This window comes from Triticum aestivum, chromosome 2B (assembly GCF_018294505.1).
Source record: "Triticum aestivum cultivar Chinese Spring chromosome 2B, IWGSC CS RefSeq v2.1, whole genome shotgun sequence".
NCBI classification, from domain to species: domain Eukaryota; kingdom Viridiplantae; phylum Streptophyta; class Magnoliopsida; order Poales; family Poaceae; genus Triticum; species Triticum aestivum.
In genome coordinates this window covers 494,066,190-494,138,278 of record NC_057798.1, presented here as the reverse complement: position 1 = coordinate 494,138,278, position 72,089 = coordinate 494,066,190, and the positions used below count along the sequence as shown (strand labels likewise).

Below are 72,089 nucleotides of genomic sequence, written 5' to 3'. Positions count from 1 at the left end.
CATTGATGTATACCTAAGGCCATTAGTTGAAGAACTTTTAGAGCTGTGGAATGGAAAAGGTGTACGTGTGTGGGATGAGCACAAACAGCAGGAATTTGACCTACATGCGTTGCTGTTTGTAACCATTAATGATTGGCCTGCTCTTAGTAACTTTTTAGGACAGACAAACAAGGGATACCACGCATGCATGCACTATTTAGATGATACTGAAAGTATATATTTGGACAAATGCAGGAAGAATGTGTACCTGGGACATCGTCGATTTCTTCCGACCAACCATCTCTTAAGAAAGAAAGGCAAGGATTTCAAAGGTGAAGCAGATCACCGGAAGAAGCCCATCCTCCGTACTAGTGATGACATACTTGATATGGTCAAGGGTTTACAAGAATATATGGAAAGGGTCCTGGCAAACAATATATTCCGAATGAAGATGAGGAATGCGCACCCATGTGGAAGAACAAATCTATATTTTTTGGACCTACCCTATTGGAAAGACCTAGAGGTCCGCTCTGCAATTGACGTGATGCACGTGACGAAGAATATTGGCGTGAACCTGCTAGGATTCTTGGGCATGTATGGGAATATAAAAGATACATCGGAGGCACGGGAGGACCACCAAAGTGTGCATGAAAAAGATGGCATGCATCCAAAGTAGTATCAAGGTCCTTCCAACTACGCTCTTACCAAAGAAGAGAAGGAAATCTTCTTTCAATGCTTGCTCAGTATGAAGGTCCCGTCTGGCTTCTCGTCCAATATAAAGGGAATAATAAATATGGCAGAGAAGAAGTTCCAAAACCTAAAGTCTCATGACTGCCACCTGATTATGACGCAACGGCTTCTGTTGCATTGAGAGTGCTTCTACCAGAAAATGTTCGATTAGCCATTGTGAAGCTATGTGTATTCCTTAATGCAATCTCCCAGAAGGTAATTGGTCCAGAAATCCTAACAAGGTTAAAGAATGATTTGGTGCAATGTCTTGTTAGTTTCGAGTTGGTGTTCCAACCATCCCTATTCAATATCATGACGCAGGTCCTAGTTCATTTAGTCGACGAGATTGCCATTCTGGGTCCTGTATTTCTACACAATATGTTCCCTTTTGAGAGGTTCATGGGAGTCTTAAAGAAATATGTTGGTAACCATGCTAGGCCAGAAAGAAGCATCTCCATGGGCCGACAAACGGAGGAGGTAATTGGGTTTTGTGTTGACTTCATTCCTGACCTTAAGCCGATTGGTGTCCCTCAATCTCTGTATGAGGGGAGATTGACTGGAAAGGGCACTTTAGGAGCGGATTCAGTAATATGTAGGGACGGGCATTCTTGGGCTGAAGCACACTATATAGTTGTATAGAATTCTACCTTGGTGACCCCATATGTCATTGAATTATGAACACAAGAATATTCTGCGCTCCAAACACCCGGAGCAGTCTGACAACTGGATTACATGTGAACACATCAGGACTTTCAGCAGTTGGTTGCAAACACATCTCATGGGTACCAACATATTTGGAGATGAGTTGTACTCATTGGCCAGGGCTGTACGTGGAGAGGCTGACAACTGGGTCCATGGCCGCAGCAAGGAAGTGCCTCCTTATTACATGCAAAATAATGATTCCTCCACTTGACAGCGGGAACCCACCGGAAGAGCCGCTGTATTTCGCGAAAAAATATTCCCGCCGCTGACAGCTCAGACCCACCAGCTATATCTCTTCGCATGCAAGTGCCTCCTTATTACGCACAAAAAATGAAGACACCCGCTGCTAGGTGGGACCCACCATATTTGGAGGCTGACTTGTGGGCCTACTAAGTTGATACGGACGCATGGCTTTTTCAAGTTAGTCAATTTAAATGATTCTAGCTGTAGTGACCATACGATGTCCATCCAACGACTATCGTGCTTCTTCAACCTCTGGTCTTCTTGCTCCAGCCGCCCAAACCATTGCGGGTCGTGCCACCTGCTCCTACCTCCCGTGGTCGGCTGTGCTGCCCTGCAGGCCTCACCGCCCCTCCTACTCCAACCACTGGCCATGCAATCTGTCTAGTCACCCACAACCCCTGTAATTCTGCGATGACAACAACGTCACACCACAACTGAACTAGTCAACCCTCGTACTCCTCACCGCGTGGGCATCCACTACCGCGTATTTCCTGGCCCCGCATCATCCCCTTCCTAGGCCTTGCCATCGTCCACCACTTTGGTGCTCTCGGCGCGGCATGGTCAACGTGGTTAAGGAATGACTTCCATCAGGAGAGGATTGTACATGGAGAGGCTGACAGCTGGGTCCACTGCTGTAGTAAGGAAGTGCCTCCTATTACGCGTAAAATAATTATTCCTCCACCTGACAGCAGGGACCCACCGGAAGTGAATCTATATTTTGCAAAAAAAAGTGTTTCCCCCCTGACAGTTGGGACCCACTAGTTACATCTTCGCACACAAGGAAGTGCGTCCATACTACAAAAAAAGATTCCCCCCTGACAGGCTGACAGCTGGGACCCACTAGCTATACCTTCGCATGTAAGGAATAGCTGGGACCCACTCGGTCAAAGCATATGTAGCGTTGTCTGCTTGGTCGTGAACGTGTACGTACATACTGGTCGATCGGTCTCTCTGCAGCGATGAACTGTGGACGAGTAAGGAGCAGCACGTATCATAGTAGAGCCGCGGACGTAGCATGTCACGCAGTCCCGTCTATAACGTGTACACATATGTACAACCATGCTGCAAGAAAGTAAATACGGGTATGTACGTACATATAGACGTGGTCTCAAAGGCTTGCAGCGACGTCGTCCTGTTCATCGGCAGCCAACCAGCTAGGTCGGAATGGAAGAAATAGCATCGTGTTCATCGGGAGGCAACCGACTAGGTCGGAATACGTCGTGTTCATTGGGATCCAACTAGCTTGGACGGAATAGCCGAAACGAGGTCTGGCGTACCGCAGAACGGAGGAAACGGGCCTTTTATTCGACCGTGTACGGTTGATACAGGGTCATGTTCATTGGGAAGGGTCTGGCGTATCGCAAAACGGAGGAAACAGACTTCTGTTCAAGTGCCTACGGTCGAAACGGGGTCCTGTTGATCGGGAGGGGTGTGGCGTACCGCAAAATAGAGGAAATAGACTTGTGTGGAGCGCCTATGGTGAAACGAGGTCATGTTCATCCACCGTCTTCTTCCTCGCTCCAGCCTCCACAGGCTACTATTCATCCACCGTCGAGCTCCTCCAGCCCCCACCAGCTACTGTTCATCCATGAGATACTGTTCATCGAGTCTCCACCGACTACTGTTCATAGAGCCTCCACGGGGTCCTGCTCATCCACGCTGAACCGGCTGGGGTGAGGCGGCCTCCTCAGGGTCCTGTTCATCCAGCCGCAACCACATACTACCACGGGGTCCTGTTAATCCACCCCCACCGGGAACTGTTCATCCGCAGCCAACCAACCGGCTCGACTCAGCACGTCTCGACTCATTCTACGTATCGCGCGCACGGTAGCAACAGTCACTGTTCATGGAGAGGCAACCAACACCGGCTGGCTACGTCTAACACATGGGCTCAATCGGCTTCAGTAAGTAGCAATGATCGATTGTTCGGTTCAGTTAGCAGCAGAAGCGAAGGAATCGCTCGGGTTCAGTCAACAACGAATGAATCGCTTGGGTTCAGTTAACAGCCAAGGGATCAATCGCTCGGGTTTAGTAACGTGCAATTGCTCAGGTTCACTCAGCCAACGCCACGCACATACGCGCGTACACAAGAGAAACGCGGAAACCTTCGTGCATCGCTCGGGCCGGGCCACCCGCAGTAACCGGGAACTCCCCAATATTTTCCTCGCCCTCGCTTCTACCATGATTTTTTCCGTCATGGACGGCCCAAAGAATGTCATGCAGCTGCGTCTCCGGCCCGCCCAGGACGAAAAGCCCATTTTCTGTCATGATTTTTTGTTATAGAATTAGGAGCCCACAACATCTATGATGATACCAGGTTTTGTCATAAATATCGTCATAGAAGTGTCATAAGCATGACGGAAAAAATTCATTCCGCCCAAAATGTCACAGATTTGTCTTTTTTAGTGTATGCATATGATTCCTTGTTGTGATTAAGTCTATGTTTGCCACTAGTCCATCTCTCATGGTTGTATATTGCCATGTTGTAATATTTGCAGAAACTATGGACAGAGACTTAGAAAAAGAAGAGTTGTTGGGGGATATAATCCATGACGGAGGTGTTATCACCTTGTCGTTTCTCAATGACACCGATGGTGATGAAAGAAAAGATGACGGCTCCGGTGATCCAATGGAGGAGGAAGGAGATCATGATGGATCCGGTGATCGAATGGAGGATGGAGGAGATCATGATAGCTTGGGTGATCGAATGGGGGAGGAAGGATCCTTAAATGTAGCAAAGTCCGGCGAGGTATATATATATACTAGACCATAAAGGTGCGCGTTGCCGCGCCCGCCCACCTTAGAGACATTTTCACATAAGAATAAGACATCTTAATGAAAGAATGATAGAACTATATGAGAAAATTTAGATATTGTACTATTTGGAACCATCACAATTTTGTTCTATCTCCCACCATATTATTTAATTATATCTTCAAAGTAACCATCCATCTAATTTTAGATTATGGAGACAGTACAAAAGTAAGTTGTAATATGTGCAAAAACTGGCTAAAATGAACTCATCCTTCACATGCATCATAGAAAAAGAACATCTTCACGTGAGTTTCCATACCCTTCTATCTAGAGAGAAACGTAATAATATCTGGAAGATTTGGACTATATACATATATAAAGAACACATATTCATATACTTTTTCTAAAACTCTTGAATTGCGAATTTCCGTAAAAAGACAGTAATCTTGGAAAACTCTCGATTATTTTAAAGACAAAATCGTTCAAATAAATCAAAATTCTGATCAAATTTTATTGAATTTTAGCAAATCATATCAAAATAAAAAATACATGTATGTATTTGGTTCTACCGGTGGTGGCCAGAAAAAGCATCAAGAGTTGGTTGTGTAGTATACCTGATAGATCTCTCTGGTGACGTGTGAAATGTGAGAGGAACATGAGTACTTGCGTCAGGCTAGATGTAAATTTAAATAAATTTATTGTTCAATAATATGTAGATTGGTGACCAGCCGACCGAGGAATCTCTAGTACGTGTGCAGGGCCAGAAAGAGGCTCGCAAGGAAGAGTACCACCAGGCCAGGTCCGGCCCATCTTTTATTTCCAGCCCGATCGACCATAATAGGCCTAGGTAAGTATGTGGAGCAGCGGCCCTTGAAACACCATGCGCGAGGCTCGAGGACAACCGATCGATCTAATCAAACGGTCACGGACGTCAAAACGTTGTGAGAAGCCGTAGCTCAATCCATTATACTATTTCTTAATACATATATAGGGCTTGACTATTCTGTTACCCGTAACAGAATATTATTCTGTTACCATCGCCCCCTATAAGGCCCGATCTGCATTTCGGTACACTGGAAAAGAGCACGACGTGCCGCAACCCAACCTCCCGCTGACGGGCCTCGCCCCCACCTCCCCGCGCCGCGCCGCGCCACCACCTCCCGCAGACGCGCCATCTCCCCCGCTGATGTGCAGCCCCGTGCCTCCCGGCGATTCGCCGCCCCTCCCCTCCCCGCTGACGCGCCCCGCCACCACCTCCCGCCGATGCGCAGCCCCTGCCTCCCGGCGACGCATCGTGCCACCACTTCCCGCAGATGCACCGTATCCTACCCCGCCGACGCACCCCGCCACCACCTCCCACCGACGCGCCGCCCCCTCCCAGTCCCGCCTAGGCGCCGCACCACCACCTCCCTGCGTCCCGGCCGCCTTCCTCCATGGGAATCGTCCGCCTTCCCCCTGAGATCCCAGCGACGACGAGGAAGATGACGGGGTAGCTGCCCGTCTTCATGCATGGCGCACCTGGTCCTTGGATCCCCCTCCCCACTCCTCTCTGGTGACCCTACTCGCTCGCTCCGGTGACCAGCCGGGCATCACACGATAGATCCCCAAGCTCCTTTACATTCAGCGCCGCCGCCGCACAACCTCATCTCCGTTTTCTCTTCATTACGACCTGTAGCCTATAGGAGTTTCTTCAGCTGCGGGTCAACAAGAAAACCAGCAGCAGTCCATGCACCCGTTCTATCTATTTCCTCTTCTTTATCTTACTAATTTGTTTTATTTTGGAACTGCAGCCCGAGGGAGGTTGGACGGACAGCATATTGGCGATGTTAACATCAGTCTATTTATATTAAACTGATGATCATGTGTTAGAAGTTTTAAAAGTTTCTTTTTGAGCTTCTCCCAATTAATATACATGAACTTGATTCTATTTTTAACATGTACTTATATCAGCTTCATTAGATTTTGTGTTTGTGCTTGTAACACAATCAGTTCAGATCTCGATAGACCACAAGTTCAAGTTCACTAGTATTTATAAATTCTGGTAGCAGTACTAATATTTACAAATTTGTAACCTAAGAACTAAGCTTGCATCTTGTTACTTCTAAGAACTGGCCTCATAAATTTTTTGTAGGAGTATTTGGTAAAATGTTGTAAACCAAGTTTCCTTTTTTGAGAGATACATATCATGTGAAGCAGTTAAATCTTGTGTTAGAAAACCAGTTTGGTTGTGTTGATGTGATGCCCAAATTTTGATTCGGAGAAGCAGAAATGGGTTTTTTATGTTGCATTTTTATATCAGAACAATTCACACACTAACTTCTTTGACATTCAAATTTCTTTTTCATGAAGTTCATAATTTTGTGTCCATGGTGTAGATTCGCCGATGCTCCTCTTTCTTGGCTAGTGGGCCAACACAGGTGTCCTCATGGTGGCCTCCCTCCGACGATTTGAGGTGCCCTCATGGCCTCCTCTGCTTCCTACCTAGCAGATCATGGCGGCCCTCCCCCACTTGCTGCTCATCATCATCGATCTCAACAATGAAGAGGGGCCAAAATAAACGTGAACCTCGTCGCCCTCTTCATGGTAATGATTCCTTACCGCTACTACAATTCTATACTTATTGTTCAGTACTACTAGTACTGATCAACTGTGACTTGATTGAAAAATGGAGTTGATTCCTAGACCCTAACTATCCTTCTACAAATAGTACTCAATAGACTACCACGGATCATTTTCTTGAAAAAGTGTGCCTTTTCTGCTATATTCTCCTTGTTATTTACTTGTCAAAATTTAGTTTGAATCCACTACAATTAACATGAGTGGATTTTTTTTAAACAGAATTTCCATTAGTGGATTTAAAAATCAACAAATGTAAAGTTTTAAAATGCATACAACAACTACAAAATATCACTTTAATTCAGTCCAGTTTGTAATGCTGCTCCACCGTCTGGTCATTAACGAGCCCCTGGGTAGGCGGTTCCTCCTCCTCTCAGGTCTGCCTCCCTCTAACACTATCAGTTCAAATTTGCTAATATCTACAGTACTGATTGGGGAATTTTGGTAGTTCATTTTCCTAATATCTGGACACTGCCCCTTCCTGCAGGACCCGACACAACCTCTGCCGCCATGGCATGGCGCCTCCACCTCCCAGCGAAGGACCACCATCTTCCTGACAACGTGCCAACCCCGACAAGGCCCGCCAGCCCTGGAGTTCCTGCCGTGACGCCTCAACCTCCTGTTCAACCATGGTTGCCATCCAACACGCCATTAGGAGCATGATTGGTGAGAAACACCTTCGTGCTCCTCCTCTCCTACTCTTAAGTTCACATACTACTATCCATGAAGGCCATTTTTCTTGTAATTCTGTGTTAGCAATCAGTACTAGTGCTCATCAGGACGGCAAGCAGCAGTACTGACCAGTATGACTTACACAAAATACTAGTACTGATTAGTACTTTCTTAATGTTAAAGATGAGCAGTAAAAGATACAAGTTGCAGTTCCAGGGCAACCTGTCTCAGATCCTTTTCAAGTTTAGGTAATAAATGTTTGGTATTCTTATATACTTGCATCAGTTCAGACTCACGGATACAATAAGTTGAGGGAAAACGCATACAAAAGTTCAAAGTTTACAAACATGGGTTCTTTGTTTCAATGTTCGCTAGTGTATGCAGATTGGGTTTGCATGCATTTCATAGTTGGATGGCTACTGATCTCTATAAAATGTTGGAAGTAGTGCTTGCATTACTAGTCCAACCATACTAGGTAAAACTGAATGTACCTAGCCAGTTCAATAACATCATCTCGTTGTGCAAAAAAGTAGTTAAAAAGGTTGAACTGACATATGCCTCAGAATGTCGCACAAAAAAATATTTATCTGTATTTTTCTTTTTCATGTTGAATTATTTGAAGTAAAACAAAAATAGCTCACTTTTGTGACTTTCATCATTTGAAAACCTACATGCCTCATGTTCGAACTTTCAATTTATTTAAAACTAAACTGATGGTGCTCTTATTTCAGTGCCGGGGGAGAAGGTAGAACCTCTGGGTGCATGATGGAAAAAATTGCAAGTTCTTGTTTAGATGTTCAGGATACCCTTCTCTCATTTCATTTATGTTTAGGATAGCAGGTGCATGATGGAAAATTGTGTATCATGTAGTTCTTGTTTAGATGTCGTGCAAGTTCAAAAATTGTCGATTTTGCCACTGGAGAGAACCCGTTGGTGCATTGTTTTTCTGGTATGACGTCCCTTGGTATGTTTGGAGTATTGTTATTGTTGCTCTACATGCGAATGAATTAGCCTGTCCGGCTAAGATGAGGATGTTTGTGCCTGAGTCTTGAATTTTAAGAGGTCAGGGGAGATGAATAATTTTTGTCATATGAAAGGATAAAATGGTTTGAATTACAAATATTGATCAGTACGAGTTAAAAACGGTGATTAGTTCGGAACAAAAAGAAATGGTCAGTTTGAATTAAAAAAGAAACACACATAGAAATTCAAATTATAGAAGTCCAAACAAAAAAAGAAACCCCGCGGAAATTCAAATGGTAAATGTACAAGTCGTAAAATGAGAGAAGTCCAGAACATCATTGCAAAAAAATGTTGAGTTAAAAATAAAACATGCAAAACAATTTCTTTTTTAAAAAAAACAGCATTCAGTTCAACGATACAAACATGCAAGTTCGGGGACGATAGTATAGTAAGCCGTTGAAAAGTTACGAGCAAAACTCTAACGAAAAAACATAGTAAAGTCGAGTCTATGAAAACACACGTTCAACACAAACTCAATATAGAGATAAGTTCGAGTATTATGCTTCCAAAATAGAAAAATAGCACAACCGATATAAACGTATTTAAAACTACTCTTTGAAAAATACCTCAGTACAAACATAGACATAGATCAGTACGAGTACTCTGTTTTTTAGACAGGAAAAACAATACAATGGGTTTCACCTTATTCAAAATTACTTTTATATGGTTGTGAAGTAGAGAAAACGTTCAACACATTTTCGATAGCTATCCGACGGTATATTATTTTCCCCATTTCGACAAAATTTTAAAAAAATCATGTTCGAAATCAAATTTAACCGTATTTGAATTCATTTTTAAACCGTAAGGAATTAGAAAAACATTTTTATACAAAAAAGTTGCGAATTTTCCATAGCTTTCCAACGCCATATCATTAGCATCAATCCGATAAACCGTTTGCAAAAAACCGTAAAAATACGTTTCGTCCAGAATTTCACCGTTTTTCAAATTACTTTTAAATCATATCGAATTAGAAAAAACATTAGATATATGGAAGATGTGTATTTTCACCAGCTTTCCAACGCCATCTTATTTGCTCAATTCCGATAAACAGTTTGAAAATTGAGTCCAAAATACGATTCACGTTTTTGGTTTTGAAAAAAACAGTTTTTTCAAAACTGCTCTTAAACCTTGATGATTTTGCAAAAATGTTAAATATACTAGAAATATAGTTGTCAAGAGCTTTACAACGATATATTACATGCCTCGTTCCGACAAAAAAATTGCAAAAAAGTTTTGAACTAAAGAAACGATCTGTTAAACAGAATTGAAAGCATCAGTTCAACCGCTCGAAAATCATCAGTACAACCGCCTGAAGCCGCCAGTTCAAAAAGGGTAACAGAATAATATTCTGTTACGCATAACAGAATAGCCCAGATGTATATTCTAATAACACCCCTTAAGAGTCTTATTCTGCTAACACTAGCTTATTCTGCTAACAGTTTAGCGCTTCAAAAAACCACGCACCGAACTCCTCTCGCAAAACAAAATCAACCAACCTCCCCACTTAATCCACCTTCTTCCCGGTCAACCCCCACCTCTCCCACGTCCCTACCACTCCACCCCAACCTCCACCCCCCCCCCCCCCCGCAGCCCCTACAACCTACCACTCCCCCTCCCCATAGCCGCTGTCGGACTAGATACGCGCCGCCATGCCGCCATGCCGGGCCCCGCTGCCGGACTGGACCGGTCAAATGCGCCTCCAATTTCCCGAGATGAGCTCGATCCCGAGCGGCCGCGGCCCCCCTGTCGCCCAGCTCCTCCTTCCAATGCACCGCGGCCCCAGCCTTCCTTCCACATCGCCGGCAACCACGGCCGCCTCCATTCGACCCACGCTCCAGGCATCCCCTCCTCCTTCTGCCACCACTACCCGCAATCACCTTCCACCGCAAAAGCGTCGGACCCCGCCGCTCCCCGTGTCAGATCCATGAGGCCCCGGCCGCCCTGGGGCGCCTCCAACATGGATCCAGTGGGATCCACCATCATATCTTCTGCCGCAGGCAGTGCGGCATCAGCCTAACGCTCATCAAACGACGAGCTCCACGACGCGCCACCGCCCGGTCTTCTCCATGGCGCGGGATCACCATCCCCTCGATGAGCTATCCTACTTCCCCTCCCCTCCGGTGAGATCTCCTGCATGCAGTTCGGCCTTCCATCACGTGTAGCTCGGTCGCCGGACTTTAAGTGTGTCGGGTCGCACGATGCCCCGCCGGATCCAGGCCGTGGCGGACCCCCACCTCATCCCACCCCTGGATCCAGCCCTCTCCCCCCCCCCCCGCGTCGTTCTGCCATCGGATCCTAGCCACGGCGGCCCCCTGCTTCCTCCCTTCCACGCGGTCGCTACCACGGGATGGCCGCTGGCCTTCCCCTCTTCTCTGTCTCCTCGCCGGCAGCCGGTTCTAGCCCCCCCAGCGTGATGCATCACCATCATTCTCGACTGGAGCGAGCCGGCAGTCCCCTTCCCATGGCGTACCAGCAGGTACAAAACAAAAGATGCCCAGAACAAAATCTTCAGTATTGTTCTCCGCTTACACCGAGCAGTGCATGTTGCTCTTCGTTGCAGGTCGGTTGGAGCGTTGGTGTTGTACCCAAATCGCTAGTGTTTTTGTTGCTGCTCACACACATCACCGGAGGTTGACCTGAGAACCCCCCTCGCAACTCTCCTTCCCCGACATGCAATTCACCGGCGACCGCCTTCAGTTCGTTTTGGTTACTGTCCATGCCATCGCCACATCAATACATTGTGCTCATGATGGTTTTGTGTGTATGTGTGTGCTTTGCATGGTAGCCTGCCGGAGGCCTATGTTCCTGTACAATGCAAAAATAGCATAAAAATGAAGTGCATTGCTCTTGTATCCAAGTTTCTATTCCCCTCGATATACATTGGACATGCAAAATAATTGTGTCGAGAGATTCACTTTTGTCCAGAGAGAGGTTCAGTTCTATTGTGTGAGAGGTTCACTTCATGTCTTTTTTGTTTTTTAGAGGTTCGCTGAACTATACTATGCATTTTTTTTGGTTTAAAAAAATAACGAATCATGACATTGCAGTGCGCTTTCCCGTCTGATGCAGCACACTAATATGGTCCACTTAACCCTATGAAACTATAGCAAAAGACAAGAAAAATCATGCGGTGCACTTAGGCTTGTGTCTCGGTTCATTTTTCACTTTGATGTGGTTAACTTACCTCTTCTCTGCCGTACGCTCTTATTCATACAAAATTAAAAAGAAAGACAAGAAAAACTCATGAGGTTCACTTACGCCCAATGTGGAGTAGAGAAAAAATGCAGAAAATAAATCATGCAGTTTGCCTGCCTGTCTAATGCAGTGCGGTTTCAGTCTGAAGCAGTGCGATCTTACGACTAATGCAGTTCCCTCGTCAATTTTGGGTGTTGCGAAAAACTGAGTGTCTGCATTTCGGTAATTTCAAAACTGCTCTTAAACCGTAAGGAATTAGAGAGAGTGTTCTATATGAAAATGTTGTGCCTCGTTGATATCTTTCAAACGGCATATCGTTTGAATCATTCCGACCAGTGGTTTCTAAAAATTTCGCGAAAAACGGCCACTACCACTCATCGTCCGCCACACGTTTTTCAAAATTAACTTAAAACCATAAGGAATCTCAAAAACATTTCAACATATCAAAGTTGCGCCTCGTCCATAGCTTTTCAACGGTATATTACATGCCTCGTTTCAACAAACGGTTAAAAAACTGGAGCGAAAACAGTACCGAAAATTTGAAAAAAATTGAAAAACAGAATTCCGCGATTTAGTAAATTTGAAACTGCTCTTAAACCGTAACGAATTAGAGAAATGATAGATATGAAAAAGATGCGGCTTGACGATATCTATCCAACGGCGTATCATTTGCTTAATTCTGACAAGCGGTTTAGAAAAAAACGCGAAAAAACGCTCGCTGCCACTCGTCATCCGCCGCACCATTTTCAAAACTGCTCTTAAACCGTGTGGAATCTCGAAAAGTGTTCAACATGTTGAAGTTGCGCCTAATCCATATCTTTTTAACGGTATATTACACGCCTCATTCCGATAAACGGTGAAAAAATTAGAGCGAAAACAGTACCGAAAAATAACGCGTGCAGTTTTTTCCGACGCGAAGTTCACTAGTCTATATTGCAGTGCTCGTCGTCAAGAAGATGCAGTGCACTTGCATTCAGCGTGCAGTGCGAAAGTGGTGTGTAGAATAGTTATTCTATTAATATTAACAGAATAGACCGTAGGCCTCTGCTGACTAGATGCATTAATTGTTTTGTATCTACATATATTAACGCTTCTTTCTTTTTTATAGCCCTTCGTATCGAGCCAAACTTCTGTAAGGACACAAAGCCCGAAGAAAAGGTTGGGCCAGGATGGAAGGTTCACAATCAAAGAAGTCGCTCCAAATGGCCAACCAATTGCTCCCAAGCAGACCAAGGACACATTTATACATCAGTGCGGAGTTATTGTTAGGGACAGCGTCCCGATCAACATCCAAGAATGGAATAAGAAGGACCCTGAAGTTTCTTATGTCCACGATAGACAGAAAGATGATCTTTGGAACTCGCCGATGACAAATTTCAGCCTACCGCCAGAGGAGGATCCGCATAGCCAGTTATTCTCCCGAAGGTCAAGGCGTTTGCCCTTAAGAAGATGGCAGAACTATTCAAGAACTAGAAGAAAGATTTGAACAAAAAGTTTGTCGACAAATACAAGACTCCAGAATTCATCGGCCAATATGCGAAGATAAAAGTTCACTGCCCCACATTTGTGGCCTACAAGAAATCCGAGAAGGGTAAGCAAAGTTCACAGGTAAATAAGCAAAATGCTGCAAAGGAGAAGTATCACCATGTTACGGGGTCAGTTGCCTACAGCAAAGCCCGGCCTACATGGGACAAAGCCAAGCAAGACCTGCTCGCTAAAGGGGTCGAACCAACAACATTGCACTGGCCAGATCGGGCAAGGACTTGGTTCTTCAGGGTTGGGGGAACTTTGGACCCAGAATCAGGGGAAGTGTCATTTCACGAAAGTTCAACTTGCAATACCTGTCAAAAAGCTTGAGGAAGCAATCAAGGAAGCGCAGGGAGGTTCCATCCCGACAGAGAGAAGGACGAGCTGTCCAAGGCCCTCGGGAATCCTGAACACCCTGGACGAACATGAGGCACATCAAGCTTCGTTCCGTGGGTGCATGGGTTTCCCAACAGTGGTGGTTATAGAAGCCGAGAGAGAAAGAAGAAAGAGGAAGCAAGAGAAATGCAAAAGATCAATGAAAGATTAGCGAAACTAGAGGAACTTGAGAGCTAGCGAGCTACCGGCCAACCATCTCAGCGGCACGAAGATCCTTCATTCGACACTGCCCCCGAAGCTACCCCACCATCTCAGTGGAGAAGCAGCATGAATTCCACGGAGCTCGTTCAGCCTGATATCACGGCTCCTCGCTACCCCGTGGATAGTATCATGGAGAATGAACATTGTGTGCTAATGGCAAAATGCCATAAACTGACCTTGAAGGTGGCGGTCGGCTCTGTCTTTCCTCCTAGAACTGAGGGAACTTTCCATTGTTGTCCGATTCCACATGGCTTTGCTATTGTCGGGGTGGATGAAATAATGGAGGGATTTGAGGGGCTGGAGCTTGAGTACCCTATAGGTGAAGGGGAGATTCTTCTGGAAAATGCCTTAAGGAGTACCTGTCTATGGAGAAAGGAGAACATGAAGCTTCGATACTAGACGCGCCTCAGCAGACTCAGCTGGATGAGGCCCCTTAGCAGACTCCTCATAGTCCAGCTCAGCCGTCTCAGCTGCTTGAGTCAAATCCATCGCGTGAGCTATCTCCGCCGCCTCAGCCGTCTCTGGTGGAGGAGGCCCCTCAGCAGAGTCCTCTTCCGCCTCAGCTGTCTTCAGTGCGTCAGCAGACTCCACCTCCTCCGGTGCATCAGCGGACTCCACCTCCTCCTTCGCCTCCTCTGACGCGTCAGTGGACTCTGCTGATTAAGCAATGGAGGAAGAGAGCCGCCACCGCTCCGGCGGCTACCAGTACAACAGGCGGGAAGAAATTCAAAGATGGTCCAAGCCTCAGGGCTCCTCCAAAGTTACCATATGAGAGGACTGACAAGGAAAATAAGGACATCATGGATGCCAAAGTGCAGGCCCATTTTGAACGGAAACGTCCAACTCCAAAGGAAATAATAGATCCGGTGAAAATGAAGCGCACTCTGGAAGCCCTTAAGCGACCACCACCGCCTCCACCGCAATCACACTATGACTATTGTATTGGAAAGATGTATGATGAAGTGCGGCGGTCGGGAAGTACTACCAGTGCTACAAGAAGAAGTTGGAAACTAATTCCACAACTCGGCGAACAGGAGAAGCAATGGTGCCCCCCGCTCAAGGTGTCTATCGATATCGCTAATCTTCCGGGGCTAGCACCCGATACCACTCTTGGTGATTACGTGGGCGATGATGTATAGTTTGAAATGGCTGACGTAGTAGAGACCTTTAGATACGAGCACGGGAAGTCTCTCGTCAAAGCTTATCAGCTCTGGCATCTACCAACGATGATGCACAGATTGCATGAGTGGTACTTGGAAACCTACAGGAAGGATGGGACTGACAGTATTATGACTCAACCGGATGAGGCCCCTTAGCAAACTCCTCATAGTCCAGCTCAGCCGTCTCAGCTGCCTGAGTCATCTCCATCGTGTCAGCTGTCTCTGCCGCCTCAGCCGTCTCCTGCGGAGGAGGCCCCTCAGCAGAGTCCTCTTCTGCCTCAGCTGTCTTCGGCGCGTCAGTGGACTCCACCTCGTCCTCCGCTTCCTCCGGTGCATCAGCAGACTCCACCTCCTCCTTCGCCTCCTCCGATGCGTCAGTGGACTCTGCTGATTAAGCAATGGAGGAAGAGAGCCGCCACCTCTCCGGCGGCTACCAATACAATGGGCGGGAAGAAATTCAAAGCTGGTCCAAGCCTCAGGGCTCCTCCAAAGTTACCATATGAGAGGACTGACAAGGAAAACAAGGACATCATGGATGCCAAAGTGCAGGCCCATTTTGAACGGAAACGTCCACCTCCAAAGGAAATAATAGATCTGGTGAAAATGAAGCGCACTCTGGAAGCCCTTCAGCGACCACCACCGCCTCCACCGCAATCACACTATGACCATTGTATTCGAAAGACATATGAGGAAGTGCGGTGGTCGGGAAGTACTACCGGTGCAAGACAAAGTTGGAAAACAATTCCACAACTCGGCGAACAGGAGAAGCAATGGTGCCCCCCCCCTCCGCTCAAGGTGTGTAGCGATATTGCTAATCCTCTAGGGCTAGCACCCGGTACCACTCTTGGTGATTACATGGGCGATGATGTATAGTTTGAAATGTCTGAGGTAGTAGAGACCTTTAGTTACGAGCACGGGAGGTCTCTCGTCAAACCTGATCAGCTCCGGCATCTACCAACGATGATGCACAGATTGCATGAGTGGTACTTGGAAACCTACAGGAAGGATGAGACCAATAGTATTATGCTAGGAATTAAAGATGAGCATGACTTCATTGGAGTCGACCTGATGCTTGTTGAATTTGTGGAATTATTTCAGTTATTCAATCAAGACGCCATCCACAAACAACTCATGACTTGCTACTGTCTGTAAGTATTATTTTTGTAATTAAGTCTCTAGCTCAGCTTGTTCATTGCATGTATATATAATTATCCTCACTATATTATGCAGATTGAAGATCGTCAAATGCAAAAGAGGACAAATCTATGACATTGGGTTCATTAGCCCAAATACTGTAAATGAATGGGTGGTACAAAAGTGAGAAAAAGATACGGAGGAAAACTTGCTAAAAGCGTTCCTTCGACATCAAAACAAAAGGGGAAATACTCTTTCCTTACAACTTCAAGTGAGTGTTACTGTCTTGTGCATATTTGGTTTCGCTTACTCGAGGTTAAGTGTAATTGATGAGTTATGCGTGCGCAGATTCCACTTTATTCTGCTATCCATTAAGCTTGACGGGGGAGTAGTAATTGTCTTAGACTCGAGACGTAAAGAGAAAAAGGAGTGGGCGGACATGAGTGAAATGCTCCAGAGGTAACTTCAATCATTATCGCACCATATCAGCAATCCTGGTATCAAATACTCATTTTCAGCACCGTCAGGTTGAGGTCGAGGCCGGGGCGGAGCCTCATGATGTCAGCTGCATTCACAAAAAGCTAGGCCGGCCTCCCCTTGTCGTGCAGAGAAGCAATTCGGCGGTGGATGAAGTCTGCCCCGATCATTTCGAGGGTGAGCCCGGCCTGGGTGAGCCGAAGGATCCTAGTGGTGGCCATCATGAGCTTTGCATCATCGGTGTCGACATCGCCCCAGTCGTTTCCACGGACCGGCGGCTCCTGGTGAACCTCGCAGAATGCTGGTGGGTCCTTCGCCTCAATCCAGCACCACCGGCCCCGCCACTCTTCCCACCTCTCCTTCGTGGCGCCATCCGGGTACACCCCCTTGGCCCTCGGAATCCAGGTGACGCAGCCAGAGATGGCGCCCCCTTTCTGGATCCGAGTGGAGAAGTAATGGCGGAAGAGCGCCGTGTTGGGGTGCACCCCAGCAAAGCCCTCGTAGAGGTGTGCAAAGAGAGCCATGCACGCCACGGCATTCGGAGTAAAATCAAGAAGGCGAAAGCCATAGGTGTGCATGATGTCCTTTAAGAAATCAGAAAAAGGGGGACAGAGCCCGCAGGAGAAGTAGTCGACGAAGAAGGGTTACCGATTTGGGGCAGCCCCAGCGCTGGCAGGAACGACGTGCGTGACTGGATGCCCTGTCTTCTCTCCTCCCGTCTTCACCCCCCACAGATCTTTGAAGAACTCCCGGAGCTCGGACACGTCGACCGTCGAGGGGAAGTAGGCAAACTGCACCCGTCGCGCCACCAGCTCGCTCTCCGGCTGCACCGTCGCCCCGGCGTCTTTAGCCACTCCCTTGCTTTTGGTGGATTTGGGCGCCATGGCGGTTGCGAGAGGCAAGAGAGCAGAGGATGGCGGAAGCATAGCGACGGTGGATGGAGACAGGGGGCTCGAGTAGGAGGAAGAAAGGGGGCGCCGGGTATAAGATTGGAGAAGGCGTAAGGAGGGGGGTAAAGTGAGCAGCGCGCCCGCGGTTATTCCTTTTTACGGGGAAGGCGCGGGCTGCCTCCTTTACCATTAACTGCGATACAACGCATGCGTGCGGGAACCGTCCCACGCATGCCTCCCACATCACGCACGCTCCTCCACGATGCGCGTTCAAAGCAGGTCATGGGGAAGCGCAGCAGACGGAACAGTTACCACGGTAAAATCCGCCCCGTCTGCCCGCGCACCGTTCTGAGCCTGGCCCAACAACATGTCGCGCTTATGTGTGGCCCAGGCCCGGGGGCTCCTATCGGTGTACAAAAGGAGGGGCTCTCCTTTTGACCCCTTTACTTGTGCATGGGCAGTCGGAGCCACGCGCCATGGCCGCACATAGCAGGGCAAGGAAGGGAAGCCGGAGAGAAGCCAAAGGTACGAGACAAACAAAGCAATGTCAAGGACCAAGGCCACAGAGATCGGATGGACGAAGCACGTTTCCCCGGCAAGACCCTTGCCGAGGCAGCCCCGGCAAGCCCCTTGCCGGGGCAGCTCACCCACACCAGCAAAGCGAGCCACCCTCGAGCCCACGACCTCCAAGGCCAACAACCACGTTGGACCAGGGCTCGGGAGGCACCTCCATGGTGGCATGCAGATCTTTGTGAAGACAAAGAATATTTAAGATCAGATAAGGATTGGAGGGCAACAATCCTCATCAAGATCCTTACCGAGGAAAACCCACAAGACCCCCGGCAAGACCCTTGCTGGGGACGATAGCGTGCCACGGCAAGACCCTTGTCGGGCCACCCGGCAAGACCCTTGCCGAAGGTGATGGCGGGGCCATTGCCAGGCCCGCACCAACCGAATCCCCACCGCCATTCACATGCAGCTGCCAGCCCAACCAGCTGGGTGGGCACCTGCGTGGCAACATGCGACTTCCAGGCCGACTCAACACAACCTGCATGGCGGCATGCAGATCTTTGTGGAGGCTCCACCACTGTGCCACCTAAACTGCTTGCCTGCCTATATGCCGCCGCAGCATCGCTGGCCAGGGCGTGTGTTGAAACAAGGAGGAGCGGTGACGGACGGGACGGGCCTCGCCCCCGTCCCTGATAAAGTGAAAGGACACCTAAGCCACGCATTAAATGTGTCTTGTCCTGTAATACAAGCGATAAGCTCGCAGCACTATAGGCTTTTCCACCTCATGTGTGCCACCGTGGCAGCCCCTTTCGCCTATAAAAGGAGTCCCATGGCATACAGGAAAAGGATTCGGCTTTTTCGAACCACGCAGCACCCATAGCTAGTTCGAGAGCTCAAGAACACAGAATATATCCACCAAGGAGGACTAGGGTTTTACGCATCCTTGCTGCCCAAACCTGGGTAAACGATCCATGTGCCCATTATTAATCATGCTCTTCTCACAACCCCGCGTCCGCAACCGTAGTAGGGATTCTTGTGATCCCATAGGTGTGCTTCTCACCGACAAGATTATGCACGGATTAATTGGTAGCATCAAGCAAACATGGCATGATGATATATAACAGATTCAGACTAGGCAGAACAATAACATCAAGTAACCCACTTCACAAGCTTGTTGCACTCACCACAGGGCATATACAAATACATGGATTGCACCATTTAAAATACGACATAATTGTGCTCCTAAAACATGTTGATACTATGCTCAAAAGAAAATCACACAAAAAGATATAAAAATGACAAAAGGGCAAGTTATAACAGTTTTCAGCAGTTAACATCAGCAAGCACTTCTGTAACAGGGATTAAGATATCAAGATGCACCCTAACATAAATTCAAAGCACACCAGCATGTGGAGCATAAAGAGCAGAACGTTCCCATATCAAGATCATCATCATAGGATCAACAGAGACAAAGTTATAGCACTCACAAGACACCTAAATGATGTTAACATGCAGCGGTTTTCAGCAGTTTATATCACTTAGCAGTTTTTCAACGAAGATTAGGGCATCAATATGAATAGTAACATGCATGCAAATGCACCCATCATGAAGAGCATGAAGATATGAACATTTTGACATATCACGCAAAACAGAGCAATAAGCACAAAGTTATAACACCTCAAACATGCACACATAATATGATGATCCTGACGACAACAATTTTCTGAAAAAACGAAACGGGCGCAAAATACTAAAGACGCACGGGCGGGGTTTTAGGCGGAGCTCACCATGGGATTTGGCCCAGGATGCGGAGGAGGTCAGCTGGGCCTCGGGCAAGCTGGGCTCGGCCCTGGGGGCCGGAGCTGGCCCTGGCCCAGCGCGGGGTCGCGGCATCCTCGTCCTCTACCCGACGCAGAGGACGAAGCCAGGTGTGGCTGCTGCCGGCAATGGGCAGGATGACGGTGAGGCAGGGGCCCACGGGGAGGGCAGATCCGGGTGGCGGAGCGCTTCTCCGACCGGATCTTGCCGGAGGCAGACGCGGGCGAAGGAAGCTGGAGCTCCGGCAACGGGGCATCCCACGGCGGCGGCTGGCAGCGGCTCCGATGATGCAACTCCAGGGGACAGCGAGGCGACGCTCCGGCGGGGATGGGCGAGGCGCGGGCGGCGGCGGAAGGAGATCCAATTGGAACGGCAGCGTGAGGCGTGGGGGCTTGGGCGCGGTAGGCAGCGGCGGGGTGCTGTTGCGGGGCGGCGAGGTCCAGGCGGCCGGAGGGAGGTGGCGGCGGCCCTCCTGGAGCGAGGCAGCGACGAGCGGCAGAAGGCGAGGGGCGGCGGGGCGCAGTAGGGAGCCGGGCGGCGTTGCGCTAGGGCGCGGGGCTCAGGCGGTCGGTCCCTGGGCGGCCCGGGGCAGGCTCCCCATGGGCCTGCAGGGCCGCGATGGTGGGAGCGGGCAGGGAGGCCACGTGGCGCGTTGGGGTTGGCCGAGGGCGGCGGCTGCGACGGCGCTGGTGAATCATGCGGTGACAAGTGGCAGATGAGAGGTGGCACGGGCGGAATTCCAAGCTGGTGGCGGCGGCTGATCCGATGGGGAGGCTAGAGGTAGGTGGTGGGGGGTTAGGGTTCCAAAAATATCCTGAGAGGGTGTTTAAATAGGAAAAGGGGTCTAGGGTTGGGGGTTTTGTCTGTTTTCGGACCGTACGATTGCCATCGGACGGTCCAGAGCGGAGGGGTGGTGTAGGTGGGCTAGGTGGGCTATTGTGCACGGGTGCTGGGCTGTAAAGAGAAAAGGGTCCGGCGGTTAACGCGGTTAACCGTTGGGGCATTAAACGACCTCCAAATGGAACGAAATTTGATAGGCGGCCTACCGGTGATGTACCAAGGCCACTCGACAAATCTCGGCCCATTCCGAGAACGTTTTTCTGCGGCTCACAAAACAAGATTTCGGAGGTGCCGCGGGCGCGTGCGAGTGTGTCTGGACTCCAAACGGACAACAGAGAGAACCGGGAGAACCCAGACGGATGCAAGTTTTGAAAAACATGCTGATGAAATGCACATGATGACATGGCAAAGTGCAACATGCAAGAGAATGACATGGCAACGACAACGAATAACTAGAAGACACCTGGCGCATCGGGCTTGGAGCGTTACAACTCTCCTCCACTAACAGAAGATCTCGTCCGGAGATCTTAGGAATGAGACGGGAGAGAAAGAGGAAGAGATGAAGTAAGAACGCAAGAGAGAAGTTGGACAAAGTCGAGAGCACTCGGTAGAAAAGAGGAACGGTGAATATGACGAGAATCAAAAGCTCAAGGAATAAGATAGACTCTGAAACCACTGCGGTTAGAATAAGATAAGAAAGGAATAAGAACAAAAGAATGCTGGCAGCACTACGCCTGAAAATGAAAGGAATATAACATGCACTTCACAAGATGGGATGACACTTGATGAGACGAACAACACAATGCCTCCAGAAGAATAGAGGAATGAAAAGAACGGATAAGAGAACAACAACTTCCACTATGAATGAATTCGATAGCATCCTTGGAATGAAGGATTGAACGGAGTTGTTGAGATATTCAACAACAAAAGAATCATCTTGCTGAGGACTTATGGAAAAACATTGCAAAACTTGAGGTGAAATTATACCCCAACCAAATGCTTGAATATCTGGGAATAACAAAGAAATGCAAAACTCCACTTCAAAAGAATATGGAGAATTAATTGCACTCCGAGACGCTAGAAGAAAAGAAATTGAGCTCCTCCGACAAGAATCTTGATGAACTCTTGAAGAATGACATAAATCCTAAAGAACCACCATAAGAATTTGAAAATAAATGAAGAAAGATAATGAATCACTGATGAGAATTAGAAGGCAAAAATACTTGAGGGGATTTGGATGCAAAAGAACAAAGAGATCACTAGCTGACTAAAGGTACTTGACAGATGCGCCGGGATAATTGGATAACGATAGCTGGAATGTGAGGACGAAGAATTCTTCTGGAATGATGGCCTCCGGTGCAATGAAACAGAAAACAGTTCCTGGCATACTCCGGATGGGTAAGAAAATAATATCTGACGGACAGAATAATTTGAGAGGATAATAAGAAGCTGGAACCATGAATCTAGAAGAGTAGGAATAATTCTTGTTAGAGGAGTTCAAGTATCTTTTCTTCTCACGTCTCGAAGTGCAAATAATTCTCTGTATTCTTTTGAAGTGGAGTTTTGCATTTCTTCGTTCTTCTTAGCTATTCAGACATTTGGTTGTGGTATAATTTCACCTCAAGTTTGAGATGTTTTTGATAAGTCTACAACAAGCTTATTATTTTGTTGTTGATTTCTCAACAACTCCGTTTAATCCTCCCTTCTAAGGATGCTATCTAATTCATTCATGGTGGAAGTTGTTGTTCTCTTATCCGTTCTTTTCGTTCCTCTATTCTTCTGGAGTCATAGTGTTGTTCGTCTTGTCAAGTGTCATTCCATCTTGTGAAGTTCATGTCTCCATTCCTTCCATTTTCAGCCGGAGTGCTGCCCAAATTCTTTCATTCTTATTCCTTTTCTATCTTGTTCTAACTGTAGTTGTTTCAGATTCTATCTTGCCCCTTAGATTTTGATTCTCGTGTTATTCATCGTTCCTCTTCCTACTCGAGTGTTCTCGACTTTGTTCATCTCCTCTCTTGCACTCTTGGTTACCTCATCCTCCTTTCTTCTGTCTCGGTTCTAAGATCTCGGGATGAGATCTTCTATTAGTGGAGGAGAGTTGTAACGCCCCGAGGCCGATGCGCCAGGTGGCTTCTAGTTATTCGTCGTTGTTGCCATGTCATCCGCTTGCGTGTTGCACTTTGCCATGTCATCATGTGCATTTCATCAGCATGTTTTTCAAAACTTGCATCCGTTCGGGTTCCCCCGGTTCTCTCCGTTGTCCGTTCTGAGCCCAACCACACTCGCACGCACCAGCCACACCTCTCACTCCTCGTTTTGTGAGAGGGAGAAAAACATTCTCAAAATGGGCCGAGATTTGTCGAGTGGCCTTGGTACATCACCGGTAGACCGCCTATCAAAGTCCATTCCATTTGGAGGTCGTTTGATGCCCCAACGATTAACCGCGTTAACCGCCGGACCCCTTTCTCTTTGCAGCATAGCACCCCTCCATAGAGCCCGCTAGCCCATCTAAACCCCCTACATGCTCTTCGTCGTTGGATCACGATCATTGAGTGAAAACCGCACCTTATTTGGACTCTCCTAGCTCCCTCTATCTATATAAATCCCCTCTCCCCCGAAATTTCGGGTAAACCCTAGCCGCCTTCCTCCTCGTGTTGTCAGACATGTCCGCCCGCGTCGGACACGTCCAAAACCGCCGCCCACACCCAACCACAGCACCACACCTGGCCCCGCCGCCAGCCGCTACCGGCGGCCCGCGCGGCCCGTTGTCGCCGCCCCATTCGCGTGCGCCTCCCGCGCGCCCGTGCCGCCTACATGCGCCGCTCCGCCGCCCTCTGTTGCTCGCTGCCTCCCCCGGCGCGCTCGCTTCTCTCCGCTGCCTCGCTCTCTGCCGGCATGAAACGTCGCCGCCCCGCCGGCGCGCCTCGCCTCTACTTTGCCCTTACCTCGCCGCTCGCTCGCCGCCTACCGCCGCCGCCTACCACGCCGCTGGACGTTGCCTGGACCCCTGTCGCGGCCAGATCCGGCAGGGTTCCGGCTGCCCCATCGCCCCGCTGCCGTCTCCGATGCTCTCCACCACCCTACCGACCTCTCCGGAGCCCCAAGGGTGGCGTTGCCGCTGCCTTCCCCGATCCAGTTGGGATCGGGAGGAGGACAACCCCCGCATGGGCCCTGCCCCGCGCCCCGCACCAGCGCGCGGCCACGTGGGCCTCCCCGTAGCGCAGCCCAGTCCCATCTCGCTATCCTCTATTTTTTTCGTGAGGTGATTTTTTTTCCATCCTTGATTCTGTTATATTTTGTGTACATGTTTGTGTGACCATAACTTCATGCATATTGCTCTGTTTTGTGTGTATGATATGTCAAAATGTTCATCTCAGAGTGCTCTTCATGATAGTTGCATTTGCATTCATGTTACTATTCATATTGATGCCTTAATCTTTGTTGCAAACCTGCTAAGTGATATAAACTGCTGAAAACTGATGCATGCTAACATCATTTAGGTGTCTTCTCAATGCTATAACTTTGTCTCTGTTGATCCTATGGTGATGATCTTGATATGCACATGTTATGCTCTTCATGCTCTACATTTTGGTGCCACTTCCTTTCTGGTTCGAGTGCATCCACATATCATAATTCCTGTGGCAAATGTGCTTGCTAATGTTAACTACTGAAAACTGTTATAACTTGCCCTTTTGTCATTTTTATATCTTTTTGTGTGACTTCCTTTTAAGCATCATGTCAACATGTTTTAGTAGCATAATTATGCCATATTTTCAGTGGTGCAATCTATGTATTTTAATATGCCCTGTGGTGAGTCCAACATGCTTGTGAAGTGGGTTACTTGTTACTGTTCTGCCTAGTCTAAATCTGTTATATCATGATGCCATGTTTGCTTGATTCTAAAAATTAAACCATGTATAATCTGGAGATGCTTAGTTGACATGTTTTTATGTCCATGTTATGCTCTATCATGTCATGCCTTTTGATTCCATATATATGTCCTTTAGCATATGTTTTCATTGCCATCAACATGCCTATATTATGTTCCAGATTTCTGTTAACTTCATGCTGCCATGTTGTGAGCTTGATATTAATTGACCTATGCCTCTTTTATAGATGCTGCAATTACATGTTTTGAAATATTCTATGAGTGTTTTGGCCACATGCCAAGTTTGATAATTTTGGATATCATATGCCTCTGTTCCATGCTAGCAAACATGCTATTCTGATGTTGTTGTTTTACACTAGCTAAAACTGTTTTAACACTCAGCCTTGTCATGTTGGTTCCCACTAATGCATTAGTTATATGCATATGATTCCGTGATGTTAATTATTTGCTCTTTGTTATATGTACTTTGATGACATGCCATTGGTTGATATGTATAGTTGTTGTAGCATCTTTGTTTCATGCCTCCAACATGACATCATTTTAATTCTACTCATGTATATGCTCCTCTGTTATAAAGTCGCATTTTGCATTGATCATATTGGTTTAATATTGATGCCTATTTACCCGAACCTTAATGATATTTGAAGTTTCTTATCTTTAAATAAAGTGCATATCAAGTTTGTGCTCATATGATTCCCGTAGCATGCTATTTTGATGGTTGCAAAGTGCCTACTTGCTGTTTTAGACAACTTGTCCTTTAAACTTGTTTGGAGTGTATGTGTTGCACCGTTGCTTCGTTTTGAGCATGCTCTACATGAAACTTTCTTAGAATTGCATGTAGTTTCATCATGTCATGTTGAATCCTTGTTTTGAGTGTGTTTGCTTAATATTTGAATGCATTTTGCATCAATGTCATGTTTAACTTGTGTTGTTCATATCTTCTAGGTCGTAGCTCCAAATTAAATGAACTTTATATGTAACTTGACTAGAATCTCGTGTAGATCATTTTGGTGCATCTTAACTTGCTGTTTAACTACTTGAACATAATGTGTTATTCAGATCTGGACCAATTTCGAAATTTGCATATGGGGACTTACCGAATTTGTTATATGTTGTTCCGACCTCATTCAAACTTGCTTTGATGTGATGTTCTTGTTTGCACCATCTCCTGCCATGAGTAGCATCATGTAGCCTTGTCATGCATCATGTTTGGTTGTGCATCATGCCATGTTTATGTGTTGAGTGTTTACCGTGTGGTTTGCTTCTTTCCGGTTGTGCTTATTCGTTCGTCTACACGGTAAATAGGAACTATCGAATAGAAGCACAACCGGAAAGAAGCAAAGCACATGGTAAACACTCAACACATAAACAAGGCATGATGGACAACCAAACATGATGCATGACAAGGCTACATGATGCTACTCATGGCAAGAGATGATGCAAACAAAAACATCACATCAAAGCAAGTTTAAATGAGGTCGGAACAACATATAACAAATCCGGTAAATCACCATATGTAAATTTCGAAATCGATCCAGATCTGAATAACATCTTATGTTAAAGTAGTTAAACAGCAAGCTAAGATGCACCAAGATGATCTACACGAGATTCTAGTCAAGTTACATATAAAGTTCATTTAATTCGGAGTTACGACCTAGAAGATATAAGCAAAACAAATTAAAGATGGCATTGATGCAAAATGCATTCAAACATCAAGCAAACACACTGAAGACAAGAACTCAACATAACATGAATAAACTACATACAATTCTAAGCAAGTTTCATATAAAGCATACTCAAAGCGGAGCAACGGTGCAAACATACACTACAAACAAGATATAACAATCTGCCCAAAACAGCAACTAGGCACTTTGCAATAATCAAAACAACATGCTACAGGAATCATATGAGCACAAACTTGATATGCACTTAATGTAAAGATAAGAAACTTAAAATATCATTAAGGTTCAGGTTCATAGGCATCAATATTAAACCAATATGATCAATGCAAAATGCGACTTTATAACACAGGAGCATATACATGAGCAGAGTTAATATGATGGCATATTAGAGGCATGAAACAAAGATTCTACATCAACTATACATAGCAACCAAGGGCATGGCATCAAACTACATATGACAAAGAGAAAATAACATGATGGAATAATATGCATATATCTCATGGATTAGTGGGAACCAACATGACAAGATTGAATGTTAAAACAGTTTCAGCAAGTGTAAAACAGCAACATCAGCATAGCATGTTTGCAAGCATTGAAGAGAGGCATATGATATCCAAAATTAGCAAACTTGGCATGTGGAAAAAGCACTCATAGCATAATTTAAAACATGTAATTAGAGCATCTAAAAAATAGGCATAAATCAATTAATATCAAGCTCACAACATGGCATCATGAAGTTAACAGAAATCTGGAACATAATATTAGCATGTTGATGGCAATGAAAACATATGCTACAAGACATATATATGGCATAAAATGGCATGGCATGATAGATCATAACATGAAAATCAAAATATGTCAACTAAGAATCTCCAGATTGTGCATGGATTAATTGGTAGCATCAAACAAACATGGCCTCATGATATTAACAGCAAGTAGCGCACTTCACAAGCTTGATGCACTCACCACAGGGAATATCAAAACATATTTATTGCACCACAGTAAATATGGTATGATTATGCTCCTAAAACATGTTGACATGATGCTCAAAAGAAAATCACTCAGAAAAATATAAAAAGACAAATAGGCAAGTTATAACAGTTTTCAGCAGCTAACATCAACAAGCACATTTGCAATAGAGATTAAGATATCTATATGAACTCAAACAAGCAATCTAATGACACCAGCATGTTGGGCATGACGAGTCAAACATGTGCATATCAGGATCATCACCATAGGATCAACAGAGAAAAAGTTATAGCACTCATAAGACACCTATATGATGTTAACATGCAGCAGTTTATATCACTTAGCAGTCTTGCATTGATGATTAGGGCATCAAAATGAACAGTAACATGAATGCAAACTACTCCAGCATGTAGAGCATCAAGAGATGAACATTTTGACATATCATACACGCACAATGGAGCAAGATGCACAAAGTTATGGCAGTTCAAACATGAGCACATGAGATGATTTTTCAGGGACTTGGGGAAAAACACCTCGGGGCAAGTGGGACGGGGCGGACCCGGGACGGAGCCGTGCGTTTGGATGGATGAATGGGTGGATCTGAACCACCTTTTTCAGATCCGGTGATGATGTAACTCTGGCGAGGGCTCCGGCGAGCGAACGACAAGGCGGGGTCGACAGCGAGCGGCGGAGAGGCTGGGAATGACGGATCCGGCCACGGGCTCCCAGGATCTGGCCGAACTCCGGCACAGCATGGCGAGGGGAGGCGGATCCGCGTCAGGGCGGCGGCCTCCTGGGGTCGGACGGCGAGCGGTGAGGTCGCCGGAGGGGCGTCGGGCAGGGGAGCTCGGGGAGAGGCGGCGGGGTCACGGACAACAGCGCGCGCCGGCGAGGGAGCAGGGAGCGAGCGGCACTCGAGGCACAGGCGCGCGGTGGCGGCCGGCGAGCTTCAGCAGACGGCGACGGTGAGCGGGGCACGGGCTCCAGGGCGACAGGGAGCGCCAGGCGGCGGAGGGGAGCGTTAGGCAGCAGCGGGGTCGGGCCCGCTCCAGCCCACGGCGGGCCATGCAGTGGGAGGCGGTTGGGTGGTGACGTGGCGGCATGCTATTGATGGAGGCGGTGGAGGGATGGACATGTCTGGCGGCGGGCGGACATGTCCGGCGGCGCAAGGAGGAAGGGGGCTAGGGTTTTACCCGAAAATGGGAGGGGTGGAGCCTTTTTATAGGTAGAGGGAGCTAGGAGAGGGCTATTGGGGTGCGGTTTTTGCCCACGCGATCGTGATCCAACGACGAATAGCATGGAGGGGGTTTAGATGGGCTAGTGGTCTGTTGTAGAGGGGTGCTGGGCTGCAAAGAGAAAGGGGTCTGACGGTTAACGCAGTTAACCGTTGGGGCATCAAACGACCTCCAAATGAAACGAAATTTGCTAGGCGGTCTACCGGTGATGTACCAAGACCATTCCTCAACTTTCGGCCCACTATGAGAACATTTTTCTCTTGCTCATGAAACAAGATCTGAGAGGTGCAACGGGTGCATGTGGGAGTGTCGGAATCTGAAACGGACAACGGAGAAAGTGACCGGATGCAAGTTTTGAAAAACATGTAGATGAAATGCACATGATGACATGGCAAAGTGCAACACGAAAGCAAATGACATGGCAACGAAGGTGAATGACTGGAAGACACCTGGCGCATCAGTCTCGGGGTGTTACACCCTCGTAGCCATCTTCCTCTCCGTAGTGCTTAGTGAAGCTCTCCTGAGATTCCACCACCACCGCCGCCACCATGCCGCTGTGCTGCCGGAGGACTCAAGATACTGCTTCACCATCGCTCGCTGGATCGAGGAGGTGAAGGTGTCATCAAGCCTTACGTGTGTTGAACGCGAAGGTGCCACTCGTTCGGCACTTGGATCAGAGTTTGCGGGACGGATCGTGATTGCATCGCGAAGACGTTCGACTACATCAACCGTGTTTCTTAATGCTTTCGCTTAGCGATCTACAAGGGTATGTAGATGAAATCTCTCCTCTCATAGATGTTCATCTCCTAGATTGATCTTGGTGAGCGTAGGAAATTTGCTATTTCCCATGCAACGTTCCCCAACAGTGGCATCATGAGCTAGGGCTATGCGTAGATGACATCACGAGTAGAACACAAAGGAGTTTGTGGGCGTTGATTTCCAGATTGCTTTCTTCCTTAGTCTTCTCTTTATTCGGCGGTATTGTGGGACGAAGCGGCCCGGACCAACTTTACATGTCCATGTACATGAGACCGGTTCCATCGACAGACATGTGACTTTCTTGCATAAAGATGGCTCGCGGGTGTCTGTCTCTCCCACCTTACTTGAATTGGATTTGACAAATGTGGTCCTTGTAGAAGGTTAAATAGCAACATGCATATCACCTTGTGGCTTTGCGTAGGTAAGAATCATTCTTGCTAGATACCCATAGAAGACACATAAAACATGCAACAACAATTAGAGGACGTCTAACTTGTTTTTGCAGGGTATGTTGTGATATGATATGGCCAAAGACATGATGAAGTATATTTGATGTATGAGATGATCATCTTTGTAATAGTTTATATCGACTTGCATGTCGATGCATACGTCAACCTGCAGGAGCCATAGGGTTGTCTTTAATTATTGTATGACATGTGTGTCAATCATTAAACGCTATGTCATGCTTTACTTTATCGCTAAGCAGTAGCAATAGTAGTAGAAGCATGGTTGGCGTGACAACCCCGATGGCGACACGATGATGGAGATCATGATGACGGAGATCATGCCAGTGACGATGGAGATCATGCCAGTGCTTTGGAGATGGAGATCAAAAGCACAACTTGATGGCCATATCATGTCACTTATGATTTGCATGTGATGTTAATCCTTTTATGCATCTAATTTTTCTTAGGATGACAGTAGCATTATAAGGTGATCCCTCACTAAAATTTCAAGATAAAAATGTGTTCTCCCCAACTGTGCATCATTGTAAAAGTTCGTCGTTTTCGAAGCACCACGTGATGATCGGGTGTGATAGACTACGTTCACATACAACGGGTGCAAGCCAGTTTTGCACATGCGAAACACTTGGGTTAAATTTGACAAGCCTAGCATGTACAGACATGGCCACAGAACACAGGTGCACTAAACTATGAGATGTTTAGTGCCCCGATAGTTTAGTGCACCATGCTTTACGGCAAGAAACCTATGTTGTCGTTTCTTAAGGTTTGGGGCTCCGATGCTTATGTCAAAAGGCTTCGGCTGGAAAGCTCAAAACCCAAAGCGGATAAATGTGTCTTCATAGGATACCCAAAAAGAGATAGTTGGGTATACCTTCTATCTCAAATCTGAAGGCAAAGTGTTTGTCGCTAAGAACGGGTCCTTTCTCGAGAAAGAGTTCCTCTCGAAAGAATTGAGTGGGAGGAAGATAGAACTTGATGAGGTTGTTGAACCTTTACTCATTTGAGGACATCCACTTGTTGCTTTGATTGATTGGTTTCTTTTTATTTTGCCAAGTGGATGGACAAGAATGCCTAAGAACCTTCTCTAGCTATCTATGCTTTTCTTGTCTCAAACTCTATTGATGCTACATCACAAAATTTGATCAAGTCAGATTCGAACCATTCTGTGTGAGGAGCACTCGGAGTCCCCGATTCGTCATGGACTTAAACTTCCAAAACTTCTTTGTGTGTTTCGGTCTGACCGAGTCTTCCATTTCGGTCATACCGAGATCACTAAGTCGATCTAGGTTTTCAATCTCGGTGCAATCGATTTGAACTCTTTGGTCTCACCGAGTTGCTGTAATTGTCAACAGTTATGCATCTCGGTGCTACCAAGTTATTCCACTCGGTCGCACCGACAGGGTCGGGCTATATATACACATGGGCAAAATTTGGAAAACTTTCTCCGAACCACTTCGCCCATGCATAGCTCGCTCTGCCTCCTAGGTCTCCGGATCGTCGACTTCGTCGACAGCTGCCTCCTATCGCTGGTCTCCGCCGCCGTCAACGGAATTCATCCCCGCCGTTGCCGCCGTAGCGAGTTCAGCGCCAAACTAGGGTATGGACTCGATCATAGTGCTATCCCCGTCCAATTCCTAGCACATTGTGTTCATTATGATTCTTGCCACGATTGAAACACCTCTATCCAGTCAAAATAATCCTTAGAATAGATGTGATTTGAAAATTTAGGGTTAGGTTTTCGTCGAAACCATCTCGGACCCACCGAGTTGAAAAACTCGGTCCCACCGATTCGGCTAACGCCATTGCACAAGTGACTCTCGGTCTGACCAAGAATTGCTAATCGGTGTGACCGATTTTAGAACTCAGTGAAACCCTAGCAGTCTCGGTGCCACCAAACTGTGACTCGGTCTGACCGAGATCACTAGTTTAGGTTCCAAAGCTGCTTCGGTATCACCAAGTTTGAAAATCGGTAGATCTAAAATGCTTTCTGTGGAAAACTAAAACTAAGTTTTTGAATCATTCTTTTGCAAAAATCTCTGCATTTTGTGATGCTCATCCATTCTATCTCATCTATAACTATTCACATGGTCAGTAGTCAGTGTGTTCAACATGTCAGACCAAAGTGACAGCCAGAACAGGGAAGAAGAGCAGATTCACATGAGTGAGGGCACTAGTCCCTCTAGTTCATCAGATGATGGCAGCAGGAGCACTCCTAGCAATCTGCCCAAAGCAGCCACAAGAACCAGAAGGAAGAGAACCTCAGACTCAGAGGATGAGGACTATGTGGCAGCTGAAGATGAGGCTACTTCGAAGAAAGTAGTGCTCAAGAAGGAGTATGGCTCAGCAAAGACCACAAAGCCTGGACTTAATAGGAAGGTCCCTGCCAAGAGGACACCTATGCTGAAGGTCAGAGGATCAACACAAGAACCAGAGAAACCTGATCCCAAAGAGCCAGCTGCAGAAGGAAAGAAGAGAAAGGAAAGGGTCAGAAAGACCATGGCCAGAGTTGTTGGACAACCTTCCATGATGGAAGAGGAGGAGGAAGAAGAGGTTGCTGCACCAGCACCCAAGGCACAAAAGCTTATGGGTGATGCTATAAGTTCAGGGGTTGCATCATCAAAGACCAAAGAAGCACCCAAAGCTGCCTCCAAGGCCAAGTCTGCACCTAAGAGGAATACCAGGAGCATACCAGCTATTGAGAAGAACAAGGCCCCAGTGCCTGAAGTTGCTGCTGAGGAAGATGAGGAAGGACAAGTCCTGAGGAAGCTCAAACCCAAGATTCCAGACCACAACGATGCTCATCCAGTGGCTGAGAATATGAAGCTGAGGAAAGATGCAGGGCTCAGGCAATGGAGATTGTCTGATCCATATGCAATAAGGAGAAGAACTGTTGTTGATTACAGGTTCCACACTAAGGAATAGCAGGACTTCTATGAGACTGTGTTGTTGGATAAGAAGCCCATAGTTTGTGACATGAGGTGGGTAGACTGGAAATACATGAAGGCAAATGAGGATCATTACCCAGGAGTATATGACAGCTTTAAGGCTTGTGGAGTTGATGAGTTTGTTGGACAGAAGTTCACAAACTGGAATGATGAGCTAGTTATGCAATTCTACTCCACAGCTCATTTTTATCCTGATGGCAGAATTGTCTGGATGTTTGAAGGTACGAGATATCAATCAACTATTGAGGAATGGGCCAATTTGATAAATGCCCCAGAGGAGAAAGAAGATAACTTGGATGTCTACTCAAAGAAGAAAAAGGATCACAATTCCATGTCCCATATGTACAAGGAGATCCCAGACAAGGCACTTGAGACTTTCAAGTTTGGGTCTGTCCATTTTCTTCTATCAGGGCTGCCTACGATCAACTGGATCCTTAGGCACACTCTTTTGCCCAAGTCAGGTGACCACAACATGATCAGAGGCCATGCAATTAATTTGCTACACATTTTTGATGTGCCACAAAAATTCAAGGTCATGAGCCTCATGGTTGAGACTATCAAGAGGACAGCAGCAGACCAAAAGAGAAGTTGTGGGTATGCCCCACAAATCCAAGAGCTGATGAACTCAAAGATGGGCACAGGCAAATATCGGTTGGATAAGGAACATTTTGTTCTCTATCCAGACTTTGAGGACAATCAAGTTGTCATGAATGAGAATGAACCATCATCAGTGCAAGCTCAAGAGAAGAAGGAGAAAGCAAAGAAGGAGAAGGCTACCAAGATGCCAACTCTAGAGGAGGCATCTGAGTACTTTTTGAAGAGCAAGCAGGACCAGCTTGGTTACTTGATAGCATCAACTCTGAGGATTGAGAAGGGGTTGGCCACCCTAACTCAAAACCAGGAGAGCCTGGAAAGAATCATGGAACAAAAATTCTATGATTTAGATGTCAAACTAACTGAGCTTCAGTCAGTTGTGGAGCAGCTACAGGATGACATGCAGGAGAGGAAGGGCAGGACAACTACTGATGCATTTGCCAGAGTGCCTCGAGCTCAGAGATCAGCTGCAAAGCCAGTGACAGACACCAGAGCCACTTCACCTGCACCAGCTACAGCTCCAGTGCAACCAGCTCCAGCACCAACTCCTTCAACTCCATCCACATCAACTGAAGTCTTCGTCCAAGGAGCCATCTCTACACCACCAACTGAAGACCAAGCCTGAGAGACGAAATAGTACTATGCATTTTCTAGGAACTTTTTGGTAACTTGTTGCCAAAGGGGGAGAAAAATGTATAGATCATAGGCTTCGAGAGAGAGAGAGTTTGCTTTTGTTCTCTCTTGTCTTCGTGGTTGAACTTTGTTTGCTTTTGCTTGCTTGAGATACTATGCTATTATCTGTGAGACATTGATGATCATGTGTTTGATCATAAGCTACACTTATGCTTGTTAGATGATATTATCTTATTTATCTTTATATGATCATTCACTTTGCTTGGTGATGAGTGCATGTATTCAATCTTTATCATTTTGAGCGCTCCACCAAGATGTATGTGACATGGAAGAGTAACCCATGAGCCTAATTCCTTGTGCATTTGCAGTCTAAAGCAAATCTTAAACTATGCACAAATTTAGGGGGAGCTCTTGCTTATCACATACTTCTCAAAGCGACGATGTTTTTTCAATCTTATTATCATTTGTCGAAACTTTGATCTATATGTTGTCATCAATTACCAAAAAAGCGGATATTGAAAGTGCAACTATCCCTAGGTGTTTTTGATAATTCATAACAACATATAGCTCATTGAGCTAATACTATTCCAAGACAAATATTTCAGGAAAGCTCAATGAATGGCATGGCATGGATGATGAAAGTGGATCCCTCAAAATATTAAGGAGAAAAGGATTGGCTCAAGCTCAAAAGCTCAAGACTCTATATTTTATATTTTAGTGATCCAAGATCACATTGAGTCTATAGGAAAAGCCAATACTATCAAGGAGGGATGAGGTGTTGCTTGATGAGTTTCTTGCTTCAAGTGCTAAGTGATATACTCCAAAAACCTCAACTACTTTCTCATATCCACATATGACCTAAACCCAAAGTCAAACTCGGCCCTATCGATTCTTTCTATCCAGCGCCACCGAGTTCAGATGTCATAGCCACTGCCACAAACCCTAGGCAAATTGGTCTCACCGATAGGGATCTCTGTCTCACCGAGATGGGATTGTAATCTCTCTGTTTCCCTTCGTAACGTTTCGGTCTAACCGAAGTGAGCGATCGGTCCCACCGAGATTGCAATGTAAACTCTCTGTTTTCTTTTTGTAACATTTCGATCTCACCGAAATGAGCGAATCGGTCCCACCGAGTTTACCTGACCAACTCTCTAGTTAGCTAATTACCAAAATTGGTCTCACCGAGTTTGTGTAATCGGTCTCACCGAGATTACGTTATGCCCTAACCCTAACCATATCGGTCCTACCGAGTTGCATGTCGGTCCCACCGAAATCACTAACGGTCACTAGGTTTACTAAATCGGTCCGACCGAGTTTGTTGATTCGGTCCCACCGAAATTGGTAAATTGTGTGTAACGGTTAGATTTTGTGTGGAGGCTATATATACCCATCCACCTCCTCTTCATTCGTGGAGAGAGCCATCAGAACAAACCTACACTTCCAACTTACCATTTCTGAGAGAGAGAACCACCTACTCATGTGTTGAGGCCAAGATATTCCATTCCTACCATATGAATCTTGATCTCTAGCCTTCCCCAAGTTGCTTTCCACTCAAATCTTCTTTCCACCAGATCCAAATCCTATGAGAGAGAGTTGAGTATTGGGGAGACTATCATTTGAAGCACAAGAGCAAGGAGTTCATCATCAACGCACCATTTGTTACTTCTTGGAGAGTGGTGTCTCCTAGATTGGCTAGTGTCACTTGGGAGCCTCCGACAAGATTGTGGAGTTGAACCAAGGAGTTTGTAAGGGCAAGGAGATCGCCTACTTCGTGAAGATCTACCGCTAGTGAGGCAAGTCCTTCGTGGGCGACGGCCATGGTGGGATAGACAAGGTAGATTCTTCGTGGACCCTTCTTGGGTGGAGCCCTCCATGGACTCGCGCAACCATTACCCTTCGTGGGTTGAAGTCTCTATCAACGTGGATGTACGATAGCACCACCTATCGGAACCACGACAAAAACATCCGTGTCTCCAATTGCGTTTGAATTCTCCAAACCCTTCCCTTTACTTTCTTGCAAGTTGCATGCTTTAAATTCCGCTACTCATATACTCTTTGCATGCTTGCTTGAATTGTGTGAAGATTGCTTGACTTGTGCTAAGATAGCTAAAATCTGCCAAAGACTAAAATTGGGAAAAGGTTAAGTTTTTATTTGGTCAAGTAGTCTAATCACCCCCCCCCCTCTAGACATACTTCAAGGTCCTACATTTGTTGACCGGGTCATGGTGCCGCTGAAACGAGTTCTTCCTAGTGCAACCACATTTTCCGGTATGGGACGGCCTTAATGCATTTCATTGTCGTGCCTCTGGTCGATGCCTCCATCTAGGGAAGGTTATGGGCATGCTGTACCCTGGCCCGGTAAGTATGCATAACCTTGTGAGCCCGTTGTTAAGTTAAGTTTTGGTACCGGGTCCCAGAGTGGATCGTGGCCACGATGGTGGTCGAGGTGTCTGGAGGTAGATACGGGGCCACCCAGGACTAGCCCGATGGGGACTGAGTCGGAGTGGCCGGGAGAGTGTCATGACAATGAAGTGGTTTCGTCGGAAAGCCGTTGGTCCACCCGAATGGGAGTGTGAGGCCATGGGTTCCGTAGTGTGGGTACAGTGTACTAACCTCTGCAGAGTGTATTAATCTATCGATGGCCGAGTCCATGATTACGGACACGCTCGAAAGTAGGGTACACCATGGGTCAACACTTAATAAATATACACACTAAGTTTGCACTAAGAATGGCTGTGAGGCCATCGTGTTGAGATGGGCCATGTATTGGTCGGGTTGTGATCGCCGTAAGGATCACGGGCCATGTATTGGTCGGGCTGTGATCGCCGTAAGGATCACAGGCCATGTATTGGTCGGGTTGTGATCGTCTTAAGGATCACGAGTTTGTTTTTGAGATCATCACGTTTGTGGTATGGAAATGATCACGTTCGGTAAGCCAGTCCATGGGACGAGTACCCGTTGAGCATATTCACAGCATGTTGGATATATTGTTGCATTGTTGTTAAATGGTTAAATATCATGATATTGTTTGTCATTATGTTTATGCTTGTTGTGAGCTTGCAAGTACATTCAATGTACTGACCTGGCGTGTCATGCCAGATTTCAGGAAAGTCTCGTTGGAAAGGAATCCTGTTCGAGTCTAGATCGTGTCCACATCGGTGTCCCCGTGCTATGGAGTTCCGCTACGACGTCGTTCCGCTGTCGCGTAGTTGTCATGATCGAGGCCCCTTTATGTTCACTAAATAATGTACATATTGTTCAGCCGCACCGTGTGTGCCGCTTGGCCTTGCTATCTGTTGTAATATAAACTATGCTCCGCTAACATGAATAAAGCGGTTGTTTTTCTGTACCAAGTTGTTGTGTGTTGCCAGAAGACAAGGTCTCTAGGCTGGCAATGCAAGGTAAACCGGTCGCTCTGAGTCGGGGTGCCACACTCATCACCTGAGGGTTTAGCTTATGGTGATCTCGAGGTAGACCTACTCTGTAACCCATATTATACATCCAATACAATCAAGCGGGACGTAGGATATTACCTCTTCGAGAGGGCCCAAACTTGGGTAAACATTGTGTTCATCGTCCCTTATTCCCCATCGATCCTAGATCCACAGCTCGGGACCCCCTACCCCTAGGTCTACCGATTTTGACACTGACACCCAGCGCCTGGGAGTTGCTGACGCGTGGCTGCCTTTTAGTCCCGGTCGGTGTTACCAACTGGGACTAAAGGTCCTCCTGCCTGGGCGCTCAGAGCGGCCACGTGGAGCTCCTTTAGTCCCGGTTCGTAAGCTAACCGGGACTAAAAGTGGTGGGTATTAGTCCCGTACGTTTTGTCCCGGTTGTAGAACCGGGACTAAAGGCCCTCTGGAACCGGGACTGATGCCCTGTTTTCTACTAGTGTCGTCACGTTGGACCTGGCCCATGTTGGCCTACCCGACCCCAAACATATTCTTCCCCATTCGCTCCTCGGACCGAACCCTAGCCACTCCCCTCCACTCCGCTCCGCCACCCAAACTCCCATCCGGTGATCTCCGACCATCTCTGACATGACGAGCAGCGGATTCGAGTCCTACACTTCTAGATTTGTTGACCCCGAACTCATCCCACGCGGCCCCGAGGAGCAGATGACCATCCGACTTGCGCTCCGCCGCTCCCGGGGGGAGGTCGCCCGATGATAGTGCTCGGACTCCTTCCACCGGGAATCTATTGCGTCCGCCCGACAACAGCATTCGGACTCCTTCCATCGGGATTACATTGTGTCCGCCCAAATGGCGCATGGATCCGCCACGAGGTCTGTCGCCGCTACCTCATCGGAAGCGATGCGGTCCGTCTGGCACCCGAACACGGTGGCGGACGCGCAACCCCTTCCTTGGTGCGACGAGGCGGAAGTGAACACATGGGCGTCGTCCGACGCTAATATGTGCTTTTATCGGGAAAAATGGCATGGCGTGCCCGCCGTGCGAGGCAGCGGGCGTGATATACAGCGGCAGCACGCATAGCAGTGGACGTTGGTGAGGCGGAGTCGCTTTTTCGGCTCACCCGTATGGTGCACCAGTCCGGGTGCCGCAACCGTATCGTGATGGATGTCGCCGGTTCCTCGAAGGACGGATCCATCATCAATCTCACGTCAACTGGCACCGTCAAGGTTTCGGGATCCGACAAAGAAGAGTATGGCATGAGAGACGACGGGGCATGAGAGATGGTGGCCCTTTGAGTCCCTGAGCCGGCCATGTCCCATGCCCTAGTCTATGTCGTCGGCGACAAGACCAACACTCTAAGGGGAGCAGCCAGCAGCTGGACATAGGCACTGCGGCAAGGCCTGGCCGGCAAAATCCAGGGCCCCGTGTGAAAGTATAAAGATGGGGCCCTATCTTACTATAATAAACTAATGAGCAATTATATTATATATGGTATAACTTCCTACATAACAATTGGATAGATAATAAATCATACCTATTCAACTCCTGGTTGCATAATATTAATTTAAGCATCACTCTTTTAGTATTCTTTGAAATATAATCTTGCAATGGTAGAAGGATCAACAAGCTGATTACCGATGACACTTGTGATGCTTCTTTTCTGACAAACTTGTTCATGCCACCTTTATAAGATTTGATGATTAAATTATTTTCTCTTTCTTTTCTCTTGCACTTCTAAAACCAGACTGATGTTTTCTCATAATGACTCAAATATGTATTATTGAAACACAAGACAAAAAAGGTGAATAAAATAAAATTGTAGTGATACGCATAGATATCAATTGAAAATCATGTGTCAATGTTTCACAATTAGACGAACAGTCTAACTCACCTAGTCTTGTGTCATGTCCCGTTGAACTGCTACACTGTGATTGTTAACGGAGGAGGCGAGAACCGATCTCTAATGATCCACGCCAAAAGTTAATTAGGATTTAGGAAATTAGAAATTAAGAGTAGGAGCCGAAGTTAATAAAAAAGACTCGCTAGCGGCAATTTACCTGTTTTGAATCCGTGAAGCACCTAGAGGATGGAAGCTGTGAAGCACTTGGAGTCGGTCGCCGATCGATGCGACAAGTCTGAAACTTGAGAGAGGAAGGCAACAACGGCATCGGCTGATCGATCCGATGAGTCGATGAGACGAAGCCGCGGAGGCGAGTAGGCGACGATCCCGTTTCCTGTCGCGTCGCCGCCGCCGACGCGACTGCTAATACGGTTTTGCATCGATCGAGTGACGAGTCCATGATCACCCCCCCCCCCCCCCCCCCCCCCCTCCTTTTTTTTGGAGATCCCCTTTTTTCTGAGAGAGCGACGATCCGTTTCCTTCTTACAGATCACGATCGATCCAGCAGTTTTTTTATTTTAGAAACACCGATCGAGCAGACTTTTATTTTTGAGGACTACCGATAGATCAGACGAGCAACAGCGCTCGCGATGATGCCTCGACGGGCTGGAGCGCCAGGGCCCAGCGGCCCATCATGGTAGCTCCTAGGATTTTTTCTACAAATACTAGGCCTACATAAAAATTTTGGGGCCCCAAAATATTATGGGCCCTGTGCGGGCCGCGCATTTAGCACAACTATGGGCCCTGCCCTGTAACTGCAGAGTCCGACGAGCTCTGTTTAGATTAGGTTTTACATTGCATGCAAGAGTATGGATTTAGAGTTTCCAAAATAGTACCGTTATTTATATCGTCAGCACAAACGAGTGAGAGTCAAATTCTGGCAGAAGACCATGCAAAAAGAAAAAGAAAACTGGCAGAATGAACGATTGAGTTATTGATAGACTAGTACACCTAGTGTGCAGCCGTACCAGCCACTGTCAGCATCGAAAATCTCAAAAGAAATACTCCCTTTGTTCCTAGAGATTTCAACAAGTGACTATATACGAAGCAAAAATAAGTGAATTTATACTTTAAAATATGTTTATATACATTTGTATGTGTTAGTTCATTTGAATCTCTAAAAGGACAAATATTTAGGAACGGGGGAGTAGTAGGAGATAAATAAAAAAAATATTCGGCATCTGCATTTTTTTTTATGGCTGGGCACCAAAGTACACCACATGAGGTTGCCAAAACAAAAGAAAGTAGAAGTACTACACCACATGCATGCATGAATCATGCACGAGTGACTATGCGTCTATGCATGCACGCGGAACATGGTCGTATCGGCCTTTCTCGTGCTCCTCCTCCTCTGCGTGTCTCTTTCGCTGTTCATGACATTGCTGTGTTGTGAGCTATGACCGCTCGAGGCCCAGGCACATGTAACGTGCGAGCCAGAAGGATCAGCGATTCAGTGCTTGTCCCTTCGTTCGAAAAGGCAAACAGCTCGACCGGTCGGTGTCTCGTGCCATCATCGTGGTAAGCGAGAGTCGTCTGATTTAAAACCCATGTGGAATGAATGTGATAGTCTGATTGAGGCGGCTTGGGTTAGTGATAGTCCCATAGCTCCTTAAAAAACAACATGCAGTTGTCCTCTTCCCATGTGTAAGTTGAGCTGCGTCACCATGTTCGGGGTTATACTTCTTGACCTCAGACTGGAACCAAGACTTCTACCTATAATACTCTTTTTTTTCCTCTAAAATCTGAGCCCTGCTTCCGAGATTACTTCGTGGCCTCAGGCTGGATCCAAGACTTCTACATATGATACTATTTTTGGTTGTTATTTTCAAACACATTTGACGCGATGATATATACACCTCACCTTGTGTATCTGTTGATCTGTCGGTTAATATTCGATGGCTATTATCTTGATTTTATTGGGGGCACTTTGCAAAGCTAGGGTCAACTACAAACGGTATGACAACTCAAAACATATTTTTTGGTGTGCAATGCACGCAAAGGTTTAATAATCTCACCACGCGGACAAATGATTCTAGAAAGATATTAGAACAAATAAATTGCTAAAATAATTTACTCCCTCTGATCCAAATTAAATGTATTAAAGCTCATTTAATTTGGATCAAAGGGAGTAATAGTTTTTCTCATTTTCTCGTAAATTACTCATCTCTTGTAGTCTAGTCATATTGCATGGTATCGGTGACCATATAAACATCACCGTTATAAATTGGACCACATGCACCCTGCCACCCCACACAGCAATATCAACTTTTTTTAAGGGGGACAGAGCAATATCAACTAATGACTTGTTCCTCCTTACCCTTTCGTGGAAGTTTCATAGCCTGTGAGTAGAGGGTGCTTGGTATCTTTAAACAACTGTTGCAATCGATGGACAGGCAAACCGACTAGACAGGGTTGACAAATGGCATGTATGCTATAAAAGTTGCCGTGAGCAAAATATTTGGGCAATGTTATTTTAAGCTTCGACATTATCTTCTAAAATAAAGTTGCACGTCTCATGACTTGGAGTTTACATGCAATCGATTCATTGATGTCGTTATTACATTTTTTATGGAATTAATGGATCGACGTTGCAACAATTTATTTATTTTCCTCGAAAAGGAGGCCGAAACCCCGGCCTTTTTACAAGCACGATGCACACAACCTTTCTTGTTAATGATTAAGTAGAGTACATAACAAAGACAACCACTGCCAAACAATTAACAAATATTAAATTAACACTTATAACTAAGTCAACTCTTTCGCACCAATGCCTTTAGAAAAAAATAAAAGTCCTCATACCATTATCGCTACGTCCAGCCGGAGATGGCCTTGACAAGGATTTTTATCCTAGTTGACGAGACGAGCCAATGAAGACTAGTGCAACAACAAATAGACAACATCTTCAACAAGGTAACAACACAAGTCCACCGCTGCTAAGCACGACCAATGTAGGCCAGGACAAGAGTTTTCACTCCACACATTAAGGGGTGTTCCGATCAGCATCTTGATGACGAATCGCTCGATGGTCGCATCCATCAGCACTCCATGCCAGGCCAAAAATGCACTATGGTGGGATATCTTCCCACCTTAGACCTCTGTCATGGACATCAGGGGTGCCCATGCCTTGTTGTGGAATGACCGCTTCCACTCCACACATGCACGATACACACTACAACATCAACAATATTTTCAAAAAAGTCGTGGAGGAGCCGCCGGTGTGCCCTAAACTCATCAATGTCGGGTACTACCACCGGTGCCAAGAACGTCCTCATGCGATGGTTGCTTCCCTCACACAAGACAAAAAAATCCCCTTTGCGCTGCCAGCGAGCATGCACGACCACCGCTGCCGTGCCTGCAGATAAGTCGACACGCCAACAAATGCGCATTTGCACTCCTCGTTCTTCTTGTCCTGACCGTCGAGAGCTGCTACTTGTGAACTGCGTTGGATTTTCCCCGAGGAGGAAGGGTGAAGTAATATAGTAGCGGATAGTATTTCCCCGAAGAAGAAGGAAAGAAGAAAATTTCCCTCAGGTGGATGACCTCAGGATTATAAATTCGCGGGTATGATGAATATGGTCTCTCTTAAACAACCCTGCAATCAAATACAAGAAATCTCTTGTGTCCCCAACACACCTAATACAATGGAAAATTGTATAGGTGCACTAGTTCGGCGAAAAGATGGTGATACAAATGAAGTATGGATAGTAGATATATGTTTTTGTGATCTGGATAAATAAAACACACCAACGTAGAAAGTAGCAAACAACGAGAAAATGGTAAATCAATGCTTGGAAACAAGGCCTAGGGTTCATACTTTCACTAGTGCAATCTCTCAACAATACTGATATCACTCTGGTGAGAGATTGAATCATATAACAATTCCAAAACGTGCGACAAAGAATCACTCCAAAATTAATATCGAAGAAAGTAGGACAAAACATATATCAACCTCTATGCCTAGATTACCCCAATGTCACCACGGGAATCTGCAAGTTGATTACCAAAACTTATGTCACGTGATATCGATAAATTGACCCATTGTCACCACAGGAATCCTCAAGAAAAACATGCATCAAGTGATCTCAAATCCAAAGTATTCAATCCAGTATAACGAAACCTCAAAGAGAAAGACTCAATTCATCACAACAAAGATAGAGAGGGAAGAACTTCATATGATCCAACTATATTAACAAAGCTCAGGATACATCAAGATCGTGTCAAATCAAGAACACAAGAGAGAGAGAGAGAGAGAGAGAGAGATCAAACGCATGGCTACTGCTACATACCCTCAGCCCCGGGGGTGAACTACTCCGCCTCGTCATGGAAGTAGCGGGGATGATGAAGATAGGCTCTGCTGATGGCTTCCTCCTCCGGAAGGGTGCTGGAAAAGTCCTCTAGATGAGATTGCTTCACAACAGAGGCTTGCAGTGGCGAAAAAACTCATCTCAATTAACTTTCAGGGGTTTCTAGATTTATTGGATTTTTAAGTGTTTGAATCATGGCAAAAGGAATTACGAGGGCCCCACAAGGCAGGAGCACCCCTATTCCCAGGGCGCATGGTGGTGCCTTGTGGTCACCTCATGGGACTTTTGGTCCTCCCACGAATCTTCGGGGGTCTCTTATGTTCCAGAAAAAATCATGAACAAGTTTCGTCGTTTTTGGATTTCGTTTGGTATGGATTTTCTTGAAAGCCAAAACAAGCAAAAAAACAACAACTGGCACCGGGCAATAGATTAATACGTTAGTCCATGAAAATTATATAGAAATGCACCAAAACCATATACAATTATTGTAAACATGGCATTAATACTTCATAAATTATAGATACGTTGGAGATTGATGACCCATAAGTATAGGGGATCAATCATAGTCCTTTTGATAAGTAAGAGTGTAGAACCCAACATGGAGCGGAAGGAAATGGTTTTCTGCAAGGTATTTTCTGCAAGCACTGAAATTGTCGGTAACAGATAGTTTGATATCAAGATAATTTGTAATGAGCAATAAATAGTAACGGTAACAAAAGTGCAGCAAGGTAGTCCAATCCTTTTTGTAGCAAGGGCCAGTCCGGAACAGTCTCTTATAGCAAGTAAAGCATTCTTGAGGACACACATGAATTTCATCTAGTCACTTTCATCATGTTTGTTTGATTCACGTCCATTACTTTAATAATTTGATATGTGGGTGGACAGGTGCTTGGGTGTTGTTCTTGCTTGAACAAGTCTCTCACTTATGACTGCCCCCTCTCGCAAGCATCCGCAACCACGAAAGAAGAATTAAGATAAATCTAATCATAGCATGAAACATATGGATCTAAATCAACCCCTTATGGAAATAGCGCATAAACTAGAGTTTAAGCTTCTGTCGCTCTAGAAACCCATCATCCAATTACTACTCCACACACACACACACACGGAGAGAGAGAGAGAGATCAAACACATAGCCAGTGGTACATACCCTCAGCCTCGGGGGTGAACTACTTCCGCCTCATCATGGAAGCAGCCCGGGGATGATGAAGATGGACTCAGTGATGGCTTCCCCCTCCGTCAGGGTACCAGAAAAGGCCTCCAGATGAGATCACCTCAGAATAGAGACTTGCGACGGCCCCACAATGTTGGAATCACGCTAAAAGGAATTACGAGGGGCCCACAACACAGGAGCACCCTCCCTACCCCCAGGGCGCGTGGTGGTGCCTTGTGGCCACCTCGTGGGTCTTCTGGTCCTCCCATGAAGCTTCGGGGGTCTCTAATGTTCCAGAAAAAATCATCAAGAAGTTCCGTCGCGTTTGGACTTCGTTTGGTATGGGTTTTCTGGAAAACCAAAAACAAAGAGAAAACAAGAACCGACACTGTGCACTAGATTAATGTGTTGTCCATGAAAATAATATAAAAATGCACCAAAACCATATAAAATTATTGTAAACATATCATGAATACTTCATAAATTTTAGACATGTTAGAGACGTATCAACAACCGGTTTGTTAAAGGAGGAGTTCACCGAAGTGGAAATCGAGAACCATCGCCGCTGAAGGTCAATGGCGAACGTAACTGCCCAACATGTTTCACACATCATCATCCATTAGCCTGTTGTTTTGCACGTATTGAAACAAATGTGATGCATTTCACTTAGGTTCTATTTAGGGCGCATCTTGATATGACATAGTTAAGTCACATCAGAGTGACATCATGCACAAATTGTGCCACTGGCACCACAAATGGACGATGCGGCCGGTTGGGAGACATGCTGCAAACAACGACAACAGATGTTTGAAAGTGCAACTATCCCTGGGTGGTTTTGGTAATTCCTAACAACATATAGCTCATTGAGCTAATGCTATTTCAAGATAAATATTTTAGGAAAGCTCAATGTTTGGCATGGCATGGATGAGAAACGTGGACCCCTCAAAATGCTAAGGACAAAAGTATTGGCTCAAGCTCAAAGCATAAGACTCTACATTTTTCATTTTAGTGATCCAAGATCACATTGAGTCCATAGGAAAAGCCAATACTATCAAGAGGGGGTGAGGTGTTGCTTAATGAGTTTCTTGCTCAAAGTGCTTAGTGATATGCTCCAAAAACCCTCAACTACTTTCTCACATCCACATATGTCCCAAACCAAAAGTCAAACTCGGCCCCACCAAAACTTTCTATCCGGCGCCACCGAGTTCAGTTGACATAGCCATTGCCAGAAACCCTAGTCTTTTCGGTCTCACCGCTAGGGATCTCGGTCTCACCAAGATGGGATTGTAATCTCTCTATTTCCCTTCGTAACGTTTTGGTCAAGCCGAGATGAGCGATCGGTCCCACTAAGATTGCAATGCAAACTCTATGTTTCCCTTTCGTAACATTCCGGTCCAACCAAGATGAGCGAATCGGTCCCACTGAGTTTGCCAAACCAACTCTCTGTTTGTCTATTACCAAAATCGGTCTCACCGAGTTTGTGTAATCGGTCTCACCGAGATTACGTTATGCCCTAACCCTAACGATATCAGTCCCACCGAGTTGACATGTCAGTCCCACCGAAGTTCCTAACGGTCACATTATGAACTAAATCGGTCTGACCGAGTTTCATGATTCGGTCCAATCGAGTTTGGTAAATTGTGTGTAACAGTTACATTTTGTGTGGAGGTTATATATACCCCTCCACCCACTCTTCATTCGTGGAGACAGCCATCAGAACATGCATACACTTCCAGCATACATTTTCTGAGAGAGAACCACCTACACTTGTGTTAAGGTCAAGATATTCCATTCCTACCACATAAATCTTGATCTCTAGCCTTCCCCAAGTTGCTTTCCACTCAAATCTTCTTTCCACCAAATCCAATCCTATGAGAGAGTGTTGGGGAGACTATCAGTTGAAGCACAAGAGCAAGGAGTTCATCATCAACACACCATTTGTTACCTCTTGGAGAGTGGTGTCTCCTAGATTGGCTAGGTGTCACTTGGGAGCCTCCGTCAAGATTGTGGAGTTGAACCAAGGAGTTTGTAAGGGCAAGGAGATCGCCTACTTCGTGAAGATCTACCCGAGTGAGGCAAGTCCTTCGTGGGCGACGGCCATGGTGGGATAGACAAGGTTGCTTCTTCGTGGACCCTTCGTGGGTGGAGCCCTCCATGGACTCGCGCAACTGTTACCCTTCGTGGGTTGAAGTCTCCATCAATGTGGATGTACGATAGCACCACCTACCGGAACCACGGATAAAAAATCTCCATGTCAACATTGTGTTTGCCTCCTCAAACTCCTCCCTTTACCTTCATATGCAATTGTTTTACATTCCGCTGCTATACCCTTAGAATTGCATATGTAGGTTGATTGCTTGACTTGTGTAAGTTGCTAAAATATACCAAGAACTAAAATTGGGAAAAGGCTAGATTTTTATTTGGTCAAGTAGTCTAATCACCCCCCCCCCTCTAGACATACTTTTGATCCTACAAGTGGTATCAGAGCTTTAGTCTCCATTTGCTTTGATTTCCATAGCTTTTGGTAGTCATAGCATTGGTTTCACAACCTAGGAGAGTATGGCGTCTAGTGAGGGAAATTACCACCGTAGCGGTCCTTACTTTGATGGTACAAATTTTGCTGGTTGGAAGCATAAGATGAAAATGCATATCCTTGGACATAACCCCGCCGTTTGGGCTATTGTGTGTATTGGCTTGCAAGGTGAATTCTTTGATGGTAGAGAACCGAACCGTGAAGCTACGCGGAAGAGTTAAAGATGTTGCAATACAATGCTCAAGCTTGTGATATTCTCTTCAACGGATTGTGCCTCGAAGAGTTCAACAAAATCAGCCGTCTTGAGAATGCAAAGGAAATTTGGGATACTTTGATAGATATGCACAAAGGTACCGACTCCGTCAAGGAATCCAAATTGGATGTGCTTCAAAGTCAACTTGACAAGTTCAAACTGAAGGATGGTGAAGGCGTCGCTGAAATGTACTCTAGGCTTGCTCTCATCACAAATGAGATTGTCGGCTTAGGAAGTGAAGAGATGACCGACAAATTCATCATCAAGAAGATCCTAAGAGCCTTGGATAGAAAATATGATACCGCGTGCACATTGATCCAAATGATGCCCAATTACAAAGATCTCAAGCCAACAGAAGTCATTGGAAGAATTTTTGCTCATGAGATATCACTCAAGGATAAGAAAGAGTTCCACAACAAGTCAAGTGGTGCTTACAAAGCCTCATGTGAAGCTCCCACATCATCAAGTGAGAAACAAACCTTCAATGAAGAATTGAGCCTAATGGTGAAGAACTTCAACAAGTTCTACAAGAGTAGAAGCAAGGAAAGAAGTTCCAAGTCAAGGCCCTACAATGACAAAAGATCTTCTAGTCGTGAGCGTAATTGCTACAATTGTGGAAGACCCAGACACTATTCCAATGAGTGTACGGCTCCCTACAAAGAAGAGAAGATTCTCCAAAAAGAAGGAGTAGAAGAGAAGAATCACCATCAAGAGAAAGAAGGAGTAGAGTTGATCGTTATGAACGAAGAACATCCCAGAGAAGCAAGGATTCGTAAAGGAAGGACAAATCATCAAAGAGCTACACAAAATGAAGACATCAAGCTCATGTTGGTGAATGGGTATCCGGCTCCGACTCCGACAATCACTCCGAGAGAAGCTATCACTCCGACTCTGGATATACTCAAGATGAAGGTGTTGTCGGTCTAGCACTTGTGTCAACCAACTCCTACGACATATTTGACTCACCAAATGAAGGAATTGGAAGATGCTTCATGGCTAAAGGCCCAAGGGTATCACACCCCGAGTATGTTGATTTCAATAGTGATGAAGATGACTTGTTAGGTGATGATGATTTACTTGTTGACAACTCTAGTGATGAATACTATGATGAAACGTCAATTAATCATGCTAATCAAGACAAAACGAATGACAATGATAAGGAGAAGATTGAGAGCCTAGCTAAAGAACTAAACACTCTTAAGTTAGCTCATGAAACTATCTTGGAAGATCATCGAGAACTTTTAAAGACTCATGAGAAGTTACGCTTTGAAAAGCTCAACCTTGAGCAATAGCATGAGTTTTTAAAGGCAATCAATGATGATCTTTGCAAGAAAAGTTCTTCTTACATTGCCAAGCGTTTACTCTTATCTACTTACATGCCACAAGTCAAGTCTAGTAACAAGAACAAGAAAGATTCTTCTTCTAGTAGTAACAATAATCATGCTAAATCCAATGTTGTTGCTTCTAGTAGTTCTCTTGATTCCACCAATGATTCTCTTAGCCAAGTTACACTTGAGCAAGAAAATAGCTTATTGAAGGGAATTATAGAGAAAGGTGTTTACAAGACCCTTGCCGGAAGTAAGCAATTCGAGGAGATTGTACGCAAGCAAGGAAGGCACCGGAAGAATCAAGGTGTTGGTTTTGAACGAAAGTTCAATGCCAATGGAGCTAAGTGGGAAGAAGATCAATACCCCAAGACGAAGTTTGTTCCTCAACAAGAGAAGTACGATCCTACTTCTTTCAAAGGAACACAAGCTCAAGATGATCTTCCACCACAAGACCACAAGTAAAAAGGCAAGGACAAGCTTCAAGAGGAGATTGATGCATTTCAAGAAGCTCCTAAGGCCTTGGTCAAGTGGGTGATACGTCTCCAACGTATCTATAATTTATGCAGCATTCATGCTATTTTATTATCTGTTTTGAATGATTACAGGCTTTATTATACACTTTTATATTACTTTTGGGACTAACCTATTAACCGGAGGCCCAACCCATATTGCTGTTTTATTGCCTATTTCAGTGTTTCGAAGAAAAGGAATATCAATCGGAGTTCAAACGGAATGAAACCTTCGGGAGCGTGATTTTTGGAACGAACATGATTCGGGAGACTTGGAGTCCAAGCCAGGGAAGCTTCGAGGAGACCAGGAGATAGGAGGACGCGCCCACCCCCCTGGGCACGCCCCCCTGTCTCGTGGGGCCCTTGAGGCTCCCCCGACCGACTTCTTTCGCCTATATATTCCCATATACCCTAAAAACATCGAAGCAGAAGATAGATTGGGAGTTCCGCTGCCGCAAGCCTCTGTAGCCACCAAAAATCTCTCGGGGGCCTGTTCCGGCACCCTGCCGGAGGGGGATCCCTCACCGGTGGCCATCTTCATCATCCCGGCGCTCTCCATGGCGAGGAGGGAGTAGTTCACCCTCGGGGCTGAGGGTATGTACCAGTAGCTATGTGTTTGATCTCTCTCTCTCTCTCTCTCTCTCTCTCTCTCTCTCGTGTTCTCTGTATGGCACGATCTTGATGTATTGCGAGCTTTGATATTATAGTTGGATATTATGATGTTTCTCCCCCCCTCTACTCTCTTGTGATGAATTGAGTTTTTTCTTTGAAGTTATCTTGTCGGATTGAGTCTTTAAGGATTTGAGAACACTTGATGTATGTCTTGCCATGCTTATCTGTGGTGACAATGGGATATTCACATGATCCACTTGATGTATGTTTTGGTGATCAACTTGCGGGTTCCGCCCATGAACCTATGCATAGGGGTTGGCTCATGTTTTCGTCTTGACTCTCCGGTAGAAACTTTGGGGCACTCTTTGAAGTACTTTGTGTTGGTTGAATAGATGAATCCGAGATTGTGTGATGCATATCGTATAATCATGCCAACGGATACTTGAGGTGACATTGGAGTATCTAGGTGACATTAGGGTTTTGGTTGATTTGTGTCTTAAGGTGTTATTCTAGTACGAACTCTATGATAGATTGAACAGAAAGAATAGCTTTATGTTATTCTACTACGGACTCTTGAATAGATCGAGCAGAAAGGATAACTTTGAGGTGGTTTCGTACCCTACCATAATCTCTTCGTTTGTTCTCTACTATTAGTGTCTTTGGAGTGACTCTTTGTTGCATGTTGAGGGATAGTTATATGATCCAATTATGTTATTATTGTTGAGAGAACTTGCAGTAGTGAAAGTATGAACCTTAGGCCTTGTTTCCTAGCATTGCAATACTGTTTACACTCACTTTTATCATTAGTTACCTTGCTGTTTTATAATTTCAGATTACAAAGATCCATATCTATACAATTTACCATTGTATTGGGTGTGTTGGGGGCACAAGAGACTCTTTGTTATTTGGTTGCAGGGTTGTTTGAGAGAGACCATCTTCATCCTACGCCTCCCACAGATTGATAAACCTTAGGTCATCCACTTGAGGGAAATTTGCTACTGTCCTACAAACCTCTGCACTTGGAGGCCCAACAACGCCTACAAGAAGAAGGTTGTGTAGTAGACATCAAGCTCTTTTCTGGCGCCGTTGCCGGGGAGGTGAGTGCTTGAAGGTATATCTTTAGATCTTGCAATCGAATCTTTTTTTTTCTTGTTTTATCACTAGTTTAGTTTATAAAAGAAAACTACAAAAAGATGGATTTGAGTTTGTCTCATACGCTTCATCTTTTTAATATCTTTCGTGAGTATGATGAAAAGGAAAATTGTGCTCAAGTGCTAGAAGAAGAATTACATAGAATGCTTGGCATGAAATATGTGAATGATGAGCATTATTGCAATGTTGTTAGTATGAATTCCTTGAATATCCATGATGCCAATGATATGAAAAGCCACAAGCTTGGGGATGCTATGTTTGATGAAGATGATATTTTTTGTCCCCCAAGTTTTGATGAGCAAATTTATTATGATGAAAGCATGCCTCCTATTTATGATGATTATATTGATGAAAGTGGGTTTCGAATAGTGTCAACTTTAGGAAGTAGTGATCCCACTATTTTGGAGGATGTTGAATCTTATTGTGATGAACATGAAAGTGGATTTGGGAGAGTGTCAACTTTATTTAGTGATGATTCCACTATTTCGGAAGAGGTTCCAATTGATTATGAGAACAAAGTTACTATCTATGATGATTATTCTAATGACTTGTATGCTATTAAGAATAATGATAACCATGAAACTTGTCATCGTGATTTTAGTTTCTAATTGGATTATGCTTCACATGATAGCTATTTCGTTGAGATTGCTCCCACTACTATTGATAAGAATAAATTTGCTTATGTGGAGAGTAGTAAAATTTCTATGCAAGTAGATCATGAAAAGAATGCTTTATGTGCTGGATATATTGTTGAATTCATTCATGATCCTACTGAAAATCATTATGAGGGAGGAACATATGCTTGTAGAAATTGCAATAATATCAAGTTTCCTCTCTATGTGCTTAAAATTTTGAAGTTATGCTTATTTTGCCTTCCTATGCTAGTTGATTATTGTTCCCATAAGTTGTTTGATTACAAAATCCCTATGCATAGGAAGTGGGTTAGACTTAAATGTGCTAGTCATATTCTTCATGATGCTCTCTTTATGTTTCAAGTCTTATCTTTTATGTGAGCATCATTTCATTATGCCTAGCTAGGGGCGTTAAAAGATAGCGCTTGTTGGGAGGCAACCCAATTTATTTTTGTTACTTGATTTTTGTTCCTGTTTAGTAATAAATAATTCATCTAGCCTCTGGTTAGATGTGGTTTCATGTTTTAATTAGTGTCCATGCCAAGTAGAACCTTTGGGAAGACTTGGGTGAAGTCTTTATGATCTTGCTGTAAAAAACAGAAACTTTAGCGCTCACGAGAATAGCTTCCATTTTTTACTGGAGAGTGATATTAGGTTGATTCTTTTTGAAGATGATTAATAGTCAAATTCCGCAGGTACACCAATTTATTTAAAAAAATTTGGAGTTCCAGAAGTATTCGAATGATACAGATTACTACAGACTGTTCTGTTTTTGACAGATTCTGTTTTCTATGTGTTGTTTGCTTATTTTGATGAATCTATGAGTAGTATCGGAGGGTATAAACCATAGAGAAGTTAGAATACAGTAGATATTACACCAATATATAAATTTAGAATGAGTTCACAACAGTACCTAAGTGGTGATTTATTTTGTTATACTAACGGAGCTTACGAGTTTTGTGTTGAGTTTTGTGTGGTTGAAGTTTCCAAGTTTTGGGTAAGGATTCGATGGACTACGGAATAAGGAGTGGAAGTATCCTAAGATTGGGGATGCCCAAGTCACCCCAAGGTAATATTCAAGGCCAACCAAGAGCCTAAGCTTGGGGATGCCCCGGAAGGTATCCCCTCTTTCATCTTCGTTCATCGGTAACTTTACTTGGAGCTATATTTTTATTCGCCACATGATATGTGTTTTGCTTGGAGTGTCATTTTATTTTGTTAGTATTTGCTTTCTGTTATTTATAATAATGTTTTGCACCTATAGTTTTAATAAAAATGTCAAGGAGAGCCTTTACCATGCTTATTTTGCTAGTATACATGTTGCTATTTGAAAACAGAAAGGTTACCGCTGTTGCAAAAATTCCCTAGAAAATTAAGAGAGTGGTATAATGTTAAATATTTTTGCATGTTGAGCTATGATAAATCTTCTACAGCGTAGTATTTTTCTCATAATTTTTGGAGTTAGGGAAGTATGATGAATCTTGCATTCTTTACAGACTATACTGTTTTGGCAGATTGCTGTTATGTTTGCATTGTTTGCATATGTTTGCTTGTTTAATGATTCTATTTGAGGATAGGAGTATTAAATATGCAGAGACATTTAGTATGCAATGTTGAATAATAATTTTACTGATTTTTTACATTAGAAAATGATAAGGTTTTGCATTGGTTTATACTAACCTATCTCACGAGTTCTTGTCGAGTTTGGTGTGGATGAAGCTTTTGATAAAAAGGGAAACCATGATATGAGAGGAATTAAGGAGACACAAAAGTTCAAAGCTTGGGGATGCCCAAGGCACCCCAAGATAATATTTCAAGAAGTCTCAAGCATCTAAGCTTGGGGATGCCCCGTTAGGCATCCCACCTTTCTTCTTCAACAATTATCGGTTAGTATCGGTTGAGCCTAAATTTTTGCTTCGTCACATGAGTTGTGCTATCCTTGCAATGTTATTTTATTTTGCTTTGCTTGCTGTTTGAATAAGATACCAAGATCTGAAATTCTTAAATGAGAGAGAGTCTTCACATAGTTACATAATTATTTAACTACTCATTGATCTTCACTTATATCTTTTTGGAGTAGTTTGTCATTTACTCGTGTGCTTCACTTATATCCTATGAGTAAATGGTTGAATGAGTTGAATGTCGTAAATCTGAAATTATATATGTTTCATTTGCTTATCCCATGGGGAGTAATGACTTCACATCTAAGAAGTAGAGGTAGTGTGTTTATTAAAGGTTAGCAAGCATTGTATTGGTTATTTGAACAATTCATGAAAGAATATTGAAGGAAGAGAGATTTCACATATAAATATACTATCTTAGACATCTTTTATAATTGTGAGCACTCATTAAGTATGACATGCTAAAGAGTTGATGTTGGACAAGGAAGACAACATAATGGATTATGTTTTCTCACATCTCAGTTAAAGTATATTATCATGGATCATTCAAACATGTTGAGCTTGCCTTTCCCCCTCATGCTAGACAAATTCCTTGCACCAAGTAGAGATACTACTTGTGCTTCCAAATATCCCTTAAACTAGTTTTGCCATGAGAGTCCACCATACCTACCTATATGCGGTATTTACCTGCCGTTCCATGTAAATTTGCATGTGCCAAACTCTAAACCTTCAAATAATAATCTGTTTTGTATGCCCGAATCTCTCATGTAGCGACTAGGGGATGTCAGTATCTTCTATGCTAGGTGGGTTATTCTCAAGATGAGTGGACTCCGCTCGTCATTCACGAGAAAATAGCTGGTAACCGGGATGCCCAGTCCCATGATCAAAAGATCAAAATCAAATCGAAAATAATTAAAACAAAACTCCCCCAGGATTGGTGTTAGTTGGAGGCACCCGTTGTTTCAGTAAAGCCATGGATTGATGATTGTTGGTGGAGGGGGAGTAAAAACTTTACCATTCTGTTTGGGAACCGCCTATAATGTATGTAGTATGGAAGATATTGGGAACTCTTGGTTGCTATGTTGACAATGAGATCATACCTCTCAAAATTATTTATCTCTATTTCAAAATCGAGCTCTGGCACCTCTGCAAATCCATGCTTCCCTCTGCGAAGGGCCTATCTTTTACTTTATGCAAGAGTGAAGGTGATCTTCATCTTTCCCTTTTTTATTTTATCCTTTGGCAAGCACCTCGTGTTGGAAAGATCCTGATATCCAATTGGATGTAAGTTAGCATGAACTATTATTGTTGACATCACCCAAAGGTGAATACGTTGGGAGACAACACTATAAGCCCCTATCTTTCTCAGTGTTCGATTAAAACTCAATAACCACAAGTATTGCGTGAGTGTTAGCAATTATAGAAGACTATATGATAGTTGAGTATGTGGAGTTTGCTAAATCAAAGCTCTGACATAGACCCTTCCTAAAAATAAGATAAATTGCAATTGTTTGATGACTGAGAATGAAGTTTCCTAGTTTACTAGAAAGTTTATGGTCTATGCTTTAACATGTGAATAGCTTGCTACTTGATCTTGAGAAGTTTTATGAGATGAACTACTGTTATGACATATAATCATGCTAGAAAAGGTGGTTGAAATTATCATTGATCAAACTTGTGCACCTTCTAGAATTCACACTTCATAAATTCTTTCTTTTATCATTTACCTACTCGAGGACGAGCAGAAATTAAGCTTGGGGATGCTGATACGTCTCCAACGTATCTATAATTTATGCAACATTCATGCTATTTCATTATCTGTTTTGAATGATTATGGGGTTTATTGTACACTTTTATATTACTTTTGGGACTAACCTATTAACCGGAGGCCCAGCCCATATTGCTGTTTTATTGCCTATTTCAGTGTTTCGAAGAAAAGGAATATCAAACGGAGTCCAAACGGAATGAAACCTTCAGGAGCATGATTTTTGGAACGAACATGATCCGGGAGACTTGGAGTCCAAGCCAGGGAAGCTTCGAGGAGGACAGGAGATAGGAGGGCGCGCCCACCCCCTGGGCACACCCCCCTGTCTTGTGGTTCCCTCGAGGCTCCCCTGACCAACTTATTTCACCTATATATTCCCATATACCCTAAAAACATCGAAGCAGAAGATAGATCGGGAGTTCCACCGCCGCAAGCCTCTATAGCCACCAAAAACCTCTCGGAAGCCCGTTCCGGCACCCTGCCGGAGGGGGATCCCTCACCGGTGGCCATCTTCATCATCCCGGCGCTCTCCATGACGAGGAGGGAGTAGTTCACCCTCGGGGCTGAGGGTATGTACCAGTAGCTATGTGTTTGATCTCTCTCTCTCTCTCGTGTTCTCTCTATGGCACAATCTTGATGTATCGCGAGCTTTGCTATTATAGTTGGATCTTATGATGTTTCTCCCCCCTCTACTCTCTTGTGATGAATTGAGTTTTCCCTTTGAAGTTATCTTGTTGGATTGAGTCTTTAAGGATTTGAGAACACTGGATGCATGTCTTGTGATGCTTATGTGTGGTGACAATGGGATATTCACGTGATCCACTTGATGTATGTTTTGGTGATCAACTTGCGGGTTCCGCCCATGAACCTATGCATAGGGGTTGGCACACGTTTTCGTCTTGACTCTCCGGTAGAAACTTTGGGGCACTCTTTGAAGTACTTTGTGTTGGTTGAATAGATGAATCTGAGATTGTGTGATGCATATCGTATAATCATGCCCATGGATACTTGAGGTGACATTGGAGTATCTAGGTGACATTAGGTCTTGGTTGATTTGTGTCTTAAGGTGTTATTCTAGTACGAACTCTATGATAGATTGAACGGAAAGAATAGCTTTATGTTATTCTACTACGCTCTTGAATAGATCGAGCAGAAAGGATAACTTTGAGGTGGTTTCGTACCCTACCATAATCTCTTCGTTTGTTCTCTGCTATTAGTGTCTTTGGAGTGACTCTTTGTTACATGTTGAGGGATAGTTATATGATCCAATTATGTTATTATTGTTGAGATAACTTGCACTAGTGAAAGTATGAACCTTAGGCCTTGTTTCCTAGCATTGCAATACCGTTTACGCTCACTTTTATCATTAGTTACCTTGCTGTTTTTATAATTTCAGATTACAAAAATCCATATCTACTATCCATATTGCACTTGTATCACAATCTCTTCGCTGAACTAGTGCACCTATACAATTTACCATTGTATTGGGTGTGTTGGGGACACAAGAGACTCTTTGTTATTTGGTTGCAGGGTTGTTTGAGAGAGACCATCTTCATCTTACGCCTCCCACGGATTGATAAACCTTAGGTCATCCACTTGAGGGAAATTTGCTACTGTCCTACAAACCTCTGCACTTGGAGGCCCAACAACGTCTACAAGAAGAAGGTTGTGTAGTAGACATCAGTGGGTTCCCAAGACTACATCAAGTTCTACTTCATCAAGTACGACGACAACTCCAAGGATTCCCATCAAGATGATGTGGATCCCAAAGAAGAAGAACTAGAGAGTTCTTGAGGGTGACTCCGCCAATAAAATTCACTCACATCATTTTGGCAAGGACAAGTGCAATCAACTTCCACATCTTGCACTAGTTCAAGGAGTCACAAACCCTCTTGTTGGTAAGACAAGGGACAAGGTAACCTAATGCTTTCATGGACATCATCTTGTGTGTGCATCACTCTATGTCTATGGATATCCTTGTTTGTTCCTTGTGGGACTAACCCGTGTAGGTATTGAAAGTGGAACTCACTCCAATGGATTGCTCCAAATGATCTACATCAACATTGAGCATCCACATCTTCAACACCTACATGAAGTCATCATCGACAAAACCCAAGGTTAGTTCATCCATCTTAGGGGGGATCTCACATCTAGGGGGAGCTTTACTCTAAAGGATTGAGTTAAAGCAACTCTAATGGTGTGAACACAACAATGCTTTATGTAAAAGTGGTAACCCCACTTGTGCTTAAACAATGAGTATGACCTATGATCAAATGTTCGGATTTGACTCCTAAGTCAATATACTCATATATAGATGACCTAGTCATCGCCAATTGCTTGATAGATGCTAGAGTGTTTGTGCATGCTTTGCCACATATTTCATTTGCCATTTTACCATGTGAGCATGTTGGTGGCATATTTTACTCATTCGAGGACATCCACTTGTTGTTTTGATTGTTTGGTTTCTTTCCTTTTGCCAAGTGGATGGACAAGAATGCCTAAGAACCTTCACTAGCTATTATGATTTTCTCGTCTCAAACTCTATTCATGCTACATCACAAAGTTTGATCAAGTCAGATTCGAACCACTCTGTGTGAGGAGCATTCGGAGTCCCCGATTCGTCATAGACTTAAACTTCCAAAACCTCTTTGTGCATTTCGGTCTGACCAATTCATCCCTTTCGGTCATACCGAGATCACTAAGTTGATCTAGGTTTTCAATCTCGGTGCAATCGATTAGAACCTTTTGGTCACACCGAGTTGAAGTAACTGCTCGCAGTTTTGCATCTCGGTGCCACCGATTTGTTCTACTCGGTCACACCGACAGGGTCAGGTTATATATACTGACGGGTCAAATTTTGGAATTTTTTCCGAAACTCTTCACCCGCGCGTAACCTGCTCTGCCTCTTCGGCTCTCTCGATCGCCTTCTCGCCACCAGCGACCTCCCGCCACTGGTCTCCGCCGCCGTCAACGGAAATCTGCCCCGCCGTGTTGGGGAACGTAGCAGAAATTCAAAATTTTCCTACGAGTCACCAAGATCTATCTATGGAGAGACTAGCAACGAGGGGAAGGAGAATGCATCTACATACCCTTGTAGATCGCTAAGCGGAAGCGTTCAAGTGAACGGGGTTGATGGAGTCGTACTCGTTGTGATCCAAATCACCGATGATCCTAGCGCCGAACGGACGGCACCTCCGCGTTCAACACACATACGGTTGGGAGAGACATCTCCTCCTTCTTGATCCAGCAAGGGGAGGAGAGGTTGATGGAGATCCAGCAGCACGACGGCGTGGTGGTGGAAGTAGCGGGATCCCGGCAGGGCTTCGCCAAGAGCAAGCGGGGAGGAAGAGGTGTCACGAGAGACAGGGAGGCGCCAGGGACTCAGGTGCGTCTGCCCTCCCTCCCCTCCACTATATATAGGAGCCTAGGGGGGCGCCGGCCCCTTGTAGATCCCATCTAGGGAGGGGGCGGCGACCCTAGGGGTGGCTTAGCCTCCAAGACAGGTGGAGGCGCCCCCACCCCTTAGGGTTTCTAACCCTAGGCGCATGAGAGGCCCAAGGGGGCGCACCAGCCCACCAGGGGATGGTTCCCACGCCCCCTCAGCCTATGGGGCCCTCCGGGATAGGTGGCCCCACCCGGTGGACCCCCGGGACCTTTCCGGTGGTCCCGGTACAATACCGATGACCCCCGAAACTTTCCCGGTGGCCGAAACTAGACTTCCTATATATAAATCTTTATCTCCGGACCACTCCGGAACTCCTCGTGATGTTCGGGATCTCATCCGGGACTCAGAAAAACATTCGGGTTACCGCATACTATTATCTCTACAACCCTAGTGTCACCGAACCTTAAGTGTGTAGACCCTACGGGTTCGGGAACCATGCAGACATGACCGAGACAACTCTCCGGCCAATAACCAACAGCGGGATCTGGATACCCATGTTGGCTCCCACATGTTCCACGATGATCTCATCGGATGAACCACAATGTCGAGGATTCAATCAATCCCGTATACAATTCCCTTTGTCTAGCGGTATTGTACTTGCCCGAGATTCGATCGTCGGTATGCCGATACCTTGTTCAATCTCGTTACCGGCAAGTATCTTTACTTGTTCCGTAACATATCATCCCGTGATCAACCCCTTGGTCATGTTGTGCACATTATGATAATGTCCTATCGAGTGGGCCCAGAGATACCTCTCCGTTACATAGAGTGACAAATCCCAGTCTCGATTCGTGCCAACCCAACAGACACTTTCGGAGATACCCGTAGTGCACCTTTATAGCCACCCAGTTACTTGTGACGTTTGGTACACCCAAAGCATTCCTACGGTATCTAGGAGTTGCACAATCTCATGGTCTAAGGAAATGATACCTGACATTAGAAAAGCTTTAGCATACGAACTACACGATCTTTGTGCTAGGCTTAGGATTGGGTCTTGTCCATCACATCATTCTCCTAATGATGTGATCCCGTTATCAACGACATCCAATGTCCATGGTCAGGAAACCGTAACCATCTATTGATCAACGAGCTAGTCAACTAGAGGCTTACTAGGGACATGGTGTTGTCTATGTACCCACACATGTATCTGAGTTTCCTATCAATACAATTATAGCATGGATAATAAACGATTATCATGAACAAGGAAATATAATAATAATAACTAATTTATTATTGCCTCTAGGGCATATTTCCAACAGTCTCCCACTTGCACTAGAGCCAATAATCTAGTTCACATCGCCATGTGATTAACGCTGATAGGTCACATCGCCATGTGACCAACATCCAAAGAGTTTACTAGTGTCACTAAACTAGTTCACATCACCATGTGATTAAGACTCAATGGGTTCTGGGGTTTGATCATGTTTTGCTTGTGAGAGAGGTTTTAGTCAACGGGTCTGCAACATTCAGATCCGTATGTATTTCGCAAATCTCTATGTCATATTGTAAATGCTGCTTCCACGCTCTACTTGGAGCTATTCCAAATGGTTGCTCCACTATACGTATCCGGTTTGCCACTCAGAGTTACTCGGATAGGTGTTAAAGCTTGCATCGACGTAACCCTTTATGCCGAACTCTTTATCACCTCCATAATCGAGAAACATGTCCTTATTTATTCCAAGGACAATTTTTGACCGCTGTCCAATGATCCGTTCCTGGGTCATTCTTGTACCCCTTGACTGACTCATGCAAGGCACACTTCCGGTGCGGTACACAGCATAGCATACTATAGAGCCTACGTCTGAAGCATAGGGGACGACCTTCGTCCTTTCTCTCTCTTCTACCGTGGTCGAGTTTTAACTCTTAACTTTATACCTTACAACTCAGGCAAGAACTCCTTCTTTGATTGATCCATCTTGAACACCTTCAAGATCATGTCAAGGTATGTGCTCATTTGAAAGTACCATTTAGCGTTTTTGATCTATCCTCATAGATCTTGATGCTCAATGTTCAAGCAGCTTATTCCGGGTTTTCTATTGCAAAACACCTTTTCAAATAACCCTATATGCTTTCCAGAAATTCTACATTATTTCTGATCAACAATATGTCAACAACATATAGTCATTAGAAATTCTATAGTGCTCCCACTCACTTCTTTGGAAATACAAGTTTCTCATAAACTTTGTATAAACCCAAAATCTTTGATCATCTCATCAAAGCATACATTCCAACTCTGAGATGCTTACTCCAGTCCTTAGAAGGATTGCTGGAGCTTTGCATATTTGTTAGCGTTCTTCAGGATTGACAAAACCTTCTGGTTGTATCACATACAACCTTTCCTCAAGGATATCGTCGAGGAAACAGTGTTTTGACATCCTATCTACAAGATTTCATAAATCATGCAGTAATTGCTAATATAATTCCAACAGACTCTTAGCATCACTACGAGTGAGAAAGTCTCATCGTAGTCAACTCCTTGAACTTGTCGGAAAACATCTTAACGACAAGTCGAGCTTTCTTAATGGCGATACTTACCATCATTGTCTGTCTTCCTTTTAAAATCCATCTGTACCCAATGGCCTTACGACCATCAAGTATTTCTTCCAAAGACATGGATCCTCTCTCGGATTTTATGGCCTCGAGCCATTTGTCGGAATCCGGGCCCACCATCGCTTCTCCATAGCTCGTAGGTTCATTGTTTTCTAGCAACATGACCTCTAAGACAGGATTGCGTACCACTCTGAAGTAGTACGCGTCCTTGTCGACCTACGAGGTTCGGTAGTGACTTTATCCGAAGCATCATGATCACTATCATTAGCTTCCACTTCAATTGGTGTAGGTGCCACATGAATAACTTCCTGTGCCCTGCTACACACTCGTTGAAGTGATGGTTCAATAACCTCATCAAGTCTCCACCATCCTCCCACTCAATTCTTTTGAGAGAAACTTTTCCTCAAGAAAGGACCCGTTTCTAGAAACAATTACTTTTGCTTCCGGATCTGAGATAGGAGGTATACCCAACTGTTTTTGGGTGTCCTATGAAGATGTATTTATCCGCTTTGGGTTCAAGCTTATTAGGATGAAACTATAAGCGTCGCTGCCCCAAACTTTCAAGAAACGACAGCTTAGGTTTCTCTAAACCATAGTACAAACGGTGTCATCTCAACGGAATTACGTGGTGCCCTTTTAAAGTGAGTGTGGTTGTCTCTAATGCCTAACCCATGAACGATAGTGGTAATTCGATAAGAGACATCATGGTACGCACCATATCCAATAGGGTGCAACTATGATGTTCGGACACACCATCACACTATGGTGTTCCAGGCGGTATTAATTGTGAAACAATTTCCACAATGTCTTAATTGCGTGCCAAAGCTCGTAACTCAGATGCTCATCTCTATGATCATATCATAGACATTTTATCCTCTTGTCACGATGATTTTCAACTTCACTCTGAAATTACTTGAACCATTCAATAATTCAGACTTGTGTTTCATCAAGTAAATATACTCAGTATCTACTCAAATCATCCGTGAAGTAAGAACATAAAGCTATGCACTGCATGCCTCATCACTCATTGGACTGTACACATCAAAATGTATTACTTCCAACAAGTTGCTTTATTGTTCCATTTTACTGAAAACAAGGCTTTTCAGTCATCTTCCCCTTGTGGTATGATTTGCATGTCTCAAGTGATTTAGAATCAAGTGAGTCCAAATGATCCATCTGCATGGAGTTTCTTCATGCGTACATACCAATAGACATGGTTCGCATGTCTCAAACTTTTCAAAAACGAGTGAGTCCAAAGATCCATCAACATGGAGCTTCTTCATGCGTTTTATACCAATATGACTTACATGGCGGTGCCACAAGTAGGTGGTACTATCATTACTATCTTATATCTTTTGGCATGAACATGTGTATCATTACGACCGAGATTCAATAAACCATTCATTTTAGGTGCAAGACCATTGAAGGTATTATTCAAATAAACAGAGTAACCATTATTCTCCTTAAATGAATAATCGTATAGACATAATCCAATCATGTCTATGCTCAACGCAAACACCAAATAACAATTATTTAGGTTTAATACCAATCTCGATGGTAGAGGGAGCATGCGATGCTTGATCACATCAACCTTGGAAACACTTTCAACACATATCGTCAGCTCACCTTTAGCTAGTCTCCTTTTATTCCGTAGCTTTTATTTCGAGTTACTAACACTTAGCAACCGAACCGGTATCTAATACCCTGGTGCTACTAGGAGTACGAGTAAAGTACACATTAACATAATGTATATCCAATATACTTCTATCGACCTTGCCAGCCTTCTCATCTACCAAGTATCTAGGGTAATTCTGCTCCAGTGGCTGTTCCCCTTATTACAGAAGCACTTAGTCTCGGGTTTGGGTTCAACCTTGGGTTTCTTCACTAGAGCAGCAGCTGATTTGCCGTTTCATGAAGTGTCCCTTCTTGCCCCTGCCCTTCTTGAAACTAGTGGTTTCACCAACCATCAACAATTGATGATCCTTCTTGATTTCTACTTTCGCGGTGTCAAACATCGTGAATATCTCAAGGATCATCATATCTATCCCTGATATGTTATAGTTCATCACGAAGCTCTAGCACCTTGATGGCAATGACTTTTGAGAAACATCACTATCTCATCTGGAAGATCAACTCCCACTCGATTGAAGTGATTGTTATACTCAGACAATCTGAGCACAAGCTCAACGATTGAGCTTTTCTCCCTTAGTTTGCAGGCTAAGAATCTCGTCGGAGGTCTTATACCTCTTGACGTGGGCACAATCCTGAAATCCCAATTTCAGCCCTCGAAACATCTCATATGTTTTGCGACATTTTGAAATCGTCTTTGGTGCCTCAACTCTATACCGTTTAACTGAACTATCATGTAGTTATTAAAACGTGTATGTCAGATGTTCGCAACATCCACAGACGACGTTCGAGGTTCAGCACACCAAGCGGTGCATTAAGGACATAAGCCTTCTACGAAGCAACGAGGACAATCCTCAGTTTACGGACCCAGTCCGCATAATTGCTACTATCAACTTTCAACTAAATTTTCTCTAGGAACATATCTAAAACAGTAGAACTAAAGCGCGAGCTACGACATAATTTGCATGAATCTTTTGACTATGTTCAGGATAATTAAGTTCATCTTATGAACTCCCACTCAGATAGACATCCCTCTAGTCATCTAAGTGATACATGATCCGAGTCAACTAGGCCGTGTTCGATCATCACGTGAGACGGACTAGTTATCATCGGTGAACATCTTCATGTTGATCGTATCTACTATACGACTCATGCTCGACCTTTCAATCTCTTGTGTTCCGAGGCCATGTCTGTACATGCTAGGCTCGTCAAGTCAACCTAAGTGTTTCGCGTGTGTAAATCTGTCTTACACCCGTTGTATGTGAATGTTAGAATCTATCACACCCAATCATCACGTGGTGCTTCGAAACAATGAACTTTCGCAACGGTGCACAGTTAGGGGGAACACTTTCTTGAAATTTTAATGAGGGATCATCTTATTTACTACCATCGTTCTAAACAAATAAGATGCATAAACATGATAAACATCACATTCGATCAAAAAGTGACATGATATGGCCAATATCATTTTGCTCCTTTTGATCTCCATCTTCGGGGCTCCACGATCATCATCGTCACCGGCATGACACCATGATCTCCATCATCATGATCTCTATCATCGTGTCTTCATGAAGTTGTCTCGCCAACTATTACTTCTATTACTATGGCTACCGGTTAGCAATAAAGTAAAGTAATTACATGGCGTTGTTCAATGGCACGCATGTCATACAATAAATTAAGACAACTCCTATGGCTCCTGTCGGTTGTCATACTCATCGACATGCAAGTCGTGATTCCTATTACAAGAACATGATCAATCTCATACATCACATATCATTCATCACATTCTTTTTGGCCATATCACATCACATAGCATACCCTGCAAAAACAAGTTAGACGTCCTCTAATTGTTGTTTGCATGTTTTACGTGGCTGCTATGGGTTTCTAGCAAGAACGTTTCTTACCTACGCAAGAACCACAACGTGATATGTCAATTGCTATTTACCCTTCATAAGGACCCTTTTCATCGAATCCGATCCGACTAAAGTGGGAGAGACTGGCACCCGCTAGCCACCTTATGCAACAAGTGCATGTCAGTCGGTGGAACCTGTCTCACGTAAGTGTACGTGTAAGGTCGGTCCGGGCCGCTTCATCCCACAATACCGTTGAAACAAGATTGGACTAGTAATGGTAAGAATATTGAACAAAATCAACGCCCACAACTACTTTGTGTTCTACTCGTGCATAGAATCTACGCAATAGACCTAGCTCATGATGCCACTGTTGGGGAACGTAGCAGAAATTCAAAATTTTCCTACGAGTCACCAAGATCTATCTATGGAGAGATTAGCAACGAGGGGAAGGAGAGTGCATCTACATACCCTTGTAGATCGCTAAGCGGAAGCGTTCAAGTGAACGGGGTTGATGGAGTCGTACTCGTTGTGATCCAAATCACCGATGATCCTAGCGCCGAACGGACGGCACCTCCACATTCAACACACATACGGTTGGGAGAGACATCTCCTCCTTCTTGATCCAGCAAGGGGAGGAGAGGTTGATGGAGATCCAGTAGCACGACGGCGTGGTGGTGGAAGTAGCGGGATCCCGGCAGGGCTTCGCCAAGCGCAAGCGGGGAGGAAGAGGTGCCACGAGAGTCAGGGAGGCGCCAGGGACTCAGGTGCGGCTGCCCTCCCTCCCCTCAACTATATATAGGGGCCTAGGGGGGGCGCCGGCCCCTTGTAGATCCCATCTAGGGAGGGGGCGGCGGCCCTAGGGGTGGCTTGGCCTCCAAGACAGGTGGAGGTGCCCCCACCCCTTAGGGTTTCTAACCCTAGGTGCATGAGAGGCCCAAGGGGGGAGCACCAGCCCACCAGGGGCTGGTTCCCATGCCCCCTCAGCCTATGGGGCCCTCCGAGATAGGTGGCCCCACCCGGTGGACCCCCGGGACCTTTCCGGTGGTCCCGGTACAATACCGATTACCCCCGAAACTTTCCCGGTGGCCAAAACTGGACTTCCTATATATAAATCTTTATCTCTGGACCACTCTGGAACTCCTCGTGATGTCCGAGATCTCATCCGGGACTCCGAACAACATTCGGGTTACCGCATACTATTATCTCTACAACCATAGTGTCACCGAACCTTAAGTGTGTAGACCCTACGTGTTCGGGAACCATGCAGACATGACCGAGACAACTCTCCGCCCAATAACTAACAGCGGGATCTAGATACCCATGTTGGCTCCCACATGTTCCACGATGATCTCATCGGATGAACCACGATGTCGAGGATTCAATCAATCCCGTATACAATTTCCTTTGTCTAGCGGTATTGTACTTGCCCGAGATTCGATCGTCGGTATGCCGATACCTTGTTCAATCTCGTCACCGGCAAGTCTCTTTACTCGTTCCGTAACACATCATCCCGTGATCAACCCCTTGGTCACATTGTGCACATTATGATGATGTCCTACCGAGTGGGCCCAGAGATACCTCTCCGTTACACAGAGTGACAAATCCCAGTCTCGATTCGTGCCAACCCAACAGACACTTTCGGAGATACCCGTAGTGCACCTTTATAGCCACCCAGTTGCGTTGTGACGTTTGGTACACCCAAAGCATTCCTATGGTATTCGGGAGTTGCACAATCTCATGGTCTAAGGAAATGATACTTGACATTAGAAAAGCTTTAGCATACGAACTACACGATCTTTGTGCTAGTCTTAGGATTGGGTCTTGTCCATCACATCATTCTCCTAATGATGTGATCCCATTATCAACGACATCCAATGTCCATGGTCAGGAAACCGTAACCATCTATTGATCAACGAGCTAGTCAACTAGAGGCTTACTAGGGACATGGTGTTGTCTATGTATCCACACATGTATCTGAGTTTCCTATCAATACAATTATAGCATGGATAATAAACGATTATCATGAACAAGGAAATATAATAATAATAACTAATTTATTATTGCCTCTAGGGCATATTTCCAACACGCCGTTGCCGCTGTAGTAAGTTCACCGCCGAGTTAGGGTATGAACTTGATACTTTGTGCTATTCATTAACTCCGATTCGTAGCACATTGCTTTGCCATGATTCTTGCCACGTATGAAATCATCCTGTCTAGCGAAAACATCCTGTAGATTAGATTTGATTTGAAAATTTAGGGTTAGGTCTCCGCCGAACTCATCTCGGACCGACCGAATTATTGAAATCGGTCTCACCGATTTGGCTTAGGCCATTGCACTTGCGATTTTCCGTCTGACCAAGAATTGCAAATCGGTGTGACCGAGTTCGATTCTCTGTGAAACCCTAGCAGTCTCGGTGCCACCGAACTGTGACTCGGTATGACCGAGTTCACTAGTTTAGGTTCCAAAAGCTGCTTCGGTATCACCGAGTTTACAAATCGGTAGCTTCGAAATGCTTTCGATGGAGAACTAAAACTAAGTTTTGAGTCATCTGTTTTGCAAAACTCTGCACTTTGTGATGCTCATCCACTCTACCTCATCTATATCTATTCACAGGGTCTGCTGTTAGTGAGTTTGCAGAGATGTCTGATCAAAGTGATAGCCAGAACAAGTTTGAAGAGCAAGCTCAATTGAGTGAGGGCACTAGTCCCTCAAGCAGCTATGATGAGGGCAGCAGGAGCACACCCAGTAACTTGCCAAAAGCAGGCACCAGGACAAGGAAAAAGAAAACTTCTCATTCATAGGATGAAGATTATATTGCTGTTGAGGATGAGGCCACTTCAAGGAAAAAGGTGCTGAAAAAGGAGTATGGCACAGCTGCTGCAACTAAGCCAGGAATGGAAACAAAGGCTCCAGCAAGAAGAGTTCCTATGTCAAAGGTCAGAGCATCCACTCAAGAGACTTTGGGATCTGAACCCAAAAAGGCTGCTGCAGAAGGAAAGAAGAAGGAAAGAAAGAGAGGGGGATGGTGCAAGAAAGTTGATCCAATGGCAGAATTTGAGAAGCACTCTTCTGATGAGGAAGATGAAGAGGAAGAGGATGCTGCACCAGCACCCAAAGCTCAGAAGCTCATGGGAGATGCAATTAAGTCAGGGGTTGCTTCTAAGCCCAAAGCTGCTCCAAAGGCTGCTGCTCCAGCTCAAAAGCCTAAACCCAAGAGGAACACCAGAAGTATTCCAGCTGAGGAGAAGAACAAGGCCCCAGTGCCTCAAGCTGCAGAAGAAGATGATTCACTTGTTTTGAGAAAACTGAAGCCCAAGATCCCTGACCACAATGATGCACATCCTGTTGCAGAGAACATGAAAATCAGGAAGGATTCAGGACTGAGATTATGGAGATAGTCTGATCCATATGCTGTTAGGAGGAGAACTGTTGTTGACTACAGGTTTCATACTAAGGAACAACAAGACTTTTATGAGACAATCTTGCTTGACAAGAAGCCTATTGTTTGTGACATGGGATGGGTTAACTGGGAGTACATCAAGGAGAATGAAGATCACTATCCAGGTGTATATGACAGCTTCAAAGCATGTGGAGTTGATACATTTGTTGCCCAGAAGCTCACCAAGTGGAATGATGAGTTGATCATGCAGTTTTACTCCACTGCCCACTTCTACCCAGATGGGAAGATCATCTGGATGTCAGAAGGTACTAGGTACCAATCCTCTGTGGAAGAATGGGCTCAGTTGATCAATGCCCCAGAAGAAAATGAAGATGATTTAGATGTTTATGTTGAGAAGAAGAAAGACCATAACACTATGGCACACATGTACAAAGAGATCCCAGATGATGCTTTGGAGATCATAAGTTTGGATCTGTCCATTTCTTGTTGTCTGGTTTGCCTACCATCAACTGGATCCTAAGGCACACATTGCTATCCAAGTCAGGTGATCACAAGATGATCAGAGGACATGCTATCAATTTGCTACATTTGTTTGATGTGCCTTAAAAGTTTAAAGTCGTGAGTCTAATTGTGGAGACAATCAAAAGGACAGTAGCTGATCAGAAGAGATCTTGTGGGTATGCCCCACAAATTCAGGAGCTCATCAACTCCAAGATGGGCACAGGCAAATATCTATTGGATAAGAAGCACCTGCCCATCTACCCTGACTTTGAGGACAACACTGTTGTTATGAATGAGAATGAACCATCATCAGCTCAAGCACATGAGAAGAGAGAGGAGGCAAGGACAGAGAAAGCTGCAAAGATGCCAACTGCTGAAGAGGCATCTCAAGTGTTTCTGAAGAGCAAGCAATATCAGCTTGGATATCTGATTGCCTCCACCTTGAGTATTGAGAAGGGCTTGGCCATCCTGACTCAAAACCAGGAGAGCTTGAAGAGGATCATTGAGCAGAAATTCTATGCTCTTGATGTCAAGGTAACTGAGATCCAAACTGCAGTTGAGCAACTTCAGGAGGAAGTGGAGGAGAAGAAGGGCAAGTCTACTACATATTCTTTTGCTAGAGTGCCCAGAGGACAGAGATCTACTGCAGTGCCTGTTCCAGATACTAGAGCTACTACATCTGCACCAGCAGCCACAGCTTCAGTACCACCAGCTCCAGCTACATCTACAGACGATTTCGTCCTTGGAGTCATCTCTACGCCACCTCATGAATACCAAGCCCGAGAGTCGTTTAGCACTATGCATTCTTTGAACTTTTTGGTAAATTGTTGCCAAAGGGGGAGAAAATGTATAGATCATAGGCTTCAAGAGAGAGTGTTGCTTTTTATCTCTCTTGTTTTTAGTTGAACTTCTTGGTTGTGTGCTTGTGAGCTACTTGTTTACTTGTTTGGTCATGTGTTTGATCATATGCTACCCTTAATGCTTGTTGGATGATATTATATCTTATATCCTTATATGACCATTCACTTTTCTTGGTGATGAGTGCATGTGTTCAATTATTATCATTTTGAGCGCTCCACCAAGATGTATGTGACATGGAAGAGTGATCCATGATCCTAACACATTGTGCATTTGCAGTCCAAAGCAAATTTTAAATAATGCACAAATTTAGGGGGAGCTCTTGCTAATCACATACTTCTCAAAGCGACGATGTTTTTCAATCTTATTATCATTTGTCGAAGCTTTGATCTATATGTTGTCATCAATTACCAAAAAGAGGGAGATTGCAAGTGCAACTATCCCTGGGTGGTTTTGGTAATTCCTAACAACATATAGCTCATTGAGCTAATGCTATTTCAACATAAATATTTCAGGAAAGCTCAATGTTTGGCATGACATAGATGAGAAACGTGGACCCCTCAAAATGCTAAGGACAAAAGGATTGGCTCAAGCTCAAAGCACAAGACTCTATATTTTTCATTTTAGTGATCCAAGATCACATTGAGTCCATAGGAAAAGCCAATACTATCAAGAGGGGGGTGAGGTGTTGCTTAATGAGTTTCTTGCTCAAAGTGCTTAGTGATATGCTCCAAAAACCCTCAACTACTTTCTCACATCCACATATGTCCCAAACCAAAAGTCAAACTCGGCCCCTGCGAAACTTTCTATCCGGCGCCACCGAGTTCAGTTGACATAGCCATTGCGAGAAACCCTAGTCTTTTCGGTCTCACCGAGATGGGATTGTAATCTTTTTGTTTCCCTTCGTAACGTTTCGGTCAAGCCGAGATGAGCGATCGGTCCCACCGAGATTGCAATGCAAACTCTCTGTTTCCCTTTCGTAACGTTTCGATCCAACTGAGATGAGCGAATCGGTCCCACCGAGTTTGCCTGACCAACTCTCTGTTTGTCTATTACCAAAATCGGTCTCACCGAGTTTGTGTAATCGGTCTCACCGAGATTACATTATGCCCTAACCCTAACTATATCGGTCCCACTGAGTTGACATGTCAGTCCCACCGAAGTTCCTAACGGTCACATTATGAACTAAATCGGTCTGACCGAGTTTCACGATTCGGTCCCATTGAATTTGGTAAATTGTGTGTAACGGTTAGATTTTGTGTGGAGGCTATATATACCCCTCCACCCACTCTTTATTCATGGAGAGAGCCATCAGAACATGCCTACACTTCCAACATACATTTCTGAGAGAGAACCACCTACACTTGTGTTGAGGTCAAGATATTCCATTCCTACCACATAAATCTTGATCTCTAGCCTTCCCCAAGTTGTTTTCCACTCAAATCTTCTTTCCACCAAATCCAATCCTATGAGAGAGAGTTGAGTGTTGGGGAGACTATCATTTGAAGCACAAGAGCAAGGAGTTCATCATCAACACACCATTTGTTACCTCTTGGAGAGTGGTGTCTCCTAGATTGGCTAGGTGTCACTTGGGAGCCTCCGTAAAGATTGTGGAGTTGAACCAAGGAGTTTGTAAGGGCAAGGAGATCGCCTACTTCGTGAAGATCTACCCGAGAGAGGCAAGTCCTTCGTGGGCGACGGCCATGGTGGGATAGACAAGGTTGCTTCTTCGTGGACCCTTCATGGGTGGAGCCCTCCGTGGACTCGCGCAACCGTTACCCTTCGTGGGTTGAAGTCTCCATCAACGTGGATGTACGATAGCACCACCTATCGGAACCATGGATAAAAAATCTCCATGTCAACATTGCGTTTGCCTCCTCAAACTCCTCCCTTTACCTTCATATGCAATTGTTTTACATTCTGCTGCTATACTCTTAGAATTGCATGTGTAGGTTAATTGCTTGACTTGTGCTAAGTTGTTAAAATCTGCCAATAACTAAAACTGGAAAAGACTAGATTTTTATTTGGTCAAGTAGTCTAATCACCCCCCCCCCCCTCTAGACATACTTTCGATCCTACAATGTTACGCGATGTGTTGTGATAGATTAGGGTTTCTCTGCCTCCCGTCGGTTCGCCTCGTCTCCAGTGGCCTTAAGACCATGGGGCGTGGTGGATCCCGACCCTTGCCGATGGGAGGGCTCCGTTTTTGACGGTTCTTTGAGTTTTGTTAAGGTTTGTATCCTACTCAGGAAGGCAAGGCGACGACGAATCCCTGAAGATGGAATAAAGTCCTCCCTGCCTAGCCCATCCCAGTGGTGTGTCTAGTATCGTTGATGGGCGTGTGGAGGTGTGTCTCCGGCG

At 45.0% G+C, this 72,089-nt stretch overlaps 1 long non-coding RNA gene across 1 annotated transcript; it reads right to left on the bottom strand.

Moving 5' to 3' along the window:
* Positions 1-39,184: 39,184 nt before the first annotated feature.
* LOC123041480 (uncharacterized) lies at positions 39,185-39,756 on the bottom strand. Its single transcript, XR_006418529.1, has 2 exons — positions 39,507-39,756; positions 39,185-39,409 (listed from the first exon to the last, which is right to left on the bottom strand). It is a non-coding gene; the product is annotated as an uncharacterized lncRNA (long non-coding RNA).
* Between the last annotated feature and the right edge of the window lie 32,333 nt (positions 39,757-72,089).